This window comes from Homo sapiens, chromosome 14, assembly GCF_000001405.40.
Source record: "Homo sapiens chromosome 14, GRCh38.p14 Primary Assembly".
NCBI classification, from domain to species: Eukaryota; Metazoa; Chordata; class Mammalia; order Primates; family Hominidae; genus Homo; species Homo sapiens.
The window spans coordinates 35,454,351-35,508,161 of NC_000014.9; the positions used below are offsets into that span (position 1 = coordinate 35,454,351).

General features: G+C 38.6%; 2 long non-coding RNA genes and 1 pseudogene across 2 annotated transcripts; 2 read left to right on the plus strand and 1 right to left on the minus strand.

Annotated features, from left to right (window-relative positions):
- Positions 13,897–15,050, plus strand: RPS3AP4 (RPS3A pseudogene 4; annotated as a pseudogene).
- On the plus strand, positions 20,658–28,516 carry LOC107984681 (uncharacterized). Its single transcript, XR_001750713.2, has 2 exons — positions 20,658–20,779; positions 28,110–28,516. It is a non-coding gene; the product is annotated as an uncharacterized LOC107984681 (long non-coding RNA).
- LOC105370450 (uncharacterized) lies at positions 21,572–29,054 on the minus strand. Its single transcript, XR_943749.3, has 3 exons — positions 28,279–29,054; positions 23,761–24,047; positions 21,572–22,075 (listed from the first exon to the last, which is right to left on the minus strand). It is a non-coding gene; the product is annotated as an uncharacterized LOC105370450 (long non-coding RNA).
- Positions 29,055–53,811: the final 24,757 nt, after the last annotated feature.

Genomic DNA, 53,811 nt, shown 5'->3' on the forward strand with positions numbered 1-53,811 from the left:
CAAATTTACTGAATTCAGGTATTCTAAAAGGTTTTTGTGGAGTCTTTGGAGTTTTTTATGTATAGGATATTGTCATCTGCAAATAGAGATAATTTTACTTTTTCACTTCCGACTTGTATGCCTTTTATTTCTTTTTCTTATTTGATTGTTCTTGCTACTACTTCCAGTACAATGTTGAGTAGAAGTGGTGAGAGTGGGCATTCTTGCCTTGTACTGAATCTTAGTGGGAAAGCATTCAGTTTTTCCTCACTGACTATAATGTTAGCTGTGGGTTTTTCATAAATGGCCTTTATTATGTTGAGGAATTGTCCTCTATACCTAAAAGATCAAGAGTTTTTATCAAGAAAGGATGTTAGACTTTGCAAAATGCTTTTCTGTGTCAGTTGAGATGATCACATGGTTTTAATCTTATTTTTTTAATGTGGTGTATCACATTGATTTGCATAGGTTAAACCAGCCTTTCTTGCCAGGGATAAATCCTACTTGGTCACGATGTATAATCTTTTTGATATGTTGTTCGATTCAATTCAGTTTGCTAATATTTTGTTAAGGGTTTTTGAATCAATGTTCATCAGACTGGCCTATAATTTTCTTTATTTATAATGTCTTTGTCTGGCTTATAATGAAGGTAATGCTGACCTCATAAAATGTGTTTGAAAGTATTTCTTCTAGCTCTACTTTTGGAAGACTTTAAGACTTTTTTTTTTTTTTTTTTTTTTTTTTTGAGACGGAGTCTCACCTCAGCCACCCAGGCTGGAGGAGTGGTGCGATCTCAGCTCACTGCAACCGCCGTCTCCCAGGTTCAAGCGATTCTCCCGTCTCAGCTTCCCGAGTAGCTGGGATTACAGGCACCCGCCATCATGCCTGGCTAATTTTTGTATTTTAGTAGAGACGACGTTTCACCATGTTGGCCAGGCTGGTCTTGAACTCCTGACCTCAGGTGATCCACCCGCCTTGGCCTCCCAAAGTGCTAGGATTACAGGCGTGAGCCACCGCGCCTGGCCTTGGAAGACTTTAATAGGTATTGCTATTAATTATTCTCTGAATGTTTTGGTAGACTTCAGCTGTGAAACATCTGGTCCTGGGCTTTTCTTTGTTGGGACTTTTTTTTTTTTTTTTTTTTTTTTTTAGACAGGGTCTCGCTCTGCTACCCAGGCTGGAGTGCAGTGGTGCCATCATGGCTCATTGCAGCCTCGACTTCCCAGGCTCAAGCAATCCTCTAGCCTCAGCCTCCCGAGTAGCTAGGTCTACTATTAGGAACAAGCCACCACGCCTGGCTAATTTTTTGTTTTGTAGAGACAGGGTTCCACTATGTTGCCCGGGCTGGTCTCAAACTCCTGGGCTCAAAGAATCCTCCCACTTCAGCCTCCCAAAGTGTTGGGATTACAGGCATGAGCCACTGTGCCTGGCCTGTTGGGAGGTTTTTGATTACCTCTTAATTTGTCTTTATTTGTTATTGGTCTGTTCAGGCTTTCTATTTCCTCCTGACTCAATCTTGGTAGGTATTTCTTTTTTCCTAAGAATTTAACCAGTCCTCTAGGTTATACAATTTGTTGGCATATAATTGTTCATATATATATATATATTTTTGAGACAGGGTCTCATTCTGTTACCCAGGCTAGAGTGCAGTGGCATGATCACAGCCCCCTGCAGCCTCCACCTCCTGGGTTCAGGTGATCCTTCCACCTCAGCATCCCAAGTAGGTGGGACTACAGGTGCACACATGCCCGGCTAATTTTTTTTTTTTTAAATAATAGTGGAGATGGGGTTTTGCCATGTTGCCCAGGCTAGTCTCAAACTCCTGGGCTCAAGCAATCTGCCTGTCTCAGCCTCCCAAAGTGCTGGGATTACAGGCAGTGAGCCACTGTGCCCAGCCCATAATAGTCCTTCATGATCCTTTTTATTTCTGAAGCATCTGTTGTAATTTATTCACTTTCATTTTTGATTTTGTTCTCTTTGTTACACTAGCCAAGAGTTTGATTTTATTTTTGCAAAACCTCTTAGTTTTATTGATTCTTTACATCGTTTTTCTCTTCTCTATGTATTTGTCTGATTTTTATTATTTCCTTCCTTCTGCTAATTTTGAGTTTAGTTTGTTCTTTTTTTCATGCATTGAGGTGTCTTAAATTATTTATTTGTGATCTTTCTTCTTTATAAACTTCTCTCTTAGAACTGTGTTTGCTATATCACATAGGATTTGGTTTGTTGTGTTTCCCTTGTTGTTTGTCTCAAGACATTTTCAAATTTCCCTTTTGATATCTTCTTTGACCCATTGGTTGTTTATGAGCATGTTGTTTAATTTCCACATATTTATGAATTTTCCAAATTCCTCCTCTTATTGATTTCTAGTTTTATACCATTGTGGTCTGAAGCAGTACTAGATATGATTTCAATTTTCTTAAATTTGTTACCACTTGTTTTGTGGCCTAACATGTGGTCTATCCTGAAGAATATTCCATGTGCACTAGAGAAAAACGTGTATTCTGCTGCTGTTGGATGTAAAGTTCCATATATATCTGTTAGGTCCATTTGGTCAAAAGTGCAATTCAAGTCCAGTATTTCCTTATTAATTATCTGTCTGGTTGATCTATCCATTGTTGAAAGTGGATTATTTAAGTCTCTCTCTGTTGTGGTATTGCTATCTGTTTCTCCCTTCAAGTTAATTAGTAGTCACTTTATGTATTTAGGTGCTCTAAGGTTGGGTGCATATATATTTATAATGGTTATGTCCTCTCAATGAATTGACCCCTTCATCATTAAATTATTACTTTCTTTTTCTCTAACGACAGTTTTTTGTTTTTTGTTTTTTTTTTTTTTGAGACAGGGTCTTGCACTGTTACCCAGGAGTGCAGTGGTATGGTTGTAGTTCACGGAAGAGTCAAACTCCTGGGCTCAAGCGATCTTCCCACCTCAGTCTCTCGAGTAGCTATGACTGCAGGTGTGCATCACCATGCCTGGGTAATTTTTAAATTTTTTTGCAGAGACAAGGTCTTGCTATGTTGCCCAAACTGGTCTTGAACTTTTGGCCTCAAGTGATCTTCCCCCGCTAGACTTCCTAAAATCCTAGGATTACAGGTATAAGCCACTGACCCTGGCCCTTATGACAGTTTTTGACTTTTAGTCTATTTTATTAGATATAAGTATAGCCACCTCTGATCTCTTTTGGTTACTATTTGCATGGAATATCTTCTTCCATTCATTCACTTTCAGCCTGTGTGTCCTTAAAGCTTAAGTGAGCCTCTTGCAGGTAGCATATGATTGGATTTTCTTTTTAAAATTTATTCAACCACTCTGTCTTTTGATTGGAGAATTTAATCCATTTACATCCAAGGTTATTATTGATAGTCAAGGACTTATTATTGCCATTTTGTTTCTGTTTTCTGGTTGTTTTGTAGTACCTTCATTCCTTTCTTCCTATCTTGTCTACCTTTGTGGTTTGATAATTTTCTGTAATGCTAAGCTTTGATTCCTTTCTCTTTATCATTTGTAGGTCTGTTGTAGTTTTTGTTTTGTGGTTACCATGATGCTTACATCAAACATCTTACAGTTATAATCAATTATTTTAAGGTGATAATAACTTAACTGCCATTACATACAAAAGCTCTAGACTTTTACCCTCTCTACCCACAATTTATATTTTTGATGTCACAATTTACATCTTTTTATAATTTTTTTTTGAGACAAAGTCTCACTCTGTCACTCAGGTTGGAGTGCAGTGCCATGATCTTGGCTCACTGCAACCTCCGCCTCCTGGGTTCAAATGATTCTCCTGCCTCAGCCTCTCAAGTAGCTGGGATTACAGGTGTGTGCCACCATGCCCGGCTAATTTTTAAATTTTTTTTTAGTGGACACAGGGTTTCACCATATTGGCCAGGGTGGTCTAGAACTCCTGACCTCAAGCAATCTGCCCACCTTGGCCTCCCAAAGTGCTGGGATTACAGGTGTGAGCCACCACATCCAGCCTACATCTTTTTATATTGTGTATTTCTTAACAATGTATTGTACCATTAGTAATTTTTGACCATTTTGACTTTTAACCTTCATACTAGAGAAATGTATGATTTACACACAACCATTACAGTATTAAAGTATTCTGGATTTGACTATGTATTTACCTCTACCAGTGAGTTTTATACTTTCATATGTATTTATGATAGTAATTATCTTCCTTTCATTTCCACCTGAAGAACTTCCTTAGGCATTTCTTGTGGGGCAGGTCTAGTGGTGATAAATTCCTTCAGTTTTTGCTTATCTGGTAAAGACTTTATTTCTCTTTCATTTCTGAGGGACAGCTTTACTGGGTATAGTATTCTTGGTTGACCTTTTTTGTTTGTTTACTTTGTTTTGTTTTGTTTTGTTTTTCCTTTCAGCACTTTGACAATATCATCTCATTCTCTTCTGGCCTGCCATTCCTGGATCCTTGTTGCTGGTGCACCAGCCTCACAGAGCCTGGGCTACTACCAGGTTCTACCACCGCAGGGTTCAGAGTCACCACTGCATGGTAACTCACCTCCAGAGCCTGAACTGCTGCCATGCCCTGTTCATTCTCAGTCCCAAATTGCAGCTGTGCCCTTCTCCCTGGGCCTGAGCCTCTGGAACACCCCTTCTTTCCCAGAGTCATGCTGGTGCTATACCCTGTCCCCCAGGGTCAGAACCATAGCAACATTCTAGCCCCCTGGGCCTGAGTGGCTGGGGTATGCCTCAGAGCAACAGACCCTGGTTGAGTGGGAGAACTGCATGCATTTGGGCCTTGGAAAGTGAACCTGTGCCTCAAGTCTCAGGTGCTACAGTAGTTTCACAAGACCCTGGCTTGGGGGTGGTGCACTACTGGGTAGGTATGTTAAAGTGGCAGCAAAGCCTCAGGGATGGAGGGGGTGCAATGGTTACCTACACCCAGAACAGGATACATTATAGCAGTGGTTCCCATTCCAAGATGGTGCAGATTAATGGCAGCATGGGCCACATGGGGCCAAGGCGCAGCATTGGCTCCTTCTCTGGGAGTAGCTCAGTGTGTGAACTCCAGGGAGCTCCCTCAGCTGGGCTTGATCCTGTGAAGACTGCTGGAGACTCCAGTAGTGAAGACTGCAGGTGTTTGCAGTGGTGATGGGGGCTGCTAGAGTCCTCTTGCTTACCTTTACCCCTGCAAGAAGAAGTCTCTTCTGGTACCAAGATGATTCTGACTAGGGGTGTGGGGTGGAAGACCCAAGGTATTCCCTTCCCTATGGTGCTATCTTGGATTTCTGTGCTCTACAGGTTTTCTGCTGCTTTTTGCTGTTGCCATTGTTCTCTGGAGCTCTCCTTGAGTTATTTTGGTCAATATGTATGTAGTTGTTTATTCATTGTTTTGGATTTTGTTGTGGTAGGGAGACCAATAGGAACTTCTAGTTGGCCATCTTGCTGATGGCACTTTCCTCATAAATTATTTTTTTAAAGTGATGCACTGCCACACCTCTTCTCACACATCGCTTCTCTGTGAGTCCTCATCATCATGAACTCAGCTCTTCATATGAGGTGGGGTTGGGGACAGCGAGAGGGGAGAATGATGAAGGGAGTTGGATAAACTTCCTGAACTGGGCAACCTTTGTGCTATGGTCTGCTGTCACTCTGCATTTGCTCACTTGCATTTTCTGATGATAACTCTGACTGGCTTAGAAATGTCAGAGGCAGCTGTGGTTGAATCAAACTAAATAGTGAGGCCTCTCTCAGTGGACTGTTTTTCTTGCTTTCCTCTAGGGAGACACACTTTAGATGTGCCTGAATTGCGTTTTTTGGCAGATTGTTACAGTAGAATATTGACTCTCTGATCTGAAGCCAGGCTTGTCCCAAAGACTGTCTGCTTTTCTAAGAGCTAATAATGAGAATTGATCAATGGCTGTGGTGGGGAGAGGAGGTGAAGGGAGGAAGAAGAAAAAACCCTGATCACTGTTCAGAGAACACTAGATTCTGAAGCTGTTTGGCAGTTTATTTCTACTATTTTGCCTGATTTTTTTCTAATCAGAAATAAGGCAAGTTTTTAGTGGACATGGTACAACTGAATTAAGACAAAGCAAAGCAAGCAAAGTAAATCTAAATGCTGTTCTTTCCTTTCTGTGAATTTCCCTATTCTTTAGTTCTTATAATCACCATATCCACATTGGTCAAGTGATTACAACTAACCCTATAGGGAATTACATCATTTTTCAATATAATGGAATTTCATTATTGCAATAGGAAGCCTGGGAAGAAGGAAGATTGGGTCCCAATTCATCCCCTGGGGAAAGCAAGATAAATACCTAGGCTTCTGATTAATTATTATTCCCCACCCCAAAACAAAGAGCCAAAGGAAATCCATATGCAGAAAAGAGGACAGGTGAAGATGCAAAGACATAATGATTTCTTTTTTAAATTGAAACTTCCTTTCTTTGATAAGTGTTCTCCTTCCTGTGAGAGTTTGGTCAGTTTTGCTTTATTTTAAAGCAGTGCTTCCCTACTGCCTGTCCAATGCAAGCCTGTTTGTTAAAGGTAACTCATCCCATCTGTCCTGCTGCTCACCCCCAAATTCTGATAGGGCTCTTTAAAGTGGCATGCCCTTGTTGGGAAGCACTGCATCTTTTATGTATCACCACTACCTAAAATAATTTTCTTGAGCTTTACTTTCTTTACATTATGTGAACAATATGTTGCTTTCTCCCAGATATAAAATTATAATATTGTTGATCAAGTGCTTTTTCAAATTACACATGCTTCTCTTCTTTGCTAGCCCTCCACATCCTAAGATGATGATAAGCCCGCCAGTATACTTCTTAGAGGAAAATACTGTCTTGAAGAAACTTTTTTTTTTTTTAGTTTGTATGTGTGTGTATGGTTTATAGACAAAGTTTCTGTTTTTATATTCTTTCTTGGAGTCTATGCCACACATACATACATATACAATACTTAAAACTTATTGGGCACTTTATATCTGTGTACATGGAATGATTTAATTTAATTCAAATTAAATAATTGAATATTTAATTAAGTGTATTTAATCTAATACACACAACCATCCTAGGAGGTAGGTATTATTATTGTCCCCATTTTAAGATGAAGAAACAGGCACTCAGAAATAAGCTCACTTACCCAATGTCACATAATTAGTAAGCGGTAGAGTCAGGACATAAACCCAGAGAGACTGACCCTAGAGCCCATGCTTTTGACCTCTCTACTATCTTGTGTGGTCTACAACTAGGGAAAAACCCATTGTGCAGACACTAATAATTTAGATCAAATAAAATAGCATAAATAACATTAAAAGAAAATTTTCTTTCTGACCAAATATTTCAAGCTTAAGTTGTTGGCTAATACATTTCAAGCATTATTAATTAAACACATTCCTGGTACAGAAAACATAATAAAATGGTTGGAAGTCTTTCAGAACTTCTTGAAGTGGAATTTGGTTATATGAATTATACTGTAACTTTTTTTTTTTTTTTGAGACAGAGTGAGTTTGGCCCTGCCACCCAGGCTGGAGTGCAGTGGTACGATCTCAGCTCACTGCAACCTCTGACTCCCAGGTTCAAGCAATTCTCCTGCCTCAGCCTCCCAAGTAGCTGGGACTGCAGGCTCATGCCACCACACCCAGCTAACTTTTTGTATTTTAGTAAAGACGGGGTTTCACTGTGTTGCCCAGGCTGGTCTTGAACTCCTGACCTCATGATCCACCCACCTTGGCCTCCCAAAGTGCTAGGATTACAGGCATGAGCTACCATGCCCAGCCTGTAACAATATTTTTGTCTTGCTCTGTCAGCCAGATTGGAGTGCAGTGGCACCATCAGATCTCACTGCAGCCTCAAACTCCTGGGCACAAGTGATCCTTCTGCCTTAGCCTCCCAAGTAGCTAGAACTATAAGCACGTGTCTGGCTAATTTAAAAAAAAATTTTGTAGAGATATCTTCTTGCTATGTTGCCCAGGCTGATCTCAAACTCCTGGCCTCAAGTGATCCTCCCATTTCAGCCTCCCAAAGGATTACAGGCTGGATTACCGGCATGAGCCACCATGCCAGGGCTCATATAAAATTTTATTGAAGATGTGATTATAGTAAAATTACCTGTACTTTTTTTTTTTTAAATTTAAGAGACTAAACTGTTCAGCATTATGGTATTCACTCTAATGGGATTTTTTTCTTTTCTTTCTTTTCCTTCCTTCCTTCCTTCCTTCCTTCCTTCCTCCCTTCCTCCCTCCCCTTCCCCTCCCCTCCCCTCCCTTCCCTTCCCTCCCTTCTTTCTTTCTTTCTTTGAGACTGAGTCTCACTCTGTTGCCCAGGCTGGAGTGCGGTGGCGTGATCTCCACTCGCTGCAACCTCCACCTCCTGGGTTCAAGCAATTCTCCTGTCTCAGCCTCGCAAGTAGCTGGGACTACTGGTGCATGCCACCATGCCCGGCTAATTTTTGTATTTTTCATAGAGACAGGGTTTCACCATATTGGTCAGGTTGGACTTGAACTCCTGACCTTAGGTGATCCACCCACCTCAGCCTCCCAAAGTGATGGGATTACAAGCATAAGCCACTGTGCCTGGCTCTAATGGGATTTTAAAATACCCAATTACTTAAGCCTAGAAACCTTAAAATTTTGAAGTGAACAATTATTTTGGATTTAAACATTGAGTCAGTAAAATTTTATAAATAAATGTTTAAAATAATGATTCAGATTTCATTATAGTTGAATGGTAGAAAGGATCACAGAGACCATGTGTGCATGTGACTGAAGATTAGAGGGTTCACAATAAGAATTACCCTCTCATATCTGGCCCCATCTGCCTGGTTCCCACCCTGCACCTTAATCACTGTTACCAGTTTTCTCTGAATCTGTCCAGAGTTTTCACATATACAAATAGGTATGAATGTATATTCCCCTCCCGTCTTTTTACATAAAAGATAACATTATTTTACACTGAAAAAAACAGGCTGGGTGCGATGGGCTCATGCCTGTAATCCCAGCACTTGGGGAGGCCGAGGCGGGTGGATCACGAGGTCAGGAGATCGAGACCATCCTGGCTAACATGGTGAAACCCCGTCTCTCCTAAAAACACAAAAAAAATTAGCTGGGCATGGTGGCACGCATCTGTAGTCCCAGCTACTCAGGAGAATCGCTTGAACACGGGAGGCCGAGGTTGCAGTGATCCAAGATCGCGCCACTGCACTCCAGCCTGGGAGACAGAGCGAAATTCCATCTCAAAAAAACAAAAACAAAAACAAAAACAAACTTTATATATTCTGAAGATTTTTTTCATATCAGTATATAGAGCTTTCTTATTGTTTTTGTATTTTATTGAAGATCTGCAAAATATCCCATTTAATAAATGTAGCATAATGTATTTAGTTAATTTATTATTAATGGACATTTAGATTGTTTTCCAGTCTTTTACTAATACATTGTTTCAGTGGATAATAACCTACACGAGTATATCTATAGGATAAATTCCCAGAAGTGGATTTACTTAGTCAAAGGACTTACACATTTATAGTTTGGATAGATTTTGCAAATTGCCCTCCATAAGTGTTTTACTAATTTATTCTTCCACCAGCAATGTAGGAGAGTGCCTGTTTCCCCACAGCTTTGCCAACAGTGTGCATTTTCAAACCTAATAGCTGAGAAATAATTATGTCAGTGTAGTTCTGATTTGCAATTCTCTTATTAGGAGTGAGGCTAGGTATCCTTTTCCATGTCCAAAAAATGTTTTTATTTTCTGTGAGCTGTTCCCACTTTTAGCTCATTTTACTGTTGAATTGGGTTGATAGTCTTTTTCCTATTTCTACTTACAGGTGCTCCTTCTAGATAGGGGAGATTTGCCTTTTGTCTGTGTAAAGAATTATAAGCATTTCCCTCCAATTTATAATTGTCTTTCAATATCACATACAGTATTTTTTGCCATGTAGAATTAAAAAATATTTTTATGTAGTTAAATTTATCAATATTTTCTTTAGTGACTTCTGGATTTCAATTCATAGTAAAAAGGGGCCTTCCCTACTCCAAGGTTATAAAGGAATTCTCCTTTCTTTATTAGTAGTTTTGTCTCTTTTAAAGTTTTATTTTATTTATAATTGACACATAACTGTACATATTTATGGGGTACAGTGTGATGTTTCAATGCATGTATACATTGTATAATAATCAAATCAGGGTAATTTGCATATCCATTACTTTAAACATTTGTCATTTCTTTGTGATGATAACATTCAAATACCTCTTCTTCTTTCAGTAGTTTTGTAGTTCTTTTTTTCCTTTCCTTCCTTCTTTCCTTCTTTCTCTTTTCTCTCTCTCTCTCTGTCTCTCCCCTATTTGGGATATTCCTAGTGTATGGTATGGATAATATTTTAGGAAATCAGCTTGTTTCTATGCATGTGTTTTCTTTTTATACTTCCCCCATTTAAAGTAAATAGCTGGTTCAGGGTCTCTATAGAACAGAAGGCAGAGATATTATGCAAGACTTTCTGGTTTCTGTTTCCAAAAACTTAAGCCCCTGGGAAGATTTAGAGAGTTTGTAGAAAAGAAAAAAGGGAGAAGGAGATTTTCAGGTATAGGTAGAGTGCCCTAGGGAAGTAGGGCAAGGAGGTGGGGTTGGTAGAAAGTGAGGCTTTCCCCCACTACTTCTCTCCAACACACACATACACACACACACACACACAGATACATACCCCCACCCCAACACCACGTCAAAAATATCCCCCCCAATAGGAGGAAAACAAGAGACAAGTCTGTAAGTTCTTGATATGGTTTGGATTTGTGTCCCTGCCCACATCTCATGTCAAATTGTAATTCCCAGTGTTGGAGGAGGGGCCTGCTGGGAGGTGATTGGATCATGGGGGCAGATTTCCCCTTGCTGTTCTCATGATAGTGAGTGAATTTTCATGAGATCTGGTCGTTTAAAAATGTGTGGCACCTCCCCCACCTCCTTCCTGCTTCTTTGGCCATGTAAGACATGCCTGCTTCCCCTTCGTCTTCTGTTGTGATAGTAAGTTTCCTGAGGCCTCCTCCTAGCCATGCTTCCTGTACAGCCTGTGGAACTGTGAGTCAATTAAACCTCTTCTTTTTTTTTTTTTGAGATGGAGTCTCACTCTGTCACCCAGGCTGGAGTGCAGTGGAATGGTCTCAGCTCACTGCAACCTCTGCCTCCTGGGTTCAAGTGATTCTCCTGCCTCAGCCTCCAGAGTAGCTGGGATTATAGACATGTGCCACCATGCCAGGCTATTTTTTGTATTTTTAGTAGAGATGGGGTTTCACCATGTTGGCCAAGTTGATCTCAAATTCCTGGCCTCAGTTGATCTGCCTGCCTCAGACTCCCAAAGTGCTAAGATTACAGGTATAAGCCACCATTCCCAGCCAATTCTTTTCTTTATAAGTTACCCAGTCTCAGGTAGTTCTTCATAGCAATGCGAGAACAGGCTAACACAATTCTAGAGCATCAATGTCCCAGTTTTGGCTTCTTGGCAGCACCTAGAGAGGAGTAGGATCTGTTGCCTCCAGGCATATGGGATTTAGTCAGTTGCAAAAAAAGATTCCCAAGTCCAAAATATGTTGATGAAGTAGAAGGAACTACTGATGCTGAAGGTGCTGTTTAGACAAGACAATGGAAGACTCAGGGATAACCTATGTACAGAAGTGATTGATTGCTAGAACCGGCACACCCCAATTTGCCCCATGTCAAAATGCAAAAGATATAAGAATCTTAACCTAACTCAGAAGAGATGGGTGAAGGGCTTTAAAAACTAACCTTTTTTTTTTTCCACTAGCCCAGGAGAATAGGGGAAATTCATTTTTACATAAAGTGATATTCTTATTTACCTGACCATACTCACTACATATTGTCTTAGTCTGTTCTGGCTGTTATAACAAAAATACCATAAACTAGCTGGCTTATAAACAACCCATTTATTTCCCACAGTTCTGGAGGCTGAGAAGTCCAAGATCAAGGCACCAGCAGATTTGGTGTCTGGTGTAACTGCCAAGTGAGTTCATTGTGTCTTGCTGCTCATATAATCAAGGCAGGGGAATTGCAATAGAGAAAGAGTTTAATACATGTAGAACCAGCTAAACAGGAGACCAGAGTTTTATTATTACTCAAATCAGCCTCCCTGAAAATTCAGAGGCTAGGGTTTTTCAAGGATAGTTTGGGAGGCAGGGGACGAGGGAATGGGTGCTGCTGATTGGATTGAGATCACTCATAGGGGTATGGAAAACAGTCCTCACGTGCTGAGTCCACCCCAGGTAGGGGCCACAGCAAAGTTGCTGGTCCAGGTGGAGTCATCTGGTAGTCAGAAATGCAAAACTCTGAGAAGACATTGAAAAGGCCAGTCTTAGGTTTTACAATTGTGATGTTATTTACAGCAGCAAATGGGGAAGTTGCAAATCTTCCTGAAAATGCTATACCTCCAGAAAAATGGCTGGTAATCATTGAACTATCACTACATCTTAGCAGAATTTAGGCCCCTCTCATCCTCTGTACTTGGTGGCTTAGCACTAGTTTTACAAAGGTGGTTTAGTTTGGGGAGGGGCTATTATCACTTAAACTATAAACTAAATTTCTGCCAGCATTAGCTTGGCCCATGCCTAGGAATGAATGACCAAGGGCAGTTTAGAGGTTAAAGGCAAGATGGAGTTGGTTAGGTCAGATCTCTTTCACTGTCATCATTTTCTCACTGCTATAATTTTTGCAAAGCCGGTTTCACTGGTGGGGGTCTGCTTTCTGGTTTATAGGTGGTACCTTCTAGCTATGCCCTCACATAGTAGAAGGGAAGAACTCTTGTTTCTGTAACCCCTTATAAGAGCACTAATCCCATTCATGAGGACTCTGTCCTCATGAGCTAATTATCTCCCAAAGGCCCCACCTCCTAATACCATCACCTTGGGGGTAGGAGTTCAACATATGAATTTTGGCAGGCCACAAACATTCAAACCTTAGCATATATAGTATGGTCTATAATTTAGGTATGTACTGTTTGTGATTAAACTACTACCTTATTACTCACTAAAGCTGCCAACACTTAAAGTAAAAGATTAGAGAATTCCACTTTTGAGACGTCATGAACTTAGTTCCAGCTTTGTGGGACCTCATATACCAATGTGTCCTTGAATGTTACTGGGCCACAGGTTTGTATTTGTTTTTTATTTTTGGCAGGGGGAGGTGGGTGGTGAAGGAAAGATCAGGTGTACAGAACTGAATTAATCAGAATCATCACTTCTTGGCACACAACTATGATTCTGTGTAACGTTGCTCTCCTGTTTGATTTTGTTATTTTTCCCTTCATTCTCTGTCTCATTCCCATTCTCTTCAAAGGTATCCAATCTAGAGGCTTTTCCCATGCTCACCCATAAAGCCTTGGAACAGCCCAACTGTCACTTAAAAAACTATCTGCTGTTGACTAATATAGATGTTTGTGAAACAAGAAACAGGAGTATAACAAGCAAGTTACAAAAGAGTGTAACGGGAGTTAGATAATTTTCTGGTGGACTTTCTTTGCCTATAAAAATGAAGTTAGTAATAACATGCTTTATATCTAACATAATAATATATAATAAAGAAAGAAATTATTTTGCACCAGGCACAGTGGCCCATGCCTGTAATCCCAACATTTTGGGAAGCTGATGTGGGAGGATCGCTTGAGGCCAGGAGTTTGAGACCAGCCTGGTCAACACAGTGAGACCCTATCTCTACAAAATTTTTTTAAAAAAATTAGCCAGGCAGAGTGGCTTACGCCTGTAGTCCCAGCTACTTGGGAGGCTGAGGCAGTGGGGGTGGGGGGGAGTGGGGCACAGGGGGATCACTTGAGTCCAGGAGTTCGAGACTGCAGTGAGCTATGATGGCACCACTGTACTCCAGCTTGAGTGACAGAGTGAGACCATGTCTCAAAAAACAAACAAACAATCAAAAAACCCAAAACCCCTTTTGGCTCTCTGAGCAGCACCATGGCAGATGGCAAGCACAAGTACCTTAGAAAAGCGGCAAAAAGGGAGCCAAGAAGAAAGTGGTTGATCCATTTTCTAAGAAAGATTGGTACGATGTGAAAGCACTGGCTATGTTCAATATATGAAACATTGGAAAGATGCTGGTCACCAGGACTCAAGGAACCAAAATTGCATCTGATGGCCTCAAGGGTCATGTATTTGAAGTGAGTCTTGCTGATCTGCAGAATGATGAAGGTGCATTTAGAAAATGCAAGCTGATTACTGATGATGTTCAGGCAAAACCTGCCTGACTGACTTCCGTGGCATGGATTTCACCTGTGACAAAATGTGTTCCATGGTCAAAAAATGACAGACCATGATTGAAGCTCATGCTTATGTCAAGACTACTGATGGTTATTTGCTTCAGTTATTCTGTATTGGTTATACTAAAAAATGCAACCAATAGATATTCACCACCAACAGGCTCGCCAGATCTAGGAGACGATGGAAATCATGACCCAAGAGGTGCAGACAAATGACTTGAAAGAAGTGGTCAATAAATTGATTCCAGACAGCATTGCAAAAGACATACAAAACGGTTGCCAATCTATTTATCCTTTCCATGATGTGTTCATTAGAAAAGTAAAAATGCTGGCCAGGTACAGTGGCTCACACCTATAATCCCAGCACTTTGGGAGGCCAAGGCAGGTGGATCACGAGGTCAAATTGAGACCATCCTGGCCAACATGGTGAAACCCCATCTCTACTAAAAATACAAAAATTACCCAGGCATGGTGGCATGCACCTGTAGTCCCAGCTACTTGGGAGGCTGAGGCAGGAGAATCGCTTGAACCCAGGAGGCAGAGGTTGCAATGAGCCGAGATCATGCCACTGCACTCCAGCCTGGCAACAGAGTGAGACTCCGTCTCAAAAAAAAAAAAAAAAAAAAAAAATTAAAAATGCTAAAGAAGTCCAAATTTGAATTGGGAAAACTCACAGAGCTTCATGGTGAAAGTAGTGGTTCTGAGAAAGCTACTGGACATAAGACAGGTGCCAAAGTTGAATGAGCTGATGGATATGAACTCACTGGTCCTAGAATCTGTTTAAAGTTCAGACTTTTAATAGTGGCAAATAAAAAGTTCTATTTGTGGAGAAAAGAAAAATGATTTTATAATGTTTATTATTTTAAAGAGAAAAGTTCTGTAAGTATTACATCATGTTTAAATATAGAATAAGCTGAAAAAAGCAGAAATCTTTGCATATTAATAGAAAAATCTCAGAAGTCTTTATTTATTGGCAAGTCAGCTACTCTAAGGTTGTGAGGGTAACTTACTGACCTGAAAAAACACATTTTAAACCAATGTGAGATGTGGCTAATTGACTAATCAAAGTAGGAAAGACCCAGATGACTTTTTAGAATAATTCAGATCAGAGTGGATATTGACAGGGCAGATGGTGAATGGCATTGAAAGACAATGCCTTAATTTACTTACACTTTGTTTTCTAGTTTCTGTAATTTTAATTAAAGTGAGTAGAAATAAAATTTTGTCTAAGCATTTTTTCTTCCCAATATGTAAGGTGTTGACACATCATATCACTGAGTTGGAAAGATAAAGACAAGGGAAAGGATTAGAATTTGGTGTGAATTAACATATCACAGGGCTCTTGGGTCTGTAAAAGGTGAGGAAACAAACACATGTGTTAATGTAACTCCAACTGCAAAGGAAGGCTGTCAAGGCATGTGGGTTTGCTTGGCCAAAAGCTGTTGATTCCAAAAATGTAATTTCATTTGTTGGATTTTATTGTAATTAACACAGGGAGTTGCACTAGCTCAGAACTCTTATCTTTATTATCTTGGGAGAAGAATTATGAAATGTGTGCACTTACAAAATAGAATTCGTATTTTGCAGAGGGCTATAATGCTAATGGGTCTTGGGAACCTTCTGGGATTATGAATTCAAGTTTACAGTTAGGGTTTCTGCTTTGCAATCTCAAATGTGGTTTACCTGGAACAGTTAGCATTTCATCTTAAATGGTATTTAATAGAACTTGGGAGCTCTTCAGAGCAGGAACTTCAATTTTTGTTGTTGTTGTTACCTATTGCAAAGCACTAAATTCACTGCTAGAGAAAACTAGCAGTTACTTTTATGTGTACATCAAATCGTTCTTTACAATCAGATAGAGATCATCTCTAACATTTAACAAACAATTCAAAAAGGCACAAAGTTTACCACATTAATGTGTGTAGAGGATTCACAACTTTAATAATTAAGCAAAATCTTTGATACTTGTATGAAGAGAAGGTAGACAGGATAAACAACAGGAAAACTAACTTATGGATTTCTTTAAATAGTGGATAGGGACAATTCATTCCCTCAGATATTTGTAATAAAATTTTAGAACCAGAAAATATCTACCTAGGAATACTAACGCTCAAACTTTAGCATGAGATTGATCTGCAGGTCTGAGCTCAGCTAACAACTTGTATACTGTCAAAGCAGAGACTGCCCTTTCAAACCTCTCCTTGGGAAACTAATTAGCAGAATAATAAAAAGGCAAGATCAACTCTTGTCTTCCTTGTTGGGGATATAAAAAAACGGTAGTTCTAATTAGCAATAATTAAAATTTAATTAAGAAGCTCTTTGCAATCCTCCTCCCTGCTTCCTGAACTAGTGCTTGCCAGCTCTTGGTTGTGGAGCTGTTTTTATTCCCGTGGTGCTGAATCATGGCTTAATCACAAAGCCTTAGATCACAGCTTATCCAGCCCTGAGCACTCATCACCACAGCCTTCCAAGAGTAACAAATATATATTCTAGATTTTTTAACCCAAGCGATTACTTTTTTCAGTTTTATAATCATGAATTATGACTTTTTACTTTTAAGCAGCTGATTATAGATGCCATTATAGATGATTATAGATGAATAAAAATTGCTTTTTATTTTTAAACTTATCTTTATATTTGTTCCCCTAGTTCTACCCCTTGTTGCAACAAAAGGATAGGAGACCTCCAAGAATATTAAATATTTGAACCCAAATTTCTACTTCTGTGCTTTAAAGTAAAGCAGGTAATTAGCTTAAGTATAAAAAACTAAAACATTGGTAAAACCCCAGATTTTAAAAATAAAAGTATTTGATTATATAAAAATAAAACAGTACATTGTAGATGAAGGTTAAGGAAAATAAATATAGTACTTGATGATCCTTACAAAGTGTATATGATATTCTAAGTATTAATCTGAGTTTAGGATGTTTCAAATTGTAAAAGGAATCCCACTTAATTGTGCATTTTAATGTGGTTACAATGGTGAATTTCATATCATATGAATTTTATCTCAATAGAAAAAGGAACTCAAACTCTGACTTTGTCCTAGTTTTGGGTATGAGGATTAATCATAGTTTACAAAGAGAAAAAAAAGCCCCAAGATTTGATAGTTCATTATGAGCAAAAGAAAAAGGAAATAATCAAGAACAGAGGGAAATTAGTTTTTTTTAAAAGCCACTGAACTAAGAAATACAACCGTGGTTCTTTAATTATTAAGGGAAGGGCTCTGAATTTGCTCCATTATCTTAATTATGTTTCTGGAGCAAACATTATTTCAATGTGATAAAAGATGACATGACACTAAAGGTAAAGCCTGAGCAGATGTTACATGAGTAACAAGCCAATAGGCCCACATTCTGGTAATTTCTTCCCCACTAGACATGTTCTCATTAATCTGTGATTAATAGGATTCAAGTATAGTAAATGATGATGATCTATTGTCTGTCTTTGTCGAGCACCATGGACGGAGTAATTTGTCAGCTCAGCTTTTGTGTGACTATTTAATAGCAAAGAGGGAGAGAGAAAAGACGCTAATCTTCTAATTGGCATCTATAGAGAAGGTCTAGGAGAATACTGCCTGTATGGAAATAGCCAGTGTAATTCCTATGCCTAAGGAAAGCAAATGCAGACTCTATGTATCTTTTATATAATTAATTGTGCCTTCTATTGAACAGAAGTTGGGGATGAGGATAAAGAAAAAACGGCAATAGAACAGTCTTAAGAGATCATAAGGTAACATTTATTAACTTATAACATTTATTAACTTAGATATGAGGCTTTTTCAACTATAGTGACTTGCCAAAAAAGTGGGCAAAAGAAAAAAAAATAACTTCTTTTGGTTAAAAAATAGTTGCTCAGATGGACCAAAATAACAATGTATAAAATAAAAAGCCAGCATCATCGTCAGTACCACCACTAGCAACACAGAATGCCCTGATGTTATGATGGTAAAAAATTTAATACATCAATAAATCAATAAATAAATTCAAAACAGATGTTTTCAATGAAAATAATTTGATGATTAGTCCTGTCAAGTCTACCATAAAAACTTCGTCAAATGGCTATACCTTGGTGAGAATGATGTGTGAAATTGCTCTTTCCCTTTTTCTCCCTCTCCCTTTGTATCTTTAAAAATTTTTGGCCGTGCATGGTGGCTCACACCTGCAATCCCAACACTTTGGGAAGCCGAGGCAGGTAGACTGCTTGAGCTCAGGAATTCAAGAGCAGCCTGGGCAACATGGTGAAACCCCTCTCTACAAAAATTTCAAAAAATTAGCCAGGTGTTGTTGTGGTGTGCACCTGTAGTCCCAGCTACCCAAGAGGCTGAGGTGGGAGGATCACTTGAGCCTGGGGGATTGAGGCTGCAGTGAGCTGTGATCATGCCACAGGGCTCCAGTCTGGGCGACAAAAACAAACAAAAAACAAAAAACCCGTCTCAAAAAATTTTTTTCTTCTGCACTCTTTTCTATATTTTAGGTTCTAGGTAGTTTACTGGTTGGTGGAAATGAAAAGGACAAGGTCTCACTGGGAGAAAATATTTGCAATGTATACAACCAACAAATAATTAGTATATGCACAGTATATAGAGAAAGACTACTGATCAACCTTAGAGAGAAATTGGTGAAGAATAAAAACAGGCAGTTGACAGAAGAGGAAATCCAATAGGGTCCATGAACATATGAATAGATGTTCAATATAACTAATAATCAGGACAATTTAAGTCAAAAGAATAAGATGTCATCCTCGCCCATCGGATTAGCCAAAATTTAAAAAATGGACTAGATCACATGGGGACTTAAATATGAGTGGGAGTAAAAATCAGACAACCATTTTAGAATGCAATTTGTCAATATCAAGTAATTCATTTTCAATTTATCAGTATGTATAGCAATTCTACTTCTTCAACAATATCCCAAAGAAACCCTTGCACATGTGCACAGAGATATCTAGAAGAATATTCATTACAGCATTGTTTATAATAGTGAAAAATGAAAACTACCTACATATTCACCAGGGATGTGTTCATACTATAGAATGCTATATAGCAGTTTGAATGAATACATGAATGATTATTACCAACATGGATAAGCCTTAAAGCTCAGAGTAAGTTAAGAAAATTTAGCAAATTTAAGAATATTCAGGGTATGCCACTACTAAAATAGTTTTAAAGCATATGCAAAACAATAAAATGCATATATATTAATATATGGATACATACATATGTGATAAGACTGTAAAAACATGCATGGGAATGACATAACACCAAATCCTGGATAGTAGTGATTATCTCTGAGAAGGGAAGGAAGAAAATGAATTTGGAAGGTTTCAACAGTATTTCTAGTGTTTCATTTTTAAAAAATGCAATAAATGTAACAAAATGTTAAGATTTGGTAATGCTGGATGATAAGTCTTTGTTACATTATTCTCTATGTTTTTATTTTTTATTCTCTATTTTTGAGAATATTTTGAAATAGTTCATAGTTTCAAAAGTGGAAAAATGCACAAGGTAAGGAAAAAACATATGGTTTCTAATTTCCAGGTGCTACTATTGTGTCAGGTGAATAGACAATTCACAAATAGCTGTAATGTAGTTTGATAAGTGTTTCAATGTGGCCACAAAGTGCTATATGTAGATATAGATTCACACACACACACTCTTTAAGATATATATATGTGTGCTGTTAAGACATATGACCAAATTCTTTTGGTATCAAGTAGTTGAACCAAAAAATATAATTGACTTTTAAATGTCTTTTCAAATTCAGACAGAAAAAATGTGGTGGTAGCGGCAGTAGTAGCAGTAGTGTAGTAGTTTCTTCTTCTTCTTCTTCTTCTTCTTTCTTCTTCTTCTTCCTCCTCCTCCTCCTTCTTCTTTCTTCTTCCTCCTCCTCCTCATTCTTCTTTCTTCTTCTCCTTCTCCTTCTTCCTCTTCCTCCTCTTCTTCTTCTTCCTCCTCTTCCTCCTTTTCCTCTTCTTCCTCTTCCTTCCTCTTCTTCCTCTTACCTCCTCTTCCCTCCTTCTCCTTCCCCCTCCTCCTCCTCCTTCTTCTTTTGGCAAAAGGGCAAAGATTAGGCTGTAGTTTCTAAGAACAGCATTAAAATCTCTAACTTTATGCCTTTCATGAATTTGAGAAGCTAATTTATTTGGCCTCAAATAGTTAAAAAAAAAAGGTAGTTGGTGGGGTGGGGGTGGAATGGGGTTTTGATAGAGAATCTTTTAAGGTCTTTTCCAGTTTGAAAAATTTAAGATTCTATTTTTTTTCCTGAAACATTAACCCCAATTTATATGAACAAGATTTTCCAAGATTTTTCCCCAAGTTAGTAATAAAAATACATTTATTCATGAAATATTATAGTTGTTATCAAAAGGCAAAGAAAAACTTTTATGAAATTAGAAGCAAACCATTCTTTTTTTTTTTTTCTTTTTTTTTTGAGATGCAGTCTTGCTCCATCACCCAGGCTGAAGTGCAGTGGCAAGATCTTGGCTCACTGAAACCGCCATCTCCCAGGTTCAAGCAATTCTTCTGCCTCAGCCTCCCGAGTAGCTGGGATTACAGGTGCGTACCACCATGCCTGGCTAATTTTTGTATTTTTACTAGAGACAGGGTTTCACCATGTTGGCCAGGCTGGTCTCAAACTCCTGATCTCAGGTGACCCGCCCACCTCACCCTCCCAAAGTGCTGGGATTACAGGCGTGAGCCACTGCACCCAGACTCTTTTTTTTTTGAGATGAAGTTTCGCTCTTGTTGCCCAGGCTGGAGTGCAATGGTGCGATCTTGGCTCACTGCAACCTCTCTCTCCTGGGTTCAAGAGATTCTCCTACCTCAGCCTTCCGAGTAGCTGAGATTACAGGTGCCCGCCACCATGCCTGGCTAATTTTTGCATATTTAGTAGAGATGGGGTTTCACCATGTTGACCAGGCTGGTCTTGAACTTCTGACCTCAGGTGATCCACCCGCCTCAGCCTCCCAAAGTGCTTGGATTACAGGCGTGAGCCACCGTGCCCAGCTTTTTTTATTAAAATTTTTTTTTTTTAGAGACAGAGTTTCACCCTGTCACCTGGGCTGGAGTGCAGTGGGGAGATCATAGCTCACTGTAACCTTTAACTCCTAGGCCCAAGTGATCCTCCTGCCTCAGCCTCCCAAGTAGGACCACTACTCCTGGCTAATTTAAAAAAAAAATTTGTAGAGATAGAGTCTTGCTCTGTTGTCCAGGCTGGTCTTGAACTCCTGACCTCAATTGATCCTCCTGTCTCAGCCTCTCAAAGTGCTGGGCTTATGGGCATGAGCCACTGTGCCAAGCCATTCTTGATGGGAAGCTAAAAGAAACAGCTAATTTGTTGTGATTAGATTTTGAGAAGGAGATCTAGAGATTCAGAGAATATATATATTCTTTATTCAAAGTACATGGAGAGAGCTGGAGAGAGATGCATCAGATTTTAGACTATGAGATCTGCAGATATAAATTTGTATAATTGGGACTTCTGAGATAGGTAGAAATATTTTAGCTTATATGTTACATTTCTGAACCTAACAGGATTCTACATCAAGGATGATTATTTTTAGATCAGGCAATGAGCTGAACTTCTTTGGTCCCACATGCTGAGCTGCAAATATACTCCCTAGTGACTTTTTATCACTTAAGGTATTCTGCAAAGTATTCTCTAATCTTCCTAAAAATACTAATCCTGAGTACAACATGAAGGGACCAGAAAGCAAAAATGTATCTGTTTGTCAACAATGTAATAATTATTGTCTCTGCTCCTTGATAATAATCTGGCTGGTAATAAACCTTTGATGGCCTCTGATCCTGGCCCTTCAGGATGTTGATTTCTGGTTGGAAAAGTTAATTCTCCTGGAGGATAACAAGATAGAAAAAGACAGTCTTCTATTTACATTCCTCTGGCAGCCAGGTTTAAACATTAAGGTATAAAACCTCCCAAATCTCCTCAAACTGTGTTTGTTTTTGTTTGCTACAGCCTAAAAAGGAATCCTTCCTTTTTTCTTTTATTTCAGAAGCCTTTTCCATTTTGGTTGGTATGGATTATAATGTTAAGAAAGTACTGCGGATTATTTGGGTTTAGTTGGAAGAAGAGACTATTTTCCATCTATTTCTTTCTTTAATCTCTTGTTTTTTTGGCTCTTATCCTCACCACTCTACAGAAAATATTCTAAAATTAACTGCTCCTGGCTAAACCTAATAGTCTTTTTTTTCCCCTTGGCACAGTTTTTTTTTCCTTTTTATTTTGAAATAATTATAGATTCATAGGAAGTCATGAAAATTAGTAGAGACAGATCCTGTACACCCCTCCCCCAGTTTCTCCCAATAGTAACATCTTACATAATAAAATCTTATATCATCTTATATAAAGAAATTGAGATTTTACCAGTTTTACATGCATTCATTTGTGCATGTGAGTGTATGTGGTAGTTCTATGCAATTTTATCATATGTGTAGGTTTGTGTTAACACTACCACAGTCAAGAAACAGAACTGTTCTATTGCCACAAAGATCCCTTATGCTACCCCTTTTTACAGTTATACCCACTCCCTTTCCTCTCTACAACCCCAGGAAACCACTAATATGTTCTCCATCTCCATAATTTTATCATTTTGAGAATGTTGAATAAATCGAATAATATAAATAAGTAACCTTTTGAGGCTGGCTTTAGTCTCTCAGCATAATTCTCTTGAGAGCCATCCAAGTTCTTGCATATAATACTAGTTCATTCATTTTGATTGTTGAGTAGTATTTTGTAGTTTGTTTAACCAATCACCATTTGAAAAACATTTGGGTTGTTTCCAGTTTTTGGCTATTATCAGTAAAGCTACTACGAACTTTCATGTACAGGTTTTTGTGTGATGAATAGTCTTTTGAAATCTTGAACTCCTCTCTGCTTTCACCATTATTGCTATTCTGTTCTTATGCAAAACCAAACCCTCATTGTTTGTCAAATATTGTTTCTCTTTACCTCTTATGCTACCTGACCTGCATCAGAGGTTCTACAAGGCTCAGACCTTGGTCCTCAAAGGGAAGCTACTTTTGAGGAAAGGTTATGTACTCTCATAGCTTCAAATGCCATTTTTTGTGCCTTATAGATCTATATCTATAGACAACTAGCTATATGGTACGTCTACTTGTATATCATGCCAGTACCCCACCCTGAGAGCCTTCCTACTCTCACCATTCTCCTAGTTTTCTATGATCATAGTCTTGTAATTGCTTTTGATTCTTCCTTTTCCTTAGCTTTCCACGTTCAATTATTTACCAAACTCTGAGGTCACCTTTTGATGAGCATTCACAAAGGAAACAAATATCTAACATTCTTTGCCCACTAAGAGAGATCTATCCACATATCTCTTCTCCAGACCTCCTTGTCACCAATTTTTCCAGTCATGTTCCTTCTAAGTCACTGATCATCCAGCCAACTATTGGCTGTAGCCCATAAACCATATAGACTGATACTGTTGGCCATTTCTCCTTCTAAGCAAAATGAATAACTAGGTACACTGCTCAAGGTACCTTCTGGGAGGATTTACCTTCACTGCTGTCCTTCAGGGTGTCCCAGAAGGGACTGTCTTGTGTAGTTGTCCACTTGTGGGTTGTATTACATATTGGGCAGGATCATCTATAAATCAGGCCTGAGTTTTCTCTTCCTCAGTAAACTGTAAGGAACTCTCCATAAGGCTGTAGAGAAGGGGTCTTTTACTGCAAAGAACACTCAGCAGAATTCAGGGGTTCAATGCTCCCAGTTTCATCGGGGTCTTCTCACATGTTCCCATTTCAATTATTCATTTTGGAAAAGATGAAAATTACTTGACATAACCTGTTTATCACGGAAAGTGTGAGAAAATTTGTCCTCAGTCACTGTCAACATGAATACAAATTACAACATTTCTGGAGAGATGTATGGCAATATTTATCGTAATCTTAAATTGGAGTAATCTCTGATTCAGTAATACTTTCAGGAATAGTGTCCTAAATTTTCCCAATAATTTATAATAGCAAAATAAAAATGGAAATGTCTCAAATGTCCACCAATAGAAGCTTAGATGGGGGAAAAAAGGTACATCTATACATTGTATACTATCAACAATTAAAAATGGGTAAGTAGATCTCATCTATTGATATGGGAAAATATTTAAAGTGTTGTCTAGTGAAAAATGACGATAGTTTAAAAAGGATAAAGTCTTGTGTGTGCATGTGTATGTGCTTTGAGAGATTCTGAAAGGAGCAGTGGTTTACCCTAGGTGCTGGGAGTTCTAGTACATTATACTTCATTCTTTATATTTTATATATTATATTCATATTTTTCTGTCCTACCAGAATGTATCATTATTAGAATCAGAAAAAAACTATTTTCACTAAAAATTTAATTGCAGCCATCACTAAAGAAAATCTCAGGCTAGGCGTGGTGGCTCATGCCTGTAATCCCAGCACTTTGGGAGGCCAAGGCAGGTGGATCACTGGAGCCCAGGAGTTCAGGCCCAGCCTGGACAACATAGTGAGACTCTGCCTCTACAAAAAATAAAAAAATTAGCTTGGCATGGTGGCATATGCCTGTGGTCCTGGCTACTCAGGAGGCTGAGGTGGTAGGATCACTTGAGCCTGGGAGATCAGTGCTACAGTGAGCCGTGAGTGCACCACTGCACTCCAGCCTGGGCAATACAGTGAGAGCCTGTTTCTCACACACAAAGATAAAATCTCAAAGATTATTCACAGTATACTCCTTAATATACAATGCAGACGCAAGATAACAGTTAATGCCATCTTTTGGTCACCTAAATAGTGACTAAACGAATTTTGTACGTGTTCGAACATTTCTTCCTGTGTTACTATAATTACATGCCCATATAATATAGAATGTCTTACCCTGCAGTACCCCACTGAAGAGTTTTATTACCATGAAGTGACATGATGTAATATAGTAGTCAGTTCTAGGTCTCTCTGGCTGGGAAATCTTAGGCAAGTTACTTGGCCTCTCTGAATCTCAGCTTCCTCATTTGTAAAAACAGTATCTGTACTACCCAATTCACAGAGTTGTAAGGATCAAATGAGATGTATGTGACAACATTGTCTAAACTCTAAAATGCAGGTGCAGTTCTATTATTCGCATCATGTTTATTAAAATAAGTAAAACTACCATTAACAATTAACGCTACAGGGGGATGAAATGTGCTCTAAGATAGGTCCAACATATATAAACAAGCTATGTGGCTGAGATCATCTTTCCTTTGCTACGACTAAACAAATAGCTTTATATAGTATGCCAGGCTGAAATGTTCTAAAGTGCCAGCTCGTTTCTTTTTTAAGAAACCACTAACTAATATACTAGTAAACCGGCAGCTCCTCTAAAAAATAGTGTTACCTTTCTGCAGGAACATCCGATTTTTCTCTTTCTGAAACTTCCAGGCTGGGCATGGTTGGCTCATTTCTGTAATCCGAGCACTTTGAGCCCAGGAGTTTGAGACCAGCCCGGGCAACGTAGTGAGACCCTGTCTCTACAAAAATAAAAACAAAAACAACAACAACAACAAAAAATTCCAGAAGCTCTTTTCCTTTTTTCCATCAATTCCTGCCACTGCTCAAGTGCTCAGGTCCAAAGTGCACCATATCAATATATAGTCGTGCGCTGCACTGCATAATGACGTTTCAGTTAACAATGGGCCACATATACAATGGTGGTCCCATAAGATTATAATGGAGCTGAAAAATTCCTATCTTGTGACATCATCACTATTGTAACATCTAGCACAATGTATTACTCATGTGTTTGCGGTGATGCTGGTGTAAACCAACCTACTGCACTGACAGTAGTATAAAAGTACGGCACATGCAATTATGTATAGTACATAATATCTGATAATGATAATAAATGACTATGCCACTGGTTTATGTATACCATCTAAGTTTGTGTAAGTACACTCTATGATGTTTGAACAATGACAAAATCACCTAAGGACACATTTCTCAGAATGTATCCCTGTCGTTAAGTGATGTATGACTGTACCAGTGTCACTTTCAAGACAGAATGAGAACTGAAACTTTTGTCTTTTTACCCCAGTTGACTTATCTCTAGTTGGTAAAGTTATTACCAGAACCATGAGTTGCATTTTTTTTTTTTTTTAAGACAGAGTCTCACTCTGTCCCCCAGGCTGGAGTGCAGTGGTGTGATCTCGGCTCACTGCAACCTCTGCCTCCTAGGTTCAAGTGATTATCCTGCCTCAGCCTCCCGAGTAGCTGGGATTACAGGCATACACCACCACGCCTGGCAAATGTTTGTTACCATGTTGGCCAGGCTGGTCTTGAACTCTTGACCTCAAGTAATCCACCACCTCAGCCTCCCAAAGTGCTGGGATTACAGGTGTGAGCCACCGCGCCCAGCCGTGATTTGCTTTTTAATGTTATAATTATGTATTTTCATTTGTAAGAACTGCAGATCCAAATGTGAACAAACTGATTTTAAAGTAATTATGGCCATAGCTATGCTTCCTATTACATATCTTTTGCTGAAGTAACCAGGAGGTAGGGCTGATATGGATGATAGTTTAGCCCATGTGGATGAAATATTAAATGCCTTTATAGGAGCTGGTTTAAGATTCTGAGTTTTACATAAGAATAAGTGAGGCTGTACAGAATGTAATCTTGTTTCAGAAATAGCATCTTGTGAAATTACTGTTATTAGATATTGTTATTAGATATTCAACAGTGTCAGTCTCATTTGAATTGGGATAAGGCAAGAGCATAGGGATAAGGTAAGGTCAGATAATTGCTTTTCTGGTACTAAAGTCATATTCTAAATCAATAATTATAGTTTGCCTTTCAGTGAACTAAGGCTTCGGATTACAAGTTGATTTTTCTTTTGTGGGGATGAGGAAGATAGGTACTATCACATTTAAAATGATATCAAGCCTAGAACTTTGGAGAAAGTGAAATGGGGAGAATAATCTTTAAATCTAGAATGAGAATCAAATTTTAGACTCTGACATTCTTTCTACTGAAAATTATAGAATCACATTTTGATAGTTTGAACCAAATAAAACACAAAAGCAATTGCTAACTGTTGATAGGTAAAGGAAAAGAATGTGATTCAATCCACTAGGAAGATTTTGATCCAAAAATGAAACAGTTTTTTTCTCCCCTGCTAGTCAGGCAGAAATCTAATTACTCTTGTTTGATCTACTATGGAGAGGTAAATGTGAGAGGTATAGATTATGGACAGTTTTATGGATTTTAATCTTAGAAATCAACAAGTGAAGGTTTTACACTTGCACATAGTTACTTAACTGGTGTTAAGAATAAAACCTAATCAATAATTTTTGTTTTACTGTGATTTGCTCTAGTTCCAATTATGATGTTGGCTATTTCATAGTCCCTTTGTTTATATGAATGCTTTAAAGATAATCTCTCTCTAGTTGAGTTTAACGTGGGACTAGTTTTCATTTCATACAATGTCTCAGAAACAAAACCAGAATAAAGGAAACTTAATAAAGACAAGTTCTAGGAAAATTGGGAACATAAAGAGAGATGAACTGAAATGAGTCTCTTTTCCTTTAAGTTGTGTCAATCCTCATTACTGTTTTGAATAGTTCAATCCAACAAAGCATGAGAATGAGATGGACCATATGTACATGACAGGTGTAAGGTGGAATACTCTTGCTTTCCTTTGCAAAATGGTGCAGTGAGAAGACCTAGGTTCTGGACCTGGATCTGGTCCTTAGGAGCTGAATGACCCGGTATTGAAAGCCTGATATAACAAAGGGCTGAGATAGCATTCACTGATCCCTCATTCTAGGCGTGGTGCTAAGTACTTTATACATATGCTTCCTTTTCATCATCAAAACAATTCTGTTAAGTAAATGGTATTATCCTTTTTTTTTTTTAACAGATAGTAGGACTGAACTTCTGAGAGGTTAAGCGACATGGCACAGATTACACAGAAGAGAAAGATTTTGAAGATCAGATGAAGTAGTTACCTTGGAATACTGCAGAAGAAGGTATCCAAAGGTTTAGGGGTATTGGAATGTTAGAGTTATGATGTAAACCTGCTCACTCACCCAAGGAGGGTCCAGAGGGTACACCTTTCACCAGGACTGTCAGAAAGAAATTTGCGAGGGCACCTCAGCATCCCCTAAGTACTCTAACTCAAATCATCAAAACAGAGAGTCACAGTTCCTTTGTAAAAGTATTTTAAAAAAGCAATTTGAAAATTGACAAATGCTATAAAAATTTCAACTACTGTTACTATTATTATTTTAGTCCTCAGCAAGGAAAATAAAAATTTGTTCTTTCTGAGTGCTCTTTCCAGACAGGCTTCCACTTATTCTGCATCAGTATAATAACTGCCTCCCAAAAAAGGGCATAATTAGTGTTTGCAGTTATTCCATTGGCCCTATTGCCACAATTGGTAGACACAGTTATTTTTGCCAAGTTGATGACTGGTCCAAGAGGAAAACAAAAGGAAATCAACTTTTCTTACTATTCTGTTAGGACCTAATAAAATCTCAGTGTGTTAAGAAAAGTCATACACTTTATCATATGTGTGGGAATCACTGGGCTCTGATGACTTGCATCATAATAGGTCTCTTGGGAAGGGTCACTCTTTACTGATGACTTCACTGCCTTGTCTCTTTTTATGCACACAAGCAGGGCACACATAACCTATTTGTCAATTTCACAAGCACTCAGCTGTAAACAACAATGATTCTTAGATTATCTTGGTAGTTGGTGTGTCCTGAGAGATAAGACTGTTTTTTTCCCCAGCTGCCTCACTCCTGAATGACCGGCAACTTCTTTAGAAGAGGCTGCTGCCCTTTCCCTTACATAAAGGTTATCAAAATACCCACCATCCAATTCTCTGTTTTCCCTGTGGCCATAACTACTATTAAAACAACCTTCTTATGGGAATATAATACCAAACAGTAGGGAAAAAGAGGCAAAACTTCATTCCCACGTTCTGACTAGGACTATGTGGTTTGTTACATCTTTTCTCAACCAAATGTTACTAATGATACTTTCTAGCCTATTTTGCCTCCCAGGAGTCAAATCATCAAATACAGCATTTTGTTAGTTCTCACGACCCTGATGCATTCTGATCCCCATTTATTTAGTGGTGAAGACTGAGGGAATTCTCAGCAGGCCAATAATAGAAAGCATTAGGAAAAGCTCTGGACTGAGAAATCTGATTACATGCCATTCTACTGTATTTTGCATGTCACAAGTGACCTCTTTTAGTGTCTAAAGTTTCTTTCTCCATAAAAAAAGAATGTACCTTTTTAGGGCTCTAAACAAAATGAGTGAAATATATCTAAAGTTGTATATGTGATCCACATCAGCTCACAATTGTTCTGCTACAATGACATGCCAACAGATTTCCTCCTCCTAAGTTTCTTTTTAAAACTCTGGTTGCTTGGAAGCAGTATGGACATTGACAACGACAGGCCTTAAGAGCTATCTGGTCCCATTTTGAGAGCTGGGTCTTGCTTATTCTTATCCAAAAGACTTGAGAGCAGGGCCTGATGAAGTCTCAAAGTATGGAGCAATCTTATTGATTGAAGCCAGAAGGAGAGGGTCAATCCAAAATTTGGAGGAAGGCCACACAGGCATACCACTACTTTCACAGGATCTTTAAATATGTTGTTAGGTTATTATATAATATTATCTATAAATACAAGATTAAATTATCATTAAAGAAAATATGTTTATCTGAGGCCCCATAACAACTAGCCACGATTTTTTTCTCTAAAATTAAAAATTATTATTATTATTATTATTTTCTTTTTATTATTATTATTATAGTTTAAGTTTTAGGGTACATGTGCACAATGTGCAGGTTAGTTACATATGAAAAATTATTTTCTTATTTGTATTCTGTGTCTCAAAGTAACTATGACTTTTTAAGATAATAATTTTTTATTTCTTGCATGAATAACATTGCAGTAGTGACAGATTAAAACACTTAAAAATCTTACCTCACACCAAATCAATAGTTTTGGTTCACTTTTCTATGTTCATTTCTGTACTGGACTATATCTATATATAATTTTATGCAATTGAGGCCACTGCATAGATATAATTTTATATGCTTTTTTTTCCTTCAGAGAGGAAAAAAATTTGACATTTACGTAGGATCTACTAGGGTAGGGCACTATTTTAGACTCATTAATATACTTTATATCTTTTATTTCTCAGAAAGGTATATATATTATTATTCTCTTGTTTATGTAGAGAGATTAAATAACTTTCTGAGATCACATTGAAAGGCAATGCGGCCAATAATCAAAGGGATTCAAACTTGTATTTTTTTTCATTATACAATGCTGCCTCATTTAATTTTTTCCCTATACTTTACTACAAAGTTTTTTTGTTTTGTTTTTTGTTTGTTTGTTTTAGATAGAGTTGCTCTGTCACCCAGGCTGGAGTATAGTGGTGCAATCTAAGCTCACTGCAGCCTCCGTCTCCTGGGTTCAAGCGATTCTTGTGTCTCAGCCTCCCAAGCAGTTGGGACTACAGGCGCATGCTACCACGCCTGGCTAATTTTTTGTGTTTTTAGTATAGAAGGGGTTTCACCATGTTGGCCAGGCTGGTCTCGAATTCCTGGCCTCAAGTGATCTGCATGCCTCGGCCTCCCAAAGTGCTGGGATTACAGGCGTGAGCTACCATGCCCTGCCTACTACAAAGTTTTAATTTTAATAGCCTCTTAAAATTTAATTAGATTGTAAGCTCCCTGATTAGGTCTCATTTCTATCCTCAGCACTCAATAGATGTTCAATAAATATTTATTCAATAATGCAAACCTCTATTCACTCAATTCATTCTCCTTTCCCTATTCCTTGGGATGAAAAGCTCAGGGACACTGAGACCTATATCATATATTTTATCCCTTATATTTATTTGGCTTCTTTTCATTTAGTCCTCATAACAGCTCAGTAGGATATGTACTATTATCACCCCCATCCATTTTACATATAAGCAAACCACAGCACTGGAAATAAACTTGAGGGTTGGGGACTCCAAAGTCCAAACTTTTAATTATTACACTATTTTATTCTACATAGATTTATTATTCAAAGTTGCAAGTAAATCATATGTTTATATGCCATATGTAACTTCAATTCACCCAAACAGCTTGTTTTACATAGGAATTATGTCATGAATTTTTTTTTCTTTTTTTGAGACAGGGTCTTACTTTGTCACCCAGGCTGAGTGGAGTGGCATAATCATGGCTAACTGCAGCCTCAACCTCCTAGGCTCAAGCGATCCTCCCACCTCAGCAACCTCCCAGAGTAGCTGGGACTACAGGCATGTGCCATCACACCCAGATAACTAAAAAAATTTTTTTTTAGAGATGAGGTCTCGCTATGCTGCCCAGGCTCGTCTTGAACTCCTGGATTCAAACAATCCTCCCACCTCGGCCTCCCAAAGTGCTGGGATTATAAGCGTGATCCACTGTGCCTGGCCTGAAATAGTTTATAAAGCAAAATAATACCTCCCAAATTTATTTAGCTGACTCCAGATTTTCTTAGACATTAAATTTTCTTACAGTAATAGCCATGAGTTTTTAAAATTGAGGAAATATTGAGTACCTACTGTGTGCCAGATATTTGGGATAGAATGGTGGGTAAATTGTACATAGTTTTTAACCTCTTGGAACTTATAGTCTAGTGTTGTGTGTTATGTCTAGGCTTCGAGAATCCTTATCTTATCATCTGCGCATTTTCTTTATGCTCCTATAGCATCCTGCCTTTATTATATACTTTAAAATTTATTTTATTATTTTTAAATGTATCCCTTGAGTCATACTTTATTATATTAAGATATAATAAAAGTATAAAAATATACTAAAATATGCATCTGTCCATCATACAGTTGTAAATAGGATATTACCCATAGAATATTTCCAATGAAACCCTCTCCCCAGTTGTATTCAATTCCCTTTCCTATAGAAAGGAAAGCATTATTCTGATGATAGCCATTAGCTATTATGGTAACATGTGTGTGTGTATATATATATATATATATATATATATATATATATATATATATATATATATATATGTGTATGTCATGGGGCCTCAGATAAAGATTTTTTTTTTGAGATGAAGTCTTGCTCTGTTGCTAGGCTGGAGTGCAGTGGCATGATCTCGGTTCACTGCAACCTCCAACTCCCTGGTTCAAGCGATTCTCCTGCCTCAGCCTCCCAAATAGCTGGGATTACAGGCACACACCACTGCGTCCAGCTAATTTTTGTATTTTTAGTAAAGACGGGATTTCACCATGTTGGCCAGGATGGTCTCGATCTGACCTCGTGATCTGCCTGCCTCAGCCTCCCAAAGTGCTGGGATTAGAGGTGTGAGCTACCGCACCCAGCCCATATTTTCTTTAATGATAATTTAATCTTGTATTTATATATAATATATATTAAAATTTGTCATTTTAACCATTTTTAAGTGTTCATTTCATGGCATTAATTACATTCACAGTGTTGTGCAACCATCACCACAATCTGTTTCCAAAACTTTTTCATCACCCCAAACAGAAATTCTGTAACCAACAAGCAATAAGTTCCCATTCTCTCCTCCATCCAGCCCTTGGTAATTTCTAATATATTTCCTGTCTCTATGAATTTGCCTATTCTACATATTTCATATAAGTGGAATCATAGAATATCTTGTCTCTGTCTCTGAAAAAAAACGTGTTTTTTTTTTTCTTTTTTTTTTTTTTGAGACAGAGTCTCACTCTGTCACCTGGGCTGGAGTGCAGTGTTGTGATCTTGGCTCACTGCAACCTCCACCTCCCAGGTTCAAGCGATTCTCCTGCCTCGGCCTCCCAAGTAGCTGGGATTACAGGCGTGCACCACCACACCGGCTAATTTTTGTATTTTCAGCACAGGTGGGGGTTCACCATGTTGGCCAGGCTGGTCGTGAACTGCTGACCTCAAGTAATCTTCCTGCCTCAGCCTCCCAAAGTGCTGGGATTACAGGCATGAGCCACTGTGACCAGCCTAGCATAATGTTTAAAGTTTCATCCATATTGTAGCATGCATCAGAACTTCACTCCTTGTTAAGGCTGAATAATATTCTGTTCCAAATATATATATTCATTTTGTTTATCCCTTCATCTGTTGATGAAAACTGTATTGTTTCCATCTTTCGGTTCTTGTGAATGATGCTGCAGTGAACACTGGCATACAACTATCTGAATCTCTGTTTTTAATTCTATTGGCTATGTAGCTAGGAGTGGAATTGCTGGGGTGTATGGTAATTGTATGTTTAGCTTTCTGAGGAACTGTCAGACTGTTTTCCACAGCAGCTGCATAATTTTACATTTCCACCAGCAATACATAAAGGTTCTAACTTTTCCACATCCTTGCCAACACTTGTTATTTTCTGTTTTACAAAAAGAATTGTAGTGATACTGATAGGTTTAAAGTGATATTTTGTTGTAGTTTTGATTTGCATTTCCCTACTGACTAATGATATTGAGTATCTTTTCATGTGCTTATTGGCCATTTGCATATCTTCTTTGGAAAAATATCGATTCCGTTCTTTTTTTTTTTTCTTTTTTTGAGACAGAGTTACGTTCTTTCACCCAGGCTGGAGTGCAGTGGCCCAATTTCGGCTCACTGCAACCTCTGCCTTCCAGTTTCAAGTGATTCCCCTGCCTCAGCCTCCCAAGTAGCTGGGATTACAGGTGCCTGCCACCACGCCTGGCTAATTTTTTTTTTTTTTTTTGTATTTTTAGTAGAGACAGGGTTTCACCATGTTGGCCAGGCTGATCTCGAACTCCTGACCTTGTGATCTGCCCGCCTCAGTCTCCCAAAGTGCTGGGATTACAGGCGTGAGCCACTGTGCCCAGCCTCAATTCAGTTCTTTTGTACGTTTTTGAATTGGGTTGTTTTTTTGTTGTTGAGTTATAGGAGTTGTGGGTTTTTTTGTTTGTTTGTTTTTATTTTTATTTTTTTGAGATGGAGTCTCACTCTGTCACCCAGGCTGGAGTGCAGTGGTGTGATCTCAGCTAACTGTAACCTTTGCCTCCTGGGTTCAAGCCATTCTCCTGCCTCAGCCTCCTGAGTAGCTGGGACTACAGGCGCTTGCAATCACGCCTGGCTAATTTTTTGTATTTTTAGTAGAGACGGGGTTTCACTGTGTTAGCCAGGATGGTCTTGATTTCCTGACCTCATGATCTGCCTGCCTTGGCCTCCCAAAGTGTTGGGATTACAGGCATGAGCCACCACACCCGGCTAGGAGTTTTTAAAATATTCTGGATATTACATGCTTATTAGATGTATGACTTGCAAATATTTTCTACCACTCTGTTGATTGTCTTTTCATTTCCTTGATAATGTCCTTTGATACACAAACATTTTTAATTTTGATGAAGTCCAACTTTGTTTTTTCTTTTGTTGCTCAGGCTTTTGGTATCATATCTAAGAATCCATTGCCAAATTTAAGCTCATGAAGATTCACCCTTTTGTTTTCTTGTAAGAGTCGTATGGTTTTATCTCTTAAATTTATTTTGGATCATTGTTCCATTTTGAGTTAATTTTTGTATATAGTACGAGGTAGGAAGCCCATTTCATCCTTTTGCACATGTATATCCAGTTGTCCCGGTCCCATTTGTTGAAAAAAACTATGTTTTCCCCATTGAGTTGTCTTGGTAACCTTGTCAAAAATCAATTGACCATAAATGTAAGAGTTTATCTCTGGGATCTCTATTCTACTCCATTGATATGCATATACACACACACCCCCCAATATAAATACATATATATATTTATAAATTAAAAAAATATAATTATAAATAAATATATATTTGGCCAGGTGTGGTGGCTCACGCCTGTAATTCCAGCACTTTGGGAGGCCAAGGCAGGCGTATCACCTGAGCTCAGGAGTTTGAGACCAGCCTGGCCAACGTGGTGAAACCCCATCTCTAGTAAAAATACAAAAGTTAGCTGGGTGCGGTGGCATGTGCCTGTGATCCCAGCTACTCAGGAGGGTGAGGCAGGAGAATCGCTTGAACTCGGGAGGCGGAGGTTGCAGTGAGCGGAGACTGCACCACTGTACTCCAGCCTCGATAACAGAGTGAGACTCTCTCAGAAAACAAAACAAAACAAATATATATATATGTATATATTTATCCTTATGCCAGTAACACACTGTTTTGATTACTGTAGCTTTGTAGTAAATTTTGGAATTGGGATGTGTGAGGTCTCCAACACTGTTCTTAATTTTCAAGACTCTTACGGGCTATTCAAGGTCCCTTGCAATTCTACATAAATTTGAAAATCAGCTTTTCCATTTTTGCAAAAAAAGGCGGTTGGATTTTTTTTTTTTTTTTTTTTTTTTTTTGAGACAGGGACTCACTTTGTTGCCCAGACTAGAGTATAGTGGCATGATTACAGCTCACTGCAGCCATGACCTCCCCCACTCAGGTGATCATTTCACCTCAGCCTCCCAGGTAGCAGGAACTATAGGCGTGCACCACCACACCCTACTAATTTTTAAAATTATTTTGTAGAGATGGGGTTTCCCCATGTTGTCCAGGCTGGTCTCGAACTCCTGGGCTCAAGCGATCTTCCTGCCTTGGCCTCCCAAAGTGCTGGGATTACAGGTTGAGAGCCACTGCAAAGCTGCTGAAATTTTGATAGTGATTGTACTGAAACTCTAGATCACCTTGGGTAATACTGACTTTTTTTTTTTCCTTCACACAGGGTCTGGCTCTGTTGCCCAGGCTGGAGTGCAGTGGCATGATCTCAGGTCACAGCAACCTCTACCTCCTGGGCTCAAGTCCTCCCACCTCAGGCTCCTGAGTAGCTGGGACTACGGGCATGTGCCATCACACTCAGCTAAGTTTTGTGTTTTTTGTAGAGATGGAGTTTTGCCATGTTGCCCAGGCTGGGCTCAAACTCCTGGGATCAAGTGATCTGCCTGTTTCAGCCTTCCAAAGTGTTGGGATTACAGCTGTGAGTCACTATGCCTGGCCACATTGATTTTCTTATGTTGAGCCATTCTTGCATTTCCTAGGATAAATCCCACTTGGCTATGGTATATAATCATTTTAATATACTGTTGGATTAGGTTTGCTGCTGTTTTGTTGCTGATTTTCACATTACATTCATAAAGTTGTTTGGTCTATAATTTTCTTTTCTTGTTATGTCTTTATCTGGCTTTGGTAGCAGGGTAGTGCTGGACTCAAAGAATGGACTTCCTCTTCAATTTTTTGGAAGAGTTTGAGAAGAAATAGTGTCAATTCTTTTTTAACTGTTTGGTAAAATTAATCACTAAACCATCTGGTAGTAGACTTTTCTTTGCCTTTCATCATATTTGGGAAGTTTTTAGCCATTATTTCTTCAAATAATCTCTTCGTATTTTTCTCTATCTTCTCCTTCTGGAACTCCCATAATGCATATTATGGTCAGCTTGGTGCTTTCCCACAAGTCCCTTAGGCTCTGTTCAGTTTTCTTCATTCTTTTTTTTTTCTTTCTGCGCCTCGGACTTGATAATTTGAATTATCCTATATTCAAGTTCCCTGATTCTTTCTTTTGCCTGCTTAAATCTGATATAGTGAATTTTTCATCTCAGTTATTGTATTTTATAGTTCCAGAACTTCTGTTTGGTTCCTTTGTGTAATTTCTATCTTTGTTGATATTCTAATTTCATTCATACATCATTTTCCTGATTTTCTTTAGTTCTTTGTCCATGTTTTCCTTTAGCAATTTTAGCATATTTAAGACAGTTGTTTTTAAGTCTTTGTCTAGTAAGTCCAGTATCTGGGCTTCCTCAGGGATAATTTCATTGGTTTATTTTGTTCCTTTGAATGGGCTATACTTTCCTGTTTGTTTTGTTTGTTTGTTTGTTTTGTTTGTTTTTTTGTCGCTCTGTCACTCAGGCTGGAGTGCAGTGGTGCAATCTCAGCTGACTGCAACATCTGCCTCCTGGGTTCAAGTGATTCTCCTGCCTCAGCCTCCTGAGTAGCTGGGGTTATAGGCGTGTGCCACCATGTCTGGCTAATTTTTGTATTTTTAGTAGAGATGAGGTTTCATCATGTTGGCCAGGTTGATCTTGAACTCCTGACTTCAAGTGATCCACCCACCTTGGCCTCCCAAAGTGCTGGGATTATGGGCATGAGCTACCGCGCCTGTCCACTTTCCTGTTTTTTCTTTTGTATGCCTTGTGATTTTTATTGAAAATTGGACATTTGACTATTACAATGTGGTAACTCTGAAAATCATATTCTCCCCTTCTCCAGGGTATGAACTTCAGTTTTTCTTTCTTTTTTTTTTTTTTTTGAGACGGAGTCTTACTCTGTTGCCCAAGCTGGAGTATAGTGGTGTAATCTTGGCTCACTGCAACCTCCACCTCCCAGGTTCAAGTGATTCTCCTGACTCAGCCTTCCAAGTAGCTGGGATTACAGGCGTCCACCACTGTGCCCAGCTAATTTTTGTATTTTTAGTAGAGACAGCGTTTTGCCATGTTGGCCTGGCTGGTCTTGAACTCTTGACCTCAGGTGATCCACCTGCCTCGGCCTCCCAAAGTGCTGGGATAACAGGTGCGAGCCACCATGCCCAGCCTTGGTTTTTCTTTTTATTGAAGGCTGTAGTAGTCTGGTTGTTTAGTGACTTTTCCAGATTATTTTTGCAAAGATGACTGTATTCCTTGTTGTGTGTGATCATTGAAGTCTCCATTCTTTCAAAGATTTCCTTGAAGGTCAGGAACTAAAAAATAAATGAACTAAACTAAAATAAATACCACCCTCCCCCCAAAAAAATAGTAAAGAAAAACAAAAATATATATACAAAAAAACCCTAACAACTCTCCCAGTCTTTGCAGATTAGCTCTGTGGTGGGGCATTCCAACACATATATAGGCTTGCACTGAAGCTAGGGATCAGTCTGAGGTGAAAGCTTCAGGTCTTCTTAGGTCTTTTCTGAGCATTTGTCTAAATTTGCTTGTATATTTCTCATATACATAAGTACTTCTGAAAGTCCTTATTTCTCACAGAATCTCCCTCAGATTTTCCTCCTAGGACTTAAGTGGTCTGCTGTATCTATAATACTTTACTCCAGGCATCTGTAGTTTGTTAGTTTGCCTTGTAGTTTTGAACACTGTGTGGCTTTTATGGCCTGAGTCCTGAGTTAGGTGAAACACAGACACACTTTGAGACAGTCCTTCAGATAGCCCCCAGAGAGGCTGGAATAGACATACACAACACTTTGCAAATAAGGTCTGCTTTGTTCCTCTGGAACCAGGATTCAGGATCCACACTAGGACAAAGGCTGCTGCTGTTCCAACTCTGCTACCATCTAGGCTGGAGGCAGAGCAAGAGCAAATAAATTCCACAAATGTTTTCTATTGCTTTCAAGTTGCCTTTTTTCTTGATTCAATATTCATTTGGTTGATGTAAACCTTTGACTATTTTCCAGTATTCTGACAAAGTTGGTTTTTAGCATTTCTGCTTGTTTTTCAGTATTTCTATGGGTGGACAAGAGAGCTTAGAGCTGCCTACTCCACCATTTTTGCTGACATCACTGCCATTAACTTTTAATTCACAAGAACTTTTGGGTTACAAAGCACCTCAAATTTCTATAGTGACTCAGTGTTTCTGGAGTATTTTGAGATCTACTTATTTGTCCAATTTAGTTCTACTCTTGATGACGGATATTGTTCTTAATGATGACCATAATTTCCGTATTTAGGTTCCTGTAAGTCAGTAGTTCTCAACCTTGGCTGCATATTAGACTCACCTGTCGTAGTTATACAAAATAGAGATGCTGAGGAGGAGGCAGAGCAAAATGGCCAAATAGCAGCCTCCACCAACTGTCCTCCCCACAAGAACGCCAAATTGAAGAACTATCCACACAAAAAAACACCTTCATAAGAACAAAAAATCAGGTGAATGATCACAGTACCTGTTTTTCACTTCATATCACTGAAAGAGACATTGAAGATAATGGAAAAGATACTCTTGAATTGCCAATGCCCATCCCTTGGAAGCAGCCATGTGGCACGAAGAGAGAATTTGTGTACTTGGGGGAGCACAGTGATTGTGGGACTTTGCATTGGAACTCAGTGCTGCCCTGTCACAGCAGAAAGCAACACCAGGCAGAACTCAACCGGCACTCATGGAGGGAGCATTTAGACAATCCATAGCCAGAGAGGAATTATACATCCCAGCAGTCAGAACCTGAATTCCAGAAAGCCTCGCCATTGTGGGCTAAAGTGCTCTGGGGCTCTAAATAAATTTGAAAGGCAGCCTAGGCCAGAGGGACTGCAATTCCTAGCAAGTCCTAGTGCTGTACTGGGCTAGAAACCAGTGGACTTGGGGTGCATATGATCTAATGAGACGCCAGCAAGGGTGCCCAAGGGAGTGTTTGCGCCACTCCTCCCCCAACCCAACGCAGCACATCTTGCAGCTCTGGGAGAGACTTCTTCCCTTTGCCGGAGGAGAGGAGAGTAAAGAGTAAAGAGGATTTTGTCTTGCAACTTGGATACCAGCTCAGTCCCAGTAGGGTAGGGAACCAGTCAGAGTCCTGAGGCCCCCGTTACAGGCCCTAGCTCCTGGATGACATTTCTACACACACCTTGGGCCAGAAGGGAAATTGCTGCCTTGAAGGGACAAATCCAGTTGTGGCAGGGTTCATCACTTCCTGAATAAAGAGCTATTGGGCCCTGAATAATCAGCAGTGGTATCCAGGCAATACTCACCATGGGCCTTGGGAGAGACTCAGAGACAACATACTGATTTCAGGTGTGACCCATCACCTTCTCAGCTGTTGGCTATGGGGAGAGACTTCTTCCACTTGAGAATAAGAGAGGGAAGAGTAATGGGGACTGTGTCTTGCAGCTTGGGTACCAGCTCAGCCACTGTGGGGTAGAGCACCAAGTGGACTCTTGGTTTCCCCAATTCCAGGACTTGGCTCTTGGATGGCATTTCTGGACCTGCCCTGGGCCACAGAGGAGCCCACTTCCCTGAAGGGACAGTCCTGGGCCTGGCAGCATTCACCACAAGCTAACTGAAGAGCCCTTGGGCCTTGAATGAACATCAATGGTAGCCAGGATGTACTCACCATAGGCCTCAGGTGGTGGTGGCTATACAGAGAGACTCTTCTGTTTGGGGAAAAGGGGAGGGAAGAGGGGAAAGAGTTTGTCTTGTGGCTTGGGTGCCAGCACAGCCATAGCAGAATAGAGCACCAAGTAGATTCCTAAGGTTGTCAACTCTAGGCCCTGGCTTTCAGATATATCTCTGGAACCACTTGGGACCAGGGGAACTCATTGCCCTGAAGGGAAAGACTGAAACCTGGCAGGCTTTGCTCCCTGCTGACTGGAGAGCTCTAGGGCCTTGAGTGAACATAGGTGGTAGCCAAGTAGTGGTAACTGAAGACCTTGGGTGTGACCCAGTGCTATGCTGTCTTCAGGTCTGACCCAGCAGAGTTTCAGTGGTAGTGGCCACAGGAGTGCTTGTGTCACTGCTACCCCAGCTCCAGGAAGCTCAGCACACACACACACACACACACACACACACACACACACACACACACACACACTATTTGTTTGGGAGAAAGTAAGGGAAGAGAACAAGAGTCTCTGCTTGGTAATCCAGAGAATTTTTCTGGCTCTTATCAAGAACACCAAGGCAATACCTCCATGAGTCTGCAAGATCCACAGTGTTACTGGGCTTGGGGTGCCCCCATTTCATGAAATTACAGCTGCAATGACCAAAAACTTAGATCCAATACCCAAGTCCTTTCAAATATCTGGAAAGCCTTCCCAAGAAGGACAGGCACAAACATGCCCAGACAGTGATGGCTATAATAAATACCTAACTTTTCAATGCCCACACACTGATGAACATCTATAAACATCAAGACCATCCAGGAAAACATGACCTCACCAAATAAACTAAGGCACTAGTGACAAATCCCAGAGAGACAGAGATATGTGACCTTTCTGACAGAGAATTCAAAATAGCTGTGTTGAAGAAACTTGACCAAATTCAAGATAACACAGAGAAGAAATTCAGAATCTTATCAGATAAATTTAACAAAGCAATTGAAATAATTAAAAAGAATCAAGCAGAAATTGTGGAGCTGAAAAATGCAATTGCCATACTGAAGAATGCATCAGAGTCTTCTCTTTTTTTTTTCTTTTTTTCTTTTTTTTTTTTGACATAGAGTCTCACTCTGTTGCCCAAGCTGGAGTGCAGTGGTGTGATCTTGGCTTACTGCAACCTCTGTCTCCCAGTTCAAGCAATTCTCCTGCTTCAGCCTCCCGAGTAGCTGGAATTACAGGTGTGTGCCACCATGCCCAGCTAATTTCTTTGTATTTTCAGTAGAGACAGGGTTTCACCATGTTGGCCAGGCTGGTCTCGAACTCCTGAACTCAAGTGATCCACCTGCATCAGCCTCCCAAAGTGCTGGGATTCTAGGTGTGAGCCACTGTGCCCAGCCTACATCAGAATCTCTTAACAGCAGAATTAGTCAAGCAGAAAAAATAATTAGTGAGCTTGAAAACAGGCTATTTGAAAACATACAGTCAGAGGAGACAAAAGAGAAGAGAATGAGGCACGCATGCAAGATCTAGAAAATAGCCCCTAAAGGGCAAATCTGAGTTATTGGCCTTAAAGAGGAAGTATAAAGAGGGTCAGGGTAGAAAGTTTATTCAAAGGGATAATAACTGGTAACTAACTTCCCAAACCTAGAGACAGATATCAATATTCGAATACAAAAAGGTTGTAGAACACCACACAGATACAACCCAAAGAAGACTATATTAAGGCATTGAGTCATTAGACACCCAAAGTCAAGAATTAAGAAAGGATACTAAAAGCAGCAAGAGGAAACAAAAAAAAATAACATACAATGCAGCTCCAATACATCCGGAAGCTGACTTCTCAGTAGAAATCTTACAGGACAGGAGAGAGTGGTATGACATATTAAAAGTGCTGAAGGAAAAAAAATCTTTATCCTAGAATAGTATATCCATCCAGTGAAAATATCCTTCAAACATGGAGGAGAAATAGGGACTTTCCCAGACAAACAAAGCTGAGAGATTTTATCAATACCAGGCCTGTCCTACAAGAAATGCTAAAGGGAATTTTTCAATTTTTTTTTTTTTTAAGATGGAATTTTGCTCTGTTGCCCAGGCTGGAGTGTAGTCGTGCGATCTTGGCTTACTGCAACCTCCACCTCCTAGGTTCAAGTGATTCTCCTGCCTCGGGCTCCTGAGTAGCAGGGATCACAGGCACCCACTACCATGCCTGGCTTATTTTTATTTTTATTTTTATTTTTCTGAGACACAGTCTCACTCTATTGCCCATGCTGGAGTGCAGTGGCACAATCTCAGCTCACTGAAACCTCCACCTCCTGGGTTCAAGTGATTCTCCTGCCTCAGCCTCCTGAGTAGTTGGGATTACAGGTGTGTACCACCATGCCCAGCTAATTTTTTTGTATTTTTAGTAGAGACAGGGTTTCACCATGCTGGCCAGGCTGGTCTTGAACTCCTGAACTTGTGATCTGCCTGCCTTGGCCTCCCAAACTGCTGGGATTACAGGCGCGAGCCACGGTGCCCGGCCTCGGCTTATTTTTGTAATTTTAGTAGAGACGACGTTTCACCATGTTGACCAGGCTGGTCTCGAACTCTTGATCTCAGGTGATCCACCTGCCTTGGCCTCCAAAAGTGCTAGGATTACAGGCGTCAGCCACTGTGCCTTGCCTAGGGATTCTTCAATCTTAAAGAAAAGGATATTAATGAGTAATAAGAAATCATCTGACGGTACAAAACTCACTGGTGATAGTAAGTAGACAGAAAAACACAGAAGATTATAACACCGTAATTGTGGTATGTAAACTACTCATATCTTGAGTAGAAAGACTAAAAGATGAGCTTATCAAAAATAATAATTACAACAATTTTTCAAGATATAGACAGTATAATAAGATATAAATAGAAACAACAAAAAGTTAAAGAGCAGGGAAAAAAATGTCAAGTGTAGAGTTTTTATTAGTTTTCTCTTTGCTTGTCAGTTTGTTTATGTAATCAGTGTTAAGTTGTCATCAGTTTTAAATAATGAGTTATAAGATAGTATTTGCAAGCCTCATGGTAACCTGAAATAAAAAAACATACAACAGAGACACAAAAAATAAAAGCAAGTAATTAAAACATACCACCAGAGAAAATCACTGTAACTGAAAGGAATACAGGAAAGAAAGAAAGACAGAAGGAAGAGAAGACCATAAGACAACCACAAGACAAAAAACAAGGTGGAAGGAGTAAGTCCTTACATATCATAATAACATTGAATGTAAATGTACTCCAGTCAAAAGATAGAGTTGCTAAATGGATAAAAAACAAGACCCAACGATCTGCTGCCCACATGAAACACACTTCACCTGTAAAGACATACAGAGATTGAAAATAAAGGAATGAAAAAATATATTCCATGAAAATACAGGAAGGTTACAGAATGGAAAACAAAAACAAACAAACAAAAAAAACAAAACAGCAGGAGTAGCTATACTTATATCAGACAAAATATATTTCAAGACAAAAAACTATAATAAAAAATGTCATTATATAATGATAAAGGGGTCAATTCAGCAAGAAGATATAATTGTAAATACATATGCATTTAACACTGGAGCACCCAGACATATAAAGCAAATATTATTCAACCTAGAGAGAGAGACCCAACACAATAATACCTGGAGACCCCCCAACTTTCAGCATTGGAAAGATCACCCAGACAAAAAAATCAATAAGGAAACATTAGTCTTAATCTGCACTATAAACCAAATGGACCTAATAGATATTTACAGAACATTTCTTCCAATGGGTACAGAATACTTTCTTCTCTTTAGCAGATGGATCATTCTCACAGACTATATGTTAGGCCACAAAACAAGTCTTAAAAAAATTCAAAAAAATTAAAATTACATCAAGTATCTTCTCTGACCAAAATGGAATAAAACTAGAAATCAATAACAAGAGGAATTTTGGAAATGATACAAACACATGAAATTAAACAACATGCTCCTAAATGACCAGTGGGTCAATGAGAAATGAAGAAGAAAATTTAAAAATGTATTGAAACAAATGGTAATAGAAACACAACATGCCAAAACCTATGGAATACTGGCCAGGCACAGTGGCTCACACCTGTAATCCCACCACTTTGGGAGGCTAAGGTGGGCAGACCACTTTGGGAGGCTAAGGTGGGCAGATCACTTGAGGCCAGGAGTTCAAGACCAGCTTGGCCAACATGGTGAAACCCTGTCTCTATTAAAAATAGCTGGACATGGTGGCACATGCCTATAATCCTAGCTACTTGGGAAGCTGAGGCAGGAGAACTGCTTGAACCTGGAAGGAGGAGGTTGAAGTGAACTGAGATTGCACCACTGCACTCCAGCCCCAGCAACAGAGTGAGTGAGACTCCATCTCAAAAAACAAACAAACAACAACAAAAACAACAAAAAAACAAGACCCGTGGGACACAGCAAAGGCACTAAGAGGGAAATTTGTAGCTATAAGTGCCTAAATTTTAAAAAGTAGAAACACTTCAAATAAACAACCTAACAATGCATCTTAAATAACTAGAAAAGCAGAAGCAAACCATACCCAAAATTAGCAGAAGTAAAGACCAGAATGCCAATAAATGAAATTGAAATGGAGAAAATAATAGAAAAGTCAACAAAGTAAAAAGCTGATTTTTTGAAAAGATAAACAAAATTGACAAACCTTTAGCTAGACTAAGAAAAAAGGAGTAGACTCAAATTAATACCAGAGATGAAAAAGGAGACATTACAGCTGATGCTGCAGAAATTCAAAGGATCATTAGTGGCTACTATGAGCAATCAAACAGGAAAATGTAGAAGAAATGGATAAATTTCTAGACACATAAAACCTACCAAGATTGAACCATGAAGAAATCTAAATCCTTAACAGGCCAATGAGAAATAACGAGCTTGAAACCATAATACGAAGTCTCCCAGGCTGGGCATGGTGGCTCATGCCTGTACTCCTAGCACTTTGGGAGGCCAATGTGGGCGGATCACCTGAGGTCAGGAATTTGAGACCAGCCTGGCCAACATGACAAAAACCCATCTCTACTAAAAATACAAAAATTAGCTGGGCGTGGTGGTGGGCACCTATAATCCCAGCTACTCAGGAGGCTGAGGCAGGAGAATTGCTTGAACCCAGGAGGTGGATGTTACAGTGAGCCAAGATAGTGCCACTATACTTCATCCTGGACAACAGAGTGAGACTCTGTCTCAAAAAAAAAAAAAAAAAAAAGTCTCTCAGTTCCTCCCCTCTTCTTTTCTCCCCTTCCTCTCCTAAAAAAAAAAAAAAAAAGGAAAAAGAAAAAGTCTCCCTGCAAAGAAAACCCCAGGACCCGATGGCTTCACTGCTGAATTTTACCAAACATTTAGAGAAGAACTAATACCAATCCTACTCAAACTATTCTGAAAATAGAGGAGGAGGAAATACTTCCAAATTAATTCTACAAGGTAAGTATTACCTTGATACCCAAACCGGACAAGGGCACAGCAAAAAGGAAAACTACAGGCCAATATCCCTGATGAACACTGGTGCAAAAATCCTTAACAAAATACTAGCAAACTGAATTCAACAATACATTAAAAAGATCATTCATCATAACCATGGGGGATTTATTCCAGGGATGCAAGGATGGTTCAACATAACACAAATCAATCAGTGGGATCCATCATATCAACAGAGTGAAGGACAAAAACCATATGATCATTTCAGTTGATGCTGAAAAAGCATTTGATAAAATTCAGTATCCCTTCATGATAAAAACCCTCAAAAAGCTGGATATAAAAAGAATATACCTCAACATAATAAAAGTCGTATGTGAACAGACCCACAGTTGCCATCATATTGAATGGGGAGAAACTGAAATACTTTCCTCTAAGATCTAGAACACAAGGATGCCTACTTTCATCAACATAGTACTAGAAGTCCTAGTTACAGCAATCAGACAAGAAAAGAAATAAAGGGCCAGGCACAGCCATTACTGGCTCACACCTGTAATACCAGCACTTTGGGAGGCCAAGGTGGGTGGATCACTTGTACCCAGGAGTTTGAGACCAGCCTAGACAACATAGTGAGATCCCCATTTCTACAAAATATTAGCCAGGTGTGATGGCACATACCTGTAGTCCCACCTACTTGGGAGGCTGAGGTGGGAGGATGAATTGAACCTGGGAGGTCAAGGCTGCAGTAAATTATGAACATGCCAAAGCACTCCAGCCTGGGTGGCAGAGTGAGACCCTGCCTCAAATAAAATAAAATAAAATAAATAAAATAAAATAAAATAAAATAAAATAAAAAAATAAGTAAAGGGCATCCAAATTGGAAAGGAAGAAGTCAAATTATCCTTGTTTGCAGATAATATAATCTTACATCTGGAAAGACTTAAAGACACCACCAAAAAAGTATTAGAACTGATAAACAAATTCAGTAAAGCTGCAGGATACAAAATCAACATACAAAAATGAGTAATATTTTTATATGCCAACAGTGAAAAATCTGAAATAGAAATCAACAAAACAATCCCATGTACAATAGCTACAAATAAAATATCTAGAAATTAACCAAAGATGTGAAAGATCCTACAATGAAAACTAAAACATTGATGCAAGAAATTAAAGAGGATATAAAAGATGGAAAGATATTCCATGTTCCTGAATTGCAAGAATCAATATTGTTAAAATGTCCATACTACCCAAAGCAATCTACAGATTCAATGCAATCCCTGTCAAAATACTAGTGACGTTCTTCACAGAGATAGAAAAAACAATCCTAAAATTTATATGGAACCACAAAAGATCCAGAATAGCCAAAGCTATCCCAAGGAAGTAGAACAAAACTGGAGAAATCACATTACCTGACTTTAAACTATACTACAGAGCTATAGTAATATAGTAGTATAGTTTTTAAACCATTAGAGTATACGGCATGGTACTGGCATAAAAGCACAGATCACCGGAACAAATAGGAAACCCAGAAACAAATCCACACACCTACAGTAAACTCATTTTCGACAAAGGTGCCAAGAACATATATTGAAGAAAGGACAGTCTCCTCAATAAATGGTGCTGGGAAAACTGGATATCCACATGGAGAAAAATGAAACTAGACCTCTATTTCTTGTTATATACAAAAATCAAATCAAAATGGATTAAAGACTTAAATCTAAGACCTCAAACTATGAAACTACTGAAATAAAACATTGGGGAAACTCTCCAGGACGTTGGACTGGGCAAAGATTCTTGAGTAATACCCCAAGGACAGGCAACCAAAGCAAAAATGGACAAATGGGATCACATCAAGTTAAAAAGCTTCTTCTGCACAGCAAAGGAAACAATCAACAAAGTGAAGAGAAAACCTACAGAATGGGAGAAAATATTTGCAAACTCTCCCTCTGACAAGGGATAAATAACCAGAATATAAAGGAGCTCAAACAACTTTATAGGGCAAAAAAAAAAAAAAAAAAAAAAAGCCCTAATAATCCAATTTAAAAATAGCCAAAAGATCAGAATAGACATTTCTCAAAAGAAGACACACAAATGGCAAACAGGTATATGAAAAGGTGCACAACATCACTGATCATCAGAGAAATGCAAATCAAAACTACAGTGAGATATCATCTCACTCCAGTTAAAATGGCTTTTATCCAAAAGACAGGCAATAACAAATGCTGGTGAGAATGTGGAGAAAAGGGAACCCTCGTACACTGTTGTTGGGAATATAAGTTAGTATAACCACATGGAGAACAGTTTGGAGGTTCCTCAAAAAACTAAAAACAGAACTACCATATGATCCAGCAATCCCATTGCTAGATATATACCCCAAAGAAAGGAAATCAGTATACTGAAGAGACACCTACACTCCCATGTTTATTGCAACACTATTCACAATAGCCAACATTTGGAAGCAACTTAAGCGTCCTTTAGCAGATGAATGGATAAAGAAATATGGTTCATATACACAAGGGAGTACTATTCAGCCATAAAAAGAATGAGATCCTTTCATTTGCAACAACATGCATGGAACTGATAGACGTTATGCTAAGTGAAATAAACCAAGCACAGAAAGACAAACTTCGCATGTTCTCACTCATTTGTGGGAGGTAGTGAGTAGAATGATGGTTACCAGAGGCTGGGACGGGTAGAAAGGAGTGGGAAGCAAGTTGAGATGGTTAATGCGTACAAAAATATATTTTTGTACATATATTCATATGTACATACTCCAATACCAAATACCAAATACTCCCATAAGAGCTAGTATTTGATAATACAACAGGGTGACTACAGTCAACAATAATTTATTGTACATTTAAAAATAACTAAAATAGTATAATTGGATTGTTTGTAAAACAAAGAAAGCATAAATGTTCAGGGGATGGATACCCCATTTATCCTGATGTGTATGTCTGTATCAAAATATCTCATGAGCCCCCTAAATATTTATACCTACTATATACCCACAAAAATAAAAATAAAAAAATAGAGATGCTCATAACTCTTCTCAGACTTGGGGAATCAGAAACTGAGGGTGAGTAGCAAAAGGAAAAAACTAGCAACTAGATCTCTAGAGTTCAATTATCAAGGATAATATATATTTTTGACATTGAGTAAACCATTATGGATGGCATTATAGTAAAGTGTAAGCATAGATCCATCTTGAATAATGAAATTAAAATTTACTTATAGGAATTCTAATATTTTTATTTTTATGTATTTTTCCTCAATAAAGGCAGACCATGCTATTTAAAGAAATGATAGACTTTGACAACAGGAAGGTACACACCTGATTAGTTTTTCTAATTACGTGCTTATTACATATACATATATGTATCTCTAGTTCTATCCATTTATATACATAATTAGGAACATGTTTTTTCTAAAAATAGAATATTTAATGTAATGTTTAATTTTTCATTATTACACCTTAATAGGAAAAAATGGAATACTAAAATTTATCTTTAAATATATAGTTTCATGGTCAGTAGTATTAAGACAATACTGTTTATTTATTTAGGGCTCATAACCTTAGGATTTTTAACTTTCAGGAAATACCAGCCTAAAGTAAATTATTAATTCAAGGATGCTAGATAAAGACTCTTCATGAAAAAGAAACGCTATACCCTGCTGTGTTGCAGGCTCTCAAACTGTCCCTCAAAACGTTCCTAATACTGCTCACTGCACTAATTTTTTTTTCCTTTGTCGTCTCCCTTTCTATAGTCAGAAGCTATCTAGTCCCTCCCTCTTTAGTCTCCAGGGAAAAGGTGTTAGCTCATTTACTTGTCATTATTGAGCTTCTTTCTTTCCCACAAAAGCCAGTCTATTTATCATTCTTCTTTTTAGGCTTGGACAAAAAAGAGAAAACTTTATACTTTTTTTTAAGCAGAGGCACATTAATATTAAATCCCTTAAGCAGGAATTTCAAGGAGAATGTCTCAGAACAACATTTAAACCAACATCATAAATGCTTCCTCCTTTTAATAAAAGAAACTCTCTGAAATAATGCTGTCCTCAAGAGGGTCATCTGATAGTTTTGGTACTATCTTCTCATTTCTACTATCTTTCTACAATTGTTGTTGTGAAAAGTATTAGAGAAATAGATAGATGCTCTACACAAAATCTTCACAATATGGTCAACTTCCTTTCCCCCTCAAGCCCACCTTTCATGCATGCACACATCTATGCTTTGTTTTTAACTTCTTATATTCAATTTTTATTCTTGTTATTGAATGAAGCTCTGATTGGTTTACTATATGACAAATATTCTTTGCATTTTAAGAATCTCAGGTAGCTCTCTATCTTTTTTCACATTGGTTAGAGAGGCAGGGATCAAAGTACAAAACTGGGACAGTCACTGCTTATGTTTGTGCTTTATCTCATTAAGTGCTGATCACCAGGAAGGCAAACAGCCTGTCACGAAATTTGCCTTGCAAAGAATATAATAAAGAAATCTTATGAAAAGAGGCTGAACAGAAGGTATGTTTAATCTGTTGTAATGTTGGTTAGCCCCAGTTTCAGACCAAGAGTGATGATACTTGGAAAAAAAATTGGGAGTCTGCCTGCGGGCAACATTTACCCCGATGTAGAGATTGCTACAGAAACCTAACTGTGGGAAGTTTTCAACACATAAGTAAGGATTTATTAAAGGAATTAATATCTTTGAAGGCTCAGAAAGCAATCCTATTTTCCTACAAGATGGATGAAAGGCAGAGATTTCAAAACATTTGCTAGAAAACATCAATAGCCAATCCTGCTGATTTAATTTTTTCAATCCCTCAGGCATCAAAAGAAGTTGTGACTTGTCTACATTGCCTCGAAAGCAAAGCAATATTGTAAATTAAAAATGACTGGAGCTTAGCTGGCTGCATTTCATTTTTAATTAGTTGAATTTTCAAATATTTATCAACATTTCTTAAGCTCAGAAGCTAAAGAACTTCCCCTCACATTTTTTTTCTGAAGAAGGTTGGTGATATTCACTTACACGTCAAGGAAAAAGTCGTTAGATTTAGCTGGCTATCACAAATACTAGAAGAAATGGTATTTAGTCATCTCCATTTCTCTTCTTTTTTATTCTTGAGCAAGCAGAGACTTCCTATTCTTTTTAACCAGTTGGGAACTCACAAAACATAAACTCAGAGATTGATGGTAAAAATGAAAACAGATTCTGACAACATGTTACATCCCAATCACAAAAGTGTAACAAAGGCAAAAAATTTAATCCTCATTAGTGTAGTAGTGAGAAACAAAAAACCAAATTTTTTTTTTTTAAAGCAGCTGATTTTGCTTTAGGCATTTCGTCGAGGTGTGTGGTTAATTCATAAGCGGCAGGGGCAAGGTAGCCCCAGATTTTGGAATTGGTTTGCCTCTGAGAATAAAAATTAAAATGAAAAGAATAAAAATGTAATAGATGAGGCTAATCATCTATTCAAAAATATATATTTTATTGACTACTCTTTTATGTCAGGTACTATTTTAAGCACTTGGGATAAAGTGGTGAACCAGAAGTCAAGGTCCCTGACATCATGAAGCTTATATTCATTTATAGAAATATTTAGTCCTAACCAATACTCTGTGAATGGTAGAGTTCTAGGAGCATCTAAACTCTTTTCAAGGTAACAAGTATATTTTCAAGAAAATGTGTCTGTATTAGTATATCTAAATCTTTAACCTTGTCAATTATATTTAATCTTACCTGAAAAATGTGTTAAAAAAGGAGACTAGAAAAAGGAGAGGCCAAGAGCAGGAATTTCTCAGTGTGTCTTCAGCATGGCCCTGGGCAGAGGAAGCAACTTCCACTCCCCTTAGCAGCTTCCAATCCCCTTTGCAAGTCTATTCTCAACAGTGAAGATGGATACATCAGACAAGCTTGATGCCATTAGTAATGGTGATCCAACTAACTCTCACTGCCATGAATCCAAAGTGATCAAGCAATCTTTGGTTACAGTGTGGCTTCCCATATGGATTTTCCCACAGAGAGAGGATGTGTTCTTTACAGCCCCAAGGACCCCAGTCCTTTTAAAGCTATAGTTCTTAAATCAGTCAGCATTAAATTCTTAATTAATTAATTCTTAAATCGGTCAGCATTAAACTTAAATTCTTAATTAATTAATTCTTAAATCAGTCAGCATTAAACTTAAATCAGTCAGCACTCTAGTTTATATTTAAGTATCTCAGGGGCTTGATTATGAATCTGAACATTTTTGACTATTCTGACAAAACTGAATTTCTAGAATGATAAAGTTTTAGCTCAGACCCTCGAACAGTATTTCGCCAAGAAAAGTTAAAATTTATGGCATGAGAATCATCTAGGGAGCTTGTTAAACATACAGATTCCTGAGACTCATATTGTACTTATACTAAATCAGAATCTTTAAAGATGAGGCTCAAGATCTGCATTTTACCAAGGCTTCCAAATGATTCTAATGTACTTTAATAAAGCTGGAAAGTCACTGTCTGAGAAGCAAGGGATCGCATCTAATGAAGCTCTGTTTGGGCATTTGGCCAGTTTCCGACATATCATCTCCATCTTTATACATTGTAACAAAGTGTTTCAGCGAATTCCTGTCAAGGCTTGGTGTCTTTCACAATCCGGCCTCACTTTTCCAGTCTCATTTCTCACCTTTCCTCTCAATCACTTTATGCTTCAACACTCTGAATACACGATTTTCATGGCTCTAGGCCTCTACATTACTTGAGGGTTTTTCTTTTTGGGGGAGAAGAGGGGGTGGACGACAAATAGCATCCCAGTTCCTTGCCTGAGTTCTAAACCAACTGAAGGAGGCAGTTTGAGAACAAAATATCACTATTATTACCAACAATGCCTAGATTGGAGAATGTGGCTTATATATGGAAACTAAAAGCCTTCTTAATTCTGAAGCCCAGAATTAGACATACTTACCCATCCTGTCTCAGGAAGAACAGGATAACTACTGGCCTCATCTCTCATAAGCAACCAATTATTTCTAAGCTTATGTAAGGCCAAGAGCAGACCAGGTCTATCAGACAGAGGAGGGAGGAAGGAAGTGGCTGAGGCTGAGTCAAGCATACCAAGTTCCTGCTCCCTAACTCATTAGTTAAAATAAGCAATTCCTCTACAACTGGGAAGAAATGATGAGTGAAGGGATGGAAAGAGTCCAGGACCATTGCTCTAATGGATGTCCCTTGACAAGAAAGGAAACAACTGGAGTGGAGAGTAATGCACCCCCATGACAGCATGCCCTACTGGTGCTTGAGGTACCCTATTACTCTCCAATCCTTTCTCTTAGTTTGACTACCTTATTCCTACTCATCTTTCAAGATATAGCACAAATGTTCACTCCTCTGTGAAGCTTGAGGAACTGAGGGGAGTACTCCCACCTTAATGCTGTCATAGGACTTTAAATGACTTTTATTATGGTACTTTTCATGTAATACACTTAGCTATTTTCTTTCTCTTATGAGTGCAGGGATTGTGACTTATATGTCTTTATATTTCCATAGTAGGTGTCCGATGAATTTTTGCTGAATGACTGTGAAAAAGAAGGTACATTCAAATATTTTTAAAGCTTAGTATTTTTAAGCCTGATTATAGCACCAAGACCAACAAGAAGACTAGTATTTTCCTTTATAGGATTTTCTTTTCTGAAAAAATTGACTAACAAATCTGGTCAAGGCTGATATTGCCTATTTAAGCCCCATCATAGAAACCCAATTGGCATCATCTTATTAACATGGCATATATGACTGATGATCTGATCCTAAAACAGGCCTTCTTTCAGTTACTGTAGCTTTACCTACTCAGGATAAACTAGTAGGTAATAATCACTTAAAAAAATTCTCCAATGAAGTAGAAACTACTAATAGAGAAGTTATTTCAGGTAAAACTTGAAATTTCAAAGTTCAATTATAAATTTATATTATGATTAATGATTTGCATGCATGTTTTATAATGGGAATGTTTCTCTTTCTTTTCTTTCTTTCTTTTTTTGAGACGGAGTCTTGCTCTGTTGCCCAGGCTGGAGTGTAGTAGCAGGATCTCAGTTCACTGCAACCTCCGCCTCCTGGG